Below are 72089 nucleotides of genomic sequence, written 5' to 3' on the forward strand. Positions count from 1 at the left end.
TCAACATGGTCCATGACATCTTTGTCAAGGTGAAACTGGAAGTAACAAGGACATCAACAATCCTAAATATGTTTGGCAGTAGACGAAGCAGTGATGTGACTCGATGCATCTTTTGCCCCAATTTTGCAAGACGGTTACTTCCATATTTCAACTTGACTTGATGAACCTTTTTATAAAAGCATGAGCTTGGTTCAACCCTATAATCCAAGGAATGGCAATTCTGATCGCCAATATTTCAACAACATCTCATAGGGATGAATGACTCGGGCATACTTTAAGCTATGCATGGAAAATGTAATTATGAAATTGAGATGCCCGAAGAAACACCATTTCCTAGTTAACCATGCATTAGGTACCATGTTCAATTATTTTGTTTTGTTGTTGTGAAACGGGTTTATGATCCCAACATGGTTGGCTCATGGTACCGAATATATGCAACTAAGAATGCAGCGTGAATTTTCGTACTTCCCTTTTTTTTTGTTTTTGTTTTGTAGAGGAAAATACAAGGATCATGTATGATCAAACAAAAAGTATGTTGAACGCATATGATGATGCAATGACTCATGCAAAATGTGAGGCTGGAATATGATAACGGACAAATGCAGGAACGATATGTTCATTATGATATTATGAAGAGATGCTTATGTGATGCATGATATGAATGCATTTTACGGACACGAGAGCCCGGAAAATTATCTCTTCTTACTTGCGCATTTGGGGGCGCAGTGCCCCATGTGTACAATTAAGAAGGTGATATGGACCTTCCGGCTTCCCGTGACAAAGGACGAGACCAACATACAATGCATGCTAGAGATAAAATGTGGGAGTGACTTGATTCGCACTGATTTTTGGAGTAAAAACGTGGGATAAACTCATTTTTTTCAAAAAGTTATAACTAGTCAAGATCTGAGCGACAATACAAACTTCCTAGCGGTTTCTAATCATATGGTCCATTAAGTCTATCATATGCTGACAATAGCTGAGAAGTCCGTGGATCTCCTCGGGGGCGGAGTAGGTGTCCGCCACTGCTTTGGCCTTGGCTAGCAATCGGGGAAGTTCTTGACTCCTGTTCAAAGTAAGAGCAAATCAGTCCGTCCACATTGTTGCCTCTTGGTGCAATGAATCAATTACCCTTTCCCTTTTCGACGCACGAGCGGTGACCTTGTAGTGGATAGACGAGCCTACCTTCTTGGAGAAAAAAGGTGTGAAACCAGCCACACATAGAGAGCCAGTGCACAACAAACAATTCTTGCGCTGCTCTTTTCACATCCCCGGTCGAACGTGTCATACATGGCCAAAATGGCGACGACCGGGCTTTCCTTGCCATGATGAAAGGCGAGGAAAGCGTCAATCGCTGCTAGGTCCACTAACCCTTCCATATTCGGAAAGAGGACAACTCCAAAGATAAAAAACGCCAAGATGTCAATAAAAGAAAGCCCATTCGCCTTGATTTTCCAAGGCCTTTGCCCTTTCCTCCAAACACTTCCTTGGTACTCCGACTACTCCATTTCTGTTTTGCTTTAGACGTTCCAACTCTTGTGCTGAGATTTTCACTACCTTGGCAACTCTTGTCGTGGAGGGATAGAACCCAAAGAAAAGATATGGCTTCCTTCCTCCCAGTTGGCATCCAAGGATTTCTTCCAACTCTTTCACAGTCGGCACTAGCTGGAAGTCCTCAAATGTGAAGCACCTTAGGGGCTGGTCATAATACTGGGAAAGGGGTGCAATCGGTTCCATGGAGACTTCTACCCTAGCTAGGTCCCAAATCTTACCATAGGCTTTGCGGAAGGCTTACCGTTGAAGTTGACCCATTAATTGCCCCAACTCTCCTAAACTAGTGACCTCTAAGCTCTTGATTTTGACTTGATAGAACCTCTTTTTAAGCGAAGGCTTTTGACTTGATCCCATGTTTTACTAAAGTGAAATAAAATCTAGTGCGAATCAAAACTCTGACATCTATCATGGGTGGAATGAATGAATGCATGAAGAAATGCATATGACACAGATGCAATTTACGAATACGGGAGCCCGAGAAACTGTCTCCTTCTTAGATACAACGTCTAGGGGTAGCAAAGTGCCCCAACGTATGTATTTAAAATGGTGACACGGACCCTTCGTTGGTTTGTTTACAGAGGGGATCAAGACAGAACCCATGTGCGATGCATATGCGAAAGGCGCAACACGGGAATGTACATAGTATGACAATACTCACTGAATATAAGTAAAAGGGTATATGACACTTATGCATGGCAGTGTGAAAAATGGCACGCAGCGTGTTTGCTCCGTGCCCCTATTTAAGGGACCTATAAGGGAGAGAGCTAACTAGGCTTTTAGTAATAACCCCCAAGGTAGTCATATCTCTTTTGATAGTTTCTAGAGGTATCATCCCCTTCGAAGAACATATTGCAGCAGTAGGGACTACTAGCAACAATAAGTTTTCAAAGAGAAAAGCTCTAGATGAGGGTTCACTGTAATCAAGCAAGTCGGAGACCTAGCATGATCACAGATTCACCTCCACTCCTTATGTTCCCATGAACCCGGGTATAGGGCCCTTTTTCATTCACAGTGTGTGCAAATAGTGTTAGTGTTTGTGTGCATCAAATGAATAAATATTTACCTCATGCATACATTCTAAAACGCACTAAAAGCAACAAATAGTTTATATACACAAGAACATAAGACAAATAAAGGGAAACCAACAAAGGAGAAAGTCATGATAAAACATTGCACAAGATTAAATGGCCTAACTCTCTAAAAAACAGTCCCCAGTGGAGTCGCCAACTGTCGCAACCTACCCTTCGGCGGGAGGGCGACGCGTGACTCGCGGGATGCGTGTTCCACGAAAGGAATACGCGCGGAGTCGCCACCAACGTTTATTTGAGGAAAACGTCGGAAAAACCGGAAAAGACGCGATCTACGAACTTTTAAGTGAAAAGGTTCGGGAGTTGTATTTACGCGCGGGGAAGGTATTAGCACCCCACACGTCCGTCCCAAGGGACGACAGCCTTTAATCGAATGTGCAAACATGACTTTGATTTTTATGTTCCCTTTTATGTCCTTATATCCTTTATATCCTTTTTATATTTTTTTCTTTTTGTGGTCGACAAGGGTGTTTCCCTTTGCTCCTACGTATTCCTCAATTTGCGATGAGGAAATCAGACCTACGTAGTTCTTTTGGAACAAAAGTGTTTGGTTAAGTTATTTTTGTCTTTTTTGTAAAATATGTTTTTATTTGAACAAAAGGTCATTTAAGGTGTTGGACCATTAAACGGTCTTTTGATTTTGAAAGGAGAGAAACGTTAAGGCGTTGGACCATTAACGACCTCTTGTTTTTGAAAGGAGAGAAATGTTAAGGCATTGGACCATTAACGATCTCTTGGGGTGGTCGACAAAAGCGGGGCTTTTGCTCCTACGTATCCTCAATGAGGAACTCAGACCTACGTAGTTCTTGCTTTTTGTCAAGTGATTCTTTTTTACTTAAGTGGTGATCATTTTAAGGCGTTTGGACCTTAAAAATGATCCATTTTACTTAGTGAGAAATTGAAATGACAAACTTCAAAAGCCTATTTTTTATGGACGAGCTTGACTAGGCGAATTGATTTTAGCCTTTAGTTTCACTTTAGTTATTAATCAATTCGATTAAGAATGAGAAATCCCAAAGAGAAAACGTCCACTTGATTTTCCGCTTTATTTTACTAAAAGATGTCTTTTTGATTATTATATTATTTTTTACCTCTTTTTGATTTCCAACGTGGTTACGGCACGACCGAACGGTCGGAATTTATTTTAACCGAAGTTAATGGATAATACAATTCAAACGTTCGGTGGAAATTTATTTTATTTTTAAGTTAAGCGAGAAATGACTTAAGTAAAACGGCTTAAGCACGTCAACAGGGGGTATAAAAAGTAAACAAAACGAGAATAAAAATGCACGAAACACAATGTGGACCACTACGGGCACATAGAATGAATCGAAAAGCTTGGTTCGAGGTACTTACCCGTTGAAGATCGAAGAACGATGAAGAACGAATGAAGAACGTCGAAGAACGGTTGAAATCTTTGCGAAATTCCTCATGGAAAACGTTACGGAAACGTTTCGGAAGCGCCTCGGCTTAGATTTTCTTCACGGAAACAATTTTTCCAAGCAAATTCGAAAGAGAGAGAAGTGCCTAAGGGGCTGAACCCCTTCCTTCTTCACTTCCTCCCCTATTTATAGCAAAATAGGGGAGGTGGTTGCCGCCCAGCTCGCCCAGGCGAGCTCAGCTCGCCCAGGTGAGCAGGGTTGCTTCCTCCAGAAGCAACCGCCTTCTGGAGGAATATTCCGGAGGGCCCAAGTGGGCCTGGGTGCTATTTGCACCCCCATTTTTACTAAGTACACCCCCCTCTACTGTTTTTTGGTGATTCTTTTTTCGTAAAGTTACGGAAACTTACGAATTTCGTAACGATACTTGTTTTCTTTCCGTAATGTTACGGAACCTTGCGGATTACATAATCATCCCCTTTTTGACTTACGGAATGTTACGGAACCTCACTTAATTATGCAACGATGCTTCCGCTTGATTTCCGGTGTGTCACGGAAACTTACGGATTGTGCATCAATATTTTTTTGGTTTTTCGGCATGTCCTGGAATTTCATAAATTGCCTAATGATGGGTGCCAAGCACCTCACGAGGACCAAAGAATGGTCGCATGTCATCAAGCAAAGGTCCCCGGACGAAATTAGGGTATGACACCATGTATCGAAAAGATCACTCTTTTGTCTAAGGAAGAGGATAGGATACTTGAGGCACATGAAGATGCTTCCCCTTCTCAGCCACAATTTGAACATCAACAGTTTAATATACTACGGCAAAGTGTGGAGACTCGAGGCTTAGCGCGACGTCGGGAAACTGTTGATGCAGCAACATATAGTTTGCCTCCGATGCCAGAATGACAACATGGAATGTATTACACACCGCCGACATTCACCCAAGAACCGTCTCAGATGTCGCCGATGTATTCATACCCACATGATTTTCAACCAGGGTATAGTTTTGCAAGCATATTTGGGTCCTCTCCTTCTTCAACGGAAACTCCTTCATTTACCCAAAGTGGTCAAGTATTGACCCCAAATGCCCCACTTGCTGGTCCGTGGAATGTACCTGGAGATATACCCGACATGGACGACTTATTAGGGGTCGATTTACGTCATGATTTCTCTGCCAAGGCTGACCAAGTGGATCAAAGGGCGAATCCTAGAAGAAGAAATCCTGATAGGGCAGCTAGAAATTGGGACTGGCCATGTGGGACTTCGTCGCGGCATCACAGACATAGTGATGATTGATTAATAATGAGTTTACATTTTTTCCGCATGGTTTAACATTTTCATGTACTTTGTATTATTTTTTTCCATGTGTTTCATATTGTCATGTACTTTGTATGATTTTTTTTCATGTTAATTTTATATTATTGTCACTTCAACGTTTCAATCTTATTGTGCAATTCTTTTAAAATAAATAAAAATAAATAACCATAATGTTAATGACACATAAACCAAAAGTGATCTCTAACGTAATTTAATGACCAAATCAAAAAAGAATTAACCAAATCAAAAAGCATTTTAAAACATTTTAGGATTTCAAAATGTATTTTAGGTGAAAATGTATTTTATTGAAAATGTACTTATATATACTTCAAAAAGAGAGAATAATAAAATATAAAAAAATAATAAATAATACTAATAATAAAAATGAAAAAAATTTAAATTTTTGATAAACAAATTAAAAAATATACAATTTAGAGTGTATAAAAAATAATCTTATTGAAATTTTGGGGTGGGGGAATATAAAAAAATAACAAATAATACTAATAACAAAAATGAAACAAAATTTAAATTTTTTATAAACAATATAAAAAATATACAATTTTGGGGTGGGGGTGTGGGAAGAGGCTGGGGGTGTGGGAAGAGACTGGAGGGTGTGAGAAGAAGAGGCTGGGGGGTGTGGGAAGGGGCTGGGGGGGTTGGGGGGTGGCGCCTGGCTGCCCTGCGCTAGCCGTAGCGCCTGCAGCAGGGGCGCCACTAGTGGAGCCTGACCCTGGGCGCTACCAAAGGCGCCCGTGTCAGGGGCGCTACCTGCTGTGCCACGTGGCACGTGCACAGTGGAGGCGCCTGTCTGGGGGCGCTTTGTAATAAAAAAACAGACCCTCCAGAAATAATTTCAAAAGAGTTCCTTTTTAGTAAATAATTTGTAAAACTGCCCCCTTTTAGTGTTTTTGCCGCTTGTCTCTATCTATTTTTGTCATTGCCGGTTGCTACTACTTTGACGTTTTGTTTTTTGTTTCAATTTCCTACCTTGTCTAGCAATTGGCAGTTGACAAAACTAAGCATCGATCCCTGCAGATGAAAAGCAACTTCTGACTTACATTTTAGTTTGTTATTTATTGAATACTGTCTTCTTTTTTTCTGCATTCAAAAACTAATAACAAAATATTTTTATTATTTCTGTTTCAAAATTTTAAAACCAGGAAAAGCAAAATAACAATTTTATAACTATTAGTAAACCAAAATATCTAAACCATATCTCTTAAATGAAACTAGCCCTAAGTTTTCATGGATCACCAATGATTATGACTCATTAGTGCACTTCATTTATTGGGCAAAAAGTTAGGCTTAAATTTAATGATTCCAATCCATTGGCAATGCAACGCAACAAAGCTGTTTACGCATCCTTGTATGCGAACCCATTAAGCATGCATGCATCAAAATTCAAACCACCATTTTTTTAGTTTCATTTAGATACCAAGTCGGTGTAAAATAAACATCCAATAAAATATAACCATTTTACAATGTGATCTATTCATTAGTATAACTATAATATAGGGACAAAATTAGCGTTGTATAAGATGTGTGTAAAAAGATTCTACTAACCATGCTTACAAATTAAACTCCCAAATTTCTAAACTCCCAAATTTCTAAAGAGCGGACCGCAACCCATCAAATAGATGCTAGACTTTCATTGACACCTTAAAGAGTGCAACACTCAAATCATTAATCTTATCACTTATCTTTCTTCTCTTTTTACGAAGTTTAATGATTATACACTTATCCTGTCATCCCATTATACGATTTTTAAGTAATTATTATAAAACTTAACAAACTTATCATGAATGATAGATTGTAATTAAATGACGGGATAAAATTATTTCACACTATTAATGTATGACCCTTATCTCCTTTATAAACTATCATTTTTCAAAATGAAAATAACCTAACATATGACCATATGACGAGAACAAAGTACTAATTCCAAGGAAATGAAAAGGGAAAGGCAACCACTTCATAATATAACAATGACACACTATCAATACAAAGCAGCATGTAATCATGAAAGGACCATTGACTATAAGCAGGAATGATCCTCACAACATAAACTTTTTCACAGAATCCTTCCCTTCAGATGTGAAATCTTTTCCTTCCAGATATTCCAAACCCTTTGAACAACCCATGGCATACTATATATATAAATTGATCAGAGAAGTCAGTTTGCATTGTCTGCCAGCAGCTCATATTGCATAAACTATTTCTCCACTGCTATCAATGTCGAGGTCGGGATCGGTCTCTAGGTCCTCGTCCATGTCGTCGTCATCAATGTCCAAGCTACCAGTAAGATACTGGTTGAGAGACTGAGTTCCGGCTGCAGGAATTGTAGCCTCACTGATTATCTGCATGATTTCTTCAATGCTCTGCATTGGTTGATCAGGCTCCTCAAATTGCCTGTTCATCGTGTTCTCAACCATGAGATCGGCCGGCAGGTTCTTCAAAAACCATTCGTGGTTTCGAATCTCGGGAATACTTATTCTCTATTTAAAACAATATTAGCCTCCAATTGAAAGTTGATGCCATCATATTTCAGGAAAGAAAGAAAGAAAAAAAAATAAGAGGAGCATGCCTTGGAATTGAGCATTGTAGTTCCCAATAAATTTCAACTAATAATAGATAGTGTATTAGTAATAGTGTGTTAGAAAGAGTATTAGAGTGTGTTGCTAACAATTTTCAGATTATATAAATATCGCACATAATTTTCAGATTAAAAAAAAAAACTGACCTGTGCAGGGTCTGCCACAAAGATCCTAGAGATTAGATGACGGCACTCAGAAGATATATGAACATAATCAGGAATTGAGTACTGGACTTTCAAAATCCTCTGCAAGCATAATCCAACAGTTTAAGAAAAGTAATTCAATATTATTACTACATTGACCTAAAAATGGTGCAGTAGGTTACATGAATTGTCTTCCGGAAATTTTTAGGTTCCTCTGGATCCTCAAAAGGATATGCACCCACCAACATGACATATAAGGTCACCCCACAAGACCACACATCTGCAATCTGAATCATAGTAGAATGGAAACATCAATACAAGGCATTACTAAATAAGAAAAAAATGCATAGCTAGCCAGGAATCTTTTGCATTAACATCTAATATCTAGTTTCTTGTGCAGGAGATAAAGCCTAATGTTACTCACAAGCCTATTTCTAACCGTAAATGAAAATTTGATAAATGTTATTCACATTTATCAATCTTTTCTCTTCAAGATTCACAACCACTCAGCTGAAACTCACATTGAAAAAGGAATGAGAAGCAACGAGCCTTTCACACTGGGGAAGCTATAAAAGTGACAATCCAATTAAACCCCTAGTCATTGCAGAATATATCATTCTAAGCTTGTTCCCAGGCGACACCTTGAAGTTTAAGTTGATTGTGTCTTTCCTGACATTAAGTTCAAAGATTCTACAGGGCACGGAACCAATTAACAACTGGTTGTCGTCGTCACAATTTTAAAATTATGATCTGAGTTATATTGTAGTAAGGAAAACAACAAAGGTCCACATATGCTAACAAATACAGCTCAATGAATTTTCTTCAAGGATAGAAGTTACATAATACCTTGCCGTCATATTCCTTCTTAAGCAAAACTTCAGGAGCAATGTATGCAGGGGTACCGACTGTAGATTTAGGTTGTGAATGTAGCACGGAGGACTGCAAAAGTAAGACAGTCAAGATTTGTGTCACAGATATTACAAATTAATCCACCAAAGGCAAAGGACATACAAAGAAATATTCTTGATCTTGGAGTAAAACAATTTTGCAATGAACTTTCTAAACAATGCCCAGTTCAAATGTGATTTCAACAATCTGGAATGCAGGTAATATAAGCCTGAAGGTACTAACAGATAAAACAGTATGAAGAAAGAAGTATACCTTTGAATACCCAAAATCACAAATCTTCAAACGAGGAGCTGGACTACCATCCAACAATGTGTTCTCCAACTTCAAGTCACGATGGCATACTTGCTTTATTAAATAAGATAAATAGACATTCAAGTCAGCAACTCATTATACCTATTGTAAGAGTAAAGACTAAAGATGCCGAACTTATGTACCATTGCATGACAGTAGCTAACCCCTGATATAAGTTGTTGGAAGAAGAAGCGTGCCTGCAACAAAACATAATAGGCATTAATGGTAAGCAGTAACTGCAACAGAACTGCAACAAAAATGCATGAAAGGAATAGAAAAGAACCTCATCTTCACTAAACCGTCCTGCATTGCATATCCGCTCAAATAACTCTCCCCCAGAAGCGTACTCCATCACAATAGCCAAATGTGTAGGGGTTAATATGATCTATACTTGCAGAGAATGAGAACTAATTAAAATATATCTCAGTTATAGGTAGGAGGAAATAGGCTAAGGCATTGGATGCGTACAGAGTTCAGAGAACAAACCTCCTTGAACCTGACAATATTGGGATGCCTCAGTGATCGGTGATTTATAATTTCCCTTCGTACATTTTCATCTATCTGTTTAGAAGAAAACACGGTTGAGCTCAACATCACATAGGGAAATCCACATGCACACAACACAGTTTCTTTCGAACTTCAATTAACCTACCCCACAGCTTAGCATGCAAAATCCAATGAAATTGACTCACATGAACTCCAGAAGAAATAAGCTTCCTCATACAGGGGAATGGAGGCGTACATGTGGCTTATTGAACCAACACAACACATTAGTTATACCATTAGTTATAAATTCTCATTTACTATTCAGAAGTTCTGCCATCAAGCATACTGTAGCATTTTAACTTCAATTTAACCACCGCAACAAACATTTAGACCCAACAACAACACATATCATTATGCCTTTGAAAACAAACAGAGTTCTAGGGTATCTTATTATGTCCACTAATTCGCATAAGAGGCAGATGGGGGGGCACCACCATATTAAGATCAATAAAATAGGTAGAAGAGGAAAGCAAAAACTAGGTTCACATTCAACTAAGCATCCTCTATTACCCCAAAGGGCCTCAAATTCCATCCAAAAAACAAGAATAACAAAATCAGTACACACAGTTAGATTAGGCAACACGTACACATCTCAAAACTTGAAAAGACTGAAATCAACATGTACACCCCCATTAATCACCATCACCACTTTTAGCACCATATCCAACAGACAACCAAAACACCACCACCAAAACCACAAATCAATTATAAGTTTATAACCAACAAACAATTCAGCTGCCAAAAATCCCACCCACACAAGCACGCGCGCGCACACACAAAAACCAAAACTTTACAACCAGCAACAAAACAAGAAAAGAAAACTTAATTTAGTAAAAAAGAAAAAGGAAAAAAAACAAATAGAAACAAACCTTGTCACCTCTCTCAATATACTTGACAGCAACAAGCTCCTCAGTGTGCTTGTCTCTCATGAGCCTTGCCACCCCAAAATTCCCAGACCCAATATCACGGACCAGCTCATACTTGTCACTGTCATGCATGATCGGCATATCCATTCCTGGCCCAACAGTCATAGCAGAACGATCCATATCCACCACCCCTTTTAAAAATCCCACCTTTTTTTTCTTTCTATTATACTATTATGCAACAAAAACACCAACACCCCAACAAAAAAAACCTTAACTTTCACATTGAAATATCCACGACCCAGATCAGATCTTTGCAAAACAAAACGATGGTCGATGCTGAAAAAAAGAGACTGCCAAGTTAAAAAGTTACTTCAGCTTGAGCCCGTGAAAAAAGGTTGCAACTTTCACCAACCAAACCAAATGGGGATATTTTTTTTTTCTTCTTCTTTCAGAGCTTGCAGTGGTTGAAGTTGAAGTAGAAGTTGGAAGTTGCAGTTGCAGGTGCAGAGGGTCGGTGATAGGCTCGTGAAAGTGTGAACCAGAACGTGAACGTATCGTCTCGTTGCTTTTCCTTTTTTCTCTCTCTCTCTTTCTTTCTTACACCAAAGTTTATCTTTTTGATTTTATCCAAACCTGAGAATCTGAGATGCATGAGACAGCAAATTTTTAATTTTTAATTTTTTTTTGGCTTTGGATTTTCTTTCTTTTTTGTGCTTTCAGACTTTTTCAGCAATACCAATGATGATGATGAGTTTAGAGAAGTATTTATTTATTTGTCACTGAATCAGTGAAACGTGTGATCCACAAACTTAGAAATTAAGGTGAACCTTTGGTATTTTTAGTTCAACTAAGTTACTACACCTTTGTGTTTAGACTTATAGAAAAGCGTGATGAATGACATAATTTTAGTAACACATTCTTCTTTTTAGTATTTTTAATGGAAGTGGATTCTCTACTAGGTGTATTTATATAATAAATTTATTCATTCTAAATCTTTTTTAAATTTTAATTTTAATTCTTTATCCTTTTTTATCCGTAATTTTAATTATATACTAACAAACATTTAGCTAAAATCTTAAATCTTAAACCTATTACATCCTACAATACTACTAGTAAGCTTCCTTGATCGTAAGAATCATGTCAAAAAGCCAGCATTTACTGACAAATATTTTCCGCAACGAGGAGTTCGAATGTTAGAACGATCACTTTTTAATCGAATTTGAGAAAAAATAAAATTTGAACAATCAATTTTCTATGGTTAAGATTACTAGATCTATGCCTGCATTTATACAATTAGATACAAAATTATACATTTTTTAAACAGGTTCAAAACCTAACATGAAACAAAACCACATGAAAATTAAGTCTCAATCAATTTGGAAACCCAAAAATCTTTCAAAATCAGCTAAAATATACACTTGAGACTTATTTTTAATGTCATTTTTATTTTATTTATATTTCTTTTTCTCAAACATCAATTGCATTTCATAATTTTCATATAAATAAATTTAATAGGACAAATTTCATATCTTTAATCAATAAAAAATAATTCAAAACCATATCCTAAAATTAATACAATCAATTTTTTGAAAAGTATCAATGTGTTATAAAATAATTTTTTTTCAACAAAATAATATATTATATATATATATATATATATAAATGGTACTGGAAGCACCAAATACAAAAATAATTAAATAAATTATATTTATATCCCATTTGTTTTTCTTAAAATGTATTTGATACTTTTCTTTCTTTATATTATTTTTACTTTTGTTTTGTTAACATTGTTAAGTAACGTTTTCTTAAATATGTGATGTGAGTAAATGAAATTATCTTAAAATTTTTATTATATTCATATCTTTTATATTTTTTTTCAAATATACTAAAAAAAACACATGGATACAAATGTAATTTACTCAAAAAAAATTTCCACAATCAACGCATGACTAAAATACTAGATAACCTTTAACAAATGACTAAAGTACTAGATAACCTTCAACTTCCAATAGCTGAACAAAAATATATATCCCTCCAACAATTTCTAGTACTGCCCTTAAATATACTATTCCAACCCCCCACCAAAATATTCATTCAACCAGCAACATCACCCCTCAAACCTGAGAGCCCACCCACACTCACCATTACAGCTTCACTTTCCCACCTCTAATACATGCCACATGATTGCCACTCCAAAGCACAAATGAGTGATTAAATCCCCGCTGCTGATGATATAACCATGACCAGGATTGAAATTTTATATACTTCATCAGTTTCAGTATGTTCACTTCAATATTGTTGAAAATCTTGTTATTTCTAGCTCCCATATGCAAAAAATTACTGCACACCATAAAATTTGCCACATCTCACTTTCTTTCCTACATGAAATAACATTTGCAAATTGCTTGAAATGGCCCGCTAAATCTCCAATTTTGAGAGTAGAGAATGTTGGGGATATCCAAGTTTAACATCGTAGCCATATTTGCCTAACCACCTTGCACAATAAAAACAAATGTTGAGTTGATTCAAAATCAGATTGACATGTACCACACATCAACTCAACCTCATCAGTCATAACATTGTGTTTCTTCAAATTGTCCTTATATGGTAATGGATTCTTGAGAGCCCTCCACACCATGAATGCCACTTTATTTGGTATCTTCAACTTCCACAACAAAGGAAAGGTGTCGTTGACTTGCTCCCCGTCACCGGCAGAAATTAGCAACTTGTATGCCGAATTAGTAGAGTACAATCCAGAATCATCATGTCTCCATCTTCAAGAATCTGTGGCGTTCCTCTTATCTTTTAATAAGGGATCAAATTACAACCTAAAATAAAGTTAAAGGACCATATGAATAATTTAAGCTAAATTATAATCAAATTAATATAATACCAAGCTAGTCTAATATACGGATGACACAGTATTTATTGGGGAGATGACCACTAATAATGTGGTGGTGATTATGAGTACATTGAGGTGTTTTAAACTTGTGTCTAGCTTGAAAATCAATTTTCATAAAAGTAGATTTGGTAGATTGGTGGGAGTGAAGGAAGAAACTATGGGAAGATTTACAAGATATTTGAATTGTAAAGTTTTGCAATTCCTATTTGTTTACTTGGAAATCCCAATTGGTGTCAACCTAGGAGAATGCAGACTTGGAGCCCCATCATTAACAAAGTATCAAAGAAATTCATCCTTTGGAAGCACAAACATCTAAGAATATGCTTGATCAATTTGGTATTTTCTTCACACTTTAAAAACATGAGAAACAAAGACGGTGAATTCACAATGGTTTTATCAAAACAGTCGTCGATACAAATGACATTTTTGTAAATATCAGTAAAATTATAATGATTTTTTTTTTCAATGACGTCAAATTTTGAAATAAAAAAAGTTCTTTGGAAAACCGTACTTGAAATCCCTAATTCAAAGACAGTTTTCAAAAACGTTTTTGAAGCTCAAGTATTTTGGCTTTTATACTCTTGCCATTTCTCGGTATCTCACCCTGTCTCACTAGCTCGCATCCTCTCATAGTCTCTTTGCGCCCTCTCTCGCTCGTGTCGCCGACGAAGGTGTCCAACGCCGCTGTTGAAGGTGATCACTGCCGCCGTCGAAGGTGTCCAGGGCAGCCGTTGAAGCTTCCTTCCGGAGAAGAAGGTTATTGGTTACATATGGGTGACGATTCTCGCACCATTGAGAACACGAGGGAACACGACGAGACCGTTTGCAAGCCCGACGATGATGAGGTTTTGAACTTTTATTATTAGGGTTTTATTCTGATTTGTGCCTTGTGATTGCAAAATTTGTGATTTTGTGTTACTGATATAGTATTATTGTCCTTAGTTTTAATCCCTAGTGGTTCTCCGCCTTTGTCTCGTACAGGAACCAGGCTATAACGCTTCAGGTTTTGCTGCCGCCTCTACACCAGGAGAAGCGAAGCTTGGTGTCGTGTCGCCATTGATCGAAGGCATGCCGCTTCCGGTGTTGGTAGAGGTGTCTCACTGGCTGGCGGTGGATGAGGCTTATGGGGTCGTGGGTCTGAGGCTGATATTTCAGGGCAGAGTGAGGTTGAAGGCTGGGGCCATCAAAATTGCGCACTACGGATTCTATGTTAAGCGGAGTTACACCCTGCGATGTCGATCAATGATTATCATTTATATAATATGACCCTCCTCAAGCTACCTATATCTTGTTTTGTTTCTGTCTTCAATTCACTGTAATAATGTCCTGCTACTCTTACTCTCTTTTATTTTTCTTTTCTAATCAGCAATTATATTTAGAGCCATAGGAGTTTGAGTTTTTTTTAAGGGGTTTGTTTTTCCAATTGAAAGAATTTCCAAGTCGCAGTGTCAAAGGTTGTGTTATTAATATTATTTATTTTAAGGAACCAGCAGAATGTATTTGTGAGTTTGCATTTGGGTTTGTATAAATTCAGCACCTAAGACTGGTGGTGAGGTAAGATCAAAATAAAACCCATCCTCTTGGTCACCTTCATTTTACTTTGTAATCCTCCGTTTCCTTTTTCTTAATTATTTAATTAGAACAATTTAATTGTGAGTTTGTGACAACTGACCCTTTCTCTGTGTACATAGTTTTAATGTATCACGATCCATTAGGTAGCAGCACCTGGCATTTGAAGATATGATCTCTTGGATGCGAGAAGGTGGCCAGGTAAGATCATGATATTTTTGTTACTTTAATGTGTTCTTTCATGTTATTTTGCATAAGTTTTAATTTGGATTTAGGTTGGGATATTTGATGCCACAAACAGTAGCAAAGAACGAAGAAACATGCTGATGAAATTGGTTGAAGAAGATGCAAGATGCAAGGTAGTCAAAGATGGCACTAAAATAAGTATATGATATGACAATGATAAATTTAGTTTTTAACTCTTATGATCCATCTTTTCGTGTTTATGTTGTAGATAATCTTTTTCAATTTTTCCTAATTATTGGGATTGTCAGACCAAGAGATTAGAAGTAAAATTGATTATGAGTTCTACAATAATTTCTTATTTTTTATACTTGAAGATGATGCGACATTCTTTACCAAATGCAGTACATTAATCTCAAATGTTGATCATTACTTATGAGTTCTACAATAATTTCTTATTTTCTATATTAACTCAGTAAAGTATCATTCATTTTCAAATTTGAAAGGTCGTCCCTTTGGGCACAAGATGATCAAGGAAACCAATACAATCCATTGTTGCAGAACCTTAGCTTTCAGCAGCAGAGCTCCACATTGAATGGACGTACACCTCTGTCCTCTGGCTTTGCAAATTGTTCGGTATTGAACTCTGCTACTCTGGGGCTTTCAGGTACTAGGTTCAGTGGAGGATCGACTTCACAAGTGTTTAACAACCAAGCGCCTCAATTTGCAAGCTTTTAAGGTATCATATTTTTCACTTTGGCATTTTATTTTCCCTCTATGTGATGCTAACAATATTATATGTGCCTATGTTAGCCATGCCATTTTTTTATTAACTAGGCTATAGTATATATGTTAACATTTATTACCATTACTAGTCCTGAAAGAGCACCGGGGGTACAACAACAGCAAGTGCCCCCTCTTTCTGTGAACACATTAATCACTCCACAATGTGCTGGCAATGACCTTGCAGCCCTAGCTATATCTTCATCTTTTAGGTATCTATGATTTCTTAAGAACTTTATAGCTTGCATATACCATGTTGGGAATTCTGATTGATTTGCTTTAACATTCAAAGTAATAAACATCTTTGTTTTTGAAGATATGGGTTGTTTGGAACTTTGATTGTCAGAGCAATAGATTTTCATAATCAAATTATGACCAAAAATCATTTTTTATAGTTTATTTTGACCAAAAAATATTCTTTTTTATATCAATTCCTAATAAAAAAAATTTAATTTAAAGGTTTCTTAAATTGACTCACCGTAAGAAAACATTCATTGACTAATCCTACTTTTACTTTAAATATGGGTCTTAAATAGTATATGACTGTACCAAATCCAATTCCGGAAGCAAATACGCTCCTAAATAGTAGCTATATCTTGTCCTGAAGACATGTATTTATGTCGAGCACTACACGAACATTTCAGCTATATTTAACTGCAATTTATAATATCTCTACTTTTAATTTTAAACTTTGAGTTTAATCGTTTTACAATATCTCTACTTTTATTTTTAAATTAGATACATGGTTGGTGAAAAAGATTGTGACATTATTAATTAAAAATTAGTAAATAATCTATATATTAATAGTGTAAAATATTCGTTACTGTATTATTTAATCATAAACTGATATATGTATGATATATTTTTAATTTTTTTTTATAAAAATAATAAATTTAGCTTGCATAGTTTCAAATATCCAGAACAAGTTACTGGTTGGTTTTGTTTATTTGGCCTTAAACTCCTGTGGGGTTTGACATTTGGATTCAAGCTCAAGGTCTTTTGCCTCATTGTGTTATGGCCTTTTTTTGTTTCTTTACAGCTTGGGGTGTTTGGTGTTTGTTCTTCTTCTTCTGATCACCAGTTCTTGTGTTTTTTTTTTCTTCTCGATTTGAATAACTGGTTACAACTTATTTGCAATTAAATGATCAGGGTCTTAAGCATCATACCCTGACTTTTTCTTTTTTGCTCAATTCATCAAGTGATTCATGATTCAATGTTATTTCTTCTACGAGTACTATCCACGTAATGAATGCTCCACTCTTTGCCAATTCGTATAATGTTTGACACTGTTTCATCCTACCTTGATTTCATCAGGTATTTGATCAATTGTGGTGCTCATTTTTTTACGGGTCAACATTTTTCTTCTCTTAATATGATAAAGGTTATTGAGTAATTATATTTGAACAATGGATAGAAGCAACATTAATCTGCATTGCGAAGTGCAATTTATGTCTAATCGTTGTCCTTTTTATACAAAATTTGTGTTTGTGTTGGAATGGTTCAATCTAGACTATCACTATAGGATTAACTTGAATGTAACTTGATCCCATTTTGTGCTGAAGTTTCAGGATTGGTACATAATATATCAGTATGCGGGATAGTGAGAAGAAGTTAAACAACAAAGGATCTAAAAAATCCAGGCCTTTGAAGGTGCATAAGAAGGGACAAGGGAAGAAGGAAGAAGTGAAAGTGGGATCAAAATCTCACACAAAAACTGCTTGCACTGATATATCAAGGAAGAGAGTTATCTCTTCTCTCAAGGTCAAAGGGCCACGTAAGGAAGAGAGTTAACTGTGGAGAAGGTTGGAAAGGTCATATGTATGGGATACTTCTTAATTGATTTTTCCTATTGTTATTATAAGAAAGAAAGGTATGCTCTATGTCACTTGAAATTTATCACATGAAAAATTTAGGGGACCATATCATTTAAAGGAATTATAAGTATATAAATGGTTGGTTTATTTAGTATTACTTAAATTGAATTTGGCGATATCAGGAAATTTTATGTACTCTTTTAAGTTGAATTTTTGTTTTCCATGAAAAAATTGATGTGGTATGCTATATGGTTGATTATAAACCAGGATGGTTTTCTTTCTCCAAACATTTTTCATGGAAAACAGCTTGCGGCAATGCAGTGTGATCTTATCCAAAAATAACTATTAGCTATTTTATCTTAAAAAATGCACGTTACTTAAAACTTAAGAACAGAAAGGTTTGGTGCCACATTTTGATCTCTCATTGTCCAATTTATGCAAGTTTATTTTGTCTTCCACTATTTTTATTTTATTTATTGTTTTAAAAATATAAAGAAAATAATATTTTTAATATTTTTATTTTTATTAAAATATACATATTAAGATGGTTCTCTCTGAAAAATTGTCTTACAATGTTTATTTTTTAAGATAATTTATGAAAAAATCATTTTAAAATCCTTATTTTTTATTTTTTTTAAAAAAACATTCTAAGACGGTTCTTCTAAAAATCATCTTAAAAATTTACTTTTTAAAACAGTTTTTGAAAAAATAGTTTTAGAATTCTCAATTTTATATATTTTTTTTAAAAATAGCATTCTAAGACGATTTCGGGGTAAAACAGTTGTAAAAAATGTATTGTTCTAAGATAATTTGAAAATTGTCATGGAAAGTCTTGTAAAAAATCTCTCATAATATAATCAATATTTAATTAATCTTTCCTTAAACATGATCATTCATTAACACCCTTTCTTTCATAATCATAAAACTGAATCTTTACGAAAAACTTGATTAATACTTGAATGAGTGAAAAAGATCATAACAAATGTAATAAAGAACAAAATTTTGATTAAATTTAGAAAATAAACAACAACAACTACTACTAACATTATTTCATCAATTAAAAACATGATTATATAAAGTTATGATCTTTATTAGAGCTTGTTTTTGTCATTGATCCATGCATCAAAACAATGATCTCTTCAGTAGGTCCTGATTTACGCAACATGACAAAGATTTCTTCTGGAGATCGGCCAACCATTGCATACAACTTGATAGGACTTTTAGAACTAAAATGTGAAAAGATGAAAAACATCTTCCCCGCTTCATTGTCGTCTTTAAGCTCCATATAATCATACTCAACACAATCATTACCTAAATATACATGTTTATGGTAAAAAAAAACCTCAAATAAGCTTCTTCCACCTCTTGTGACATCTATAATTGCTTCCCTCAAAGTAGCAAGAGACATTTCCTCACTAATTTTTATGAATTTAAGACCATTAGGACATTTAAACAATACCCCCTTAGAAGTTGATACCACATCACTATCATAATACACAAGAACTACTCCCTCCATCTTCAATGCAATATGTTGAAAGATCCAACACAATGTATTTAGCTTCCTCTTACCAATTGTATTCATTATCATCTTGTAGTATTCTCTCGTGAGTCAATTATCAACAACGACCAAGATTGCACCGACAAAATGGATTGTTCAGATTGCATCGAGGTCTACAAGGACACTATTTGCTTGTCAGATCGTCATAAATATGATTGTTAAATCACACTATATAATAGAATCATGATTTCGTTTTATAATTGAGGGGTGGAATCAAATAACACAATGGAAATACAATTTCGTTGTGTTACCCCACTATATAACGAAATCATGTTTTTATTGTGTAATTGGGGGTGAAAAAAATTAACCATGGAAATGTACTTTCATTGTGAATTTTTTTTCACCTCCAAATTGCACTAACATAAACATGATTTCGTTGTTCAATTTTTCAGGGGCAGTTTTGGGATATGTCTAAGGTGCACCCACGTGGGTAGTGTCATTAGAAAAACTGCTAGTGCGAATAGCAACTCCCACCATGAAGCTTTCATCCATCCCTAGGGTATCTAAGTTGGGCCGAGACAAAACAGACCCAACAGGCCGAAAGTTGAAAAAACTCACTCTCCCCACAAGTCTCATTTCAGCTTCAACAAGGATGATATGACACTGAAGCACAAACCTTGCAGCTGCAGCAGAGTGTAACCGAGCATGGTGGGGAGGTTTGTGACACGTCACGACCTTCTTCTTCCACTTCCACTAACTACTCTTTCCCCAAACCCTAATCCTCCAACCATGCGCTCTTCCTCCACCCTCCTCCACTCTCTCGCTCTCTCTCTCTCCCATCTCCACCACCCCTTCCTCTCCGCTCCTCCGCTCTTCCCGCGCCTCGCCGTGACGGTGCCGGAAAGGGAGGTTCTCAGGTCGGCGGAGGCGGAGGCGAGGGGGCTGCGGGGGCCGGAGGTGGAGGTGGGGGAGCTGAGCGCGGTTCCGGAAGAGTGGCGGAGGGCGAGGGTGGCGTGGCTCTGCAAGGAGCTGCCCGCGCACAAGGCGGGGACTCTGGTGAGGATACTGAACGCGCAGAAGAAGTGGATGTGGCAGGAGGACGCCACCTACGTCCTTGTCCACTGCCTCCGCGTTCGCGAAAACGAAACCGCATTCAAGGTAACTCTTCATCTTCCTACCTTGTTACCATAATTTTAAATTTGATTTTTTAATTTCGTCCATAAATCTCTCCGTATCTAATTAAAAAGGAACATTTCAACTAATTCACATTTTAAAAAAAATAGTTAAAGAAAAATAATTAATTTAATTAATCAAATTAAATCTATCAATTAATAATATTACTATTTTAAAATTTTTTATGTTTATTTTTTATGTAGTTAATTCTTTCTTATTAATATTCTACTTAATTCTCTCTTATTAATGTTGAGAGAAAAAAATTAAATAAGAATATGTATGAAAAAATAATTAAGGCATCAAGTAGAAAGTAAAAAAAAAGTGTTATAAAAAAGAGACAAATAAATCTTTAAAGACCATGTTGTAATCACGGATGGAGAGAGTAATGTGCTAACTTACGTTATTATTTTTTTTATTGAGAAATGTTAATTTTTTAAAATTTTAGTTTTATTGATTTGTTGGCATAGGGGATAGAATCCACTATCTTTCTCTGTTTCTCTTCTCACTTAACCATCTAATCCACCTTATATCTTCACTAATTTGTGTTATTAATTATTATTACTATCAACATAGTTTCGCATGGTTGTCTGATAACGTTGTCTCTTAATCGTTTAGTCAGCAGTTCAATTCCCGAGTCAGTGTGTATGGAAAAAGATCTGATGGAAGAGGTTGGTCTTTTAAATGAATCTCAGAATCTCAGTGTATTGAGAGATTAGTCTTTAGCTTCTGGTAGGAGATACCTTGGGTTCACAAAAAAAAAAAAAACTTGCGTTAATACTCTGGCCTCTTCAAATTTGTGTTTTTAAGAATTAGTTCTTTGAAGGTGTAATGTGCCTTCCCATGCAGGACTAATTTGCATATAGTATTAGTATTTTCAGGGAAATAAAATAACTAGACTTGCCTCTTTTGGGGATGAAGTTGCGTATTATGTTGTAGGAATTGATAAGAACCCTAGGCTTTCAACTGGAGGATACTTATGGGTGAGTTTAATTTATATGCATTGTCGGTGTGAAACATTTTTACATAGCCATCTAATAGGAATTCACCTTGTCGTCATATTTTATTAATGAATAGGATTATGTGGTAAGATAGTCAAATCCTATTGGATGTATGTGAGAGTTTTATGATGCATATAAATTAAATTCATTACTGATTTTCTATTTAATGTTGTGCATGAAATGGTTTTTGTGAGAATGGCGGAAGGGATGCCAATGGTGAGAGAATGATTATGTATTGAAAATGTTGTTCTAGAAAATCAAGAAATTGGCATCTTGATGGAGTTCGAGTGCTTTGAAATTGGGTCTTGGTCGTAGTTTATTGTAGATTCAGGGAATGCTTTTGCTGATATTGGTTAACTTAGGTGGTGTAACTAGATTTCTGAAGTTCCGTGACTGGGAGCATGATAACATGAAAATCCGTTCTATTCTTATTGGCTAATATAAATTTTTGGTGTGGCATATTGAATGGTGCAAAGCTTCCCTGTCGCTAGTTTGTATTGTTATTTGTCATGGAAAGTTTTTGAACCTGGAATTGTTGTTTTACTAAATGTGTCCATCTTCCTTCCTGTGAATTGGTTGTTCGTTCTTTATTTCGTCTAATGGTTCGAAATTGGAATTGATACTTGGCTGTAAATATTATGTGCTTGATTACTTGACCAGAACATTTTACAAAATTTCATCATGAGCTATTAGGTTTTTTCACAAATTTAATTACTTTTGTCCTTCCTAAAGGTATACAAGTGGATGATGCAACGTAATTGGTATCGATTTGATTTTGCTCTTGCTACCAAGCTAGCAGATTACATGGGTAAAGAGGGAAAGTTTTCAAAGTGCCGTGAGGTATTTGATGATATTATTAATCAAGGCCGTGTTCCTAGTGAGTCAACCTTCCATATATTAGTTGTTGCTTATCTCAGTGCTCCTGTTCAAGGTTGTTTGGATGAAGCATGCAGCATTTACAATCGGATGATTCAGTTGGGTGGTTACCAACCCCGTCTTAGCATACATAATTCCGTCTTCAAAGCTCTTGTAAGCAATCCGGGGATCTTGTCAAAGAATTACCTTAAGCAAGCTGAGTTTATATATCATCATTTGGTTACAACTGGACTTGATGTGCATAAAGAAATTTATGGGGGCCTAATTTGGCTGCATAGCTATCAGGATTCCATAGATAAAGAAAGGATAGCAGAATTGAGGGAAGCAATGCTCCGTGCTGGATTTGAGGAGGATAGAGAGGTGCTATTATCAATCTTGAGGGCTTGTGCAAGGGAAGGGGAGGTGGAGGAAGCAGAAAAGAGTTGGGTCAAACTTCTCGAGTTTGAAAATGACCCCCCAGCTCTGGCTTTTGTGTATAAAATGGAAGTCTACTCAAAGGTTGGCATGCCGATGAAGTCATTGGATATATTCAGGGAAATGCAGTCAAAACTAGGTAGAACAGATGTTGCAGCATATAATCAAATAATAGAGATACTATGCAAAGCACAAGAATCAGAATTGGCCGAATCAATCATGGCAGATTTTGTCAAGAGTGATCTGAAGCCCCTTACGCCATCGTATGTTTATTTACTAAGCATGTACTTCAATTTGGAATTACATGACAAACTGGAAGAGTCATTCTACAAGTGCTTGGAGAAATGTCGTCCTAATTGTGCTATATACAGTATATATCTGAATTCTTTGGTGAAAATAGGTAATATTGACAAGGCCGAGGATATATTTAACCAAATGAATCATGATGCGACCATCGGTGTTAATGCTCGATCATGTAACATCATCTTAAGTGGATACCTGTCTTCAGGAAAACACTTAAAGGCAGAGAAGGTCTATGACTTTATGTGTCTAAAAAAGTATGAAATTGAATCCTCATTAATGGAACAGCTTGACTATATCCTGAGCTTGAAAAGGAAAGTTGTTAAAAGACCAATAAGCATGAAGTTAAGCAAAGAGCAAAGAGAAATCATGATTGGGTTGCTTTTAGGTGGTTTGCGAATTGATTCTGATGACCGAAGGAGGAATCACATTATTCGTTTTGATTTTGATGGCAATTCCGGCAGCCATTATGTCCTGAAGAGTCATATATATCACCTGTTTTTTGAGTGGCTGCATCCTACTTGTAAGCCAGGTGACAATAGTGAAAACATACCGGATAAGTTTTGCACCATTGCAAGCTCTCATTTTGGCTTTTATGCAGATCAGTTTTGGTCAAAAGGTGAACCTAGTATTCCAAAACTAGTCCATAGGTGGTTGTCACCATGTGTTCTTGCATACTGGTACATGTATGGTGGCCATCGAAATTCATCAGGGGATATTTTGCTGAAAGTAAAGGGAAGTCGTGAGGGTGTTGAGAACATTGTCAGAAAATTTAAAGGCATGTCCATGGATTGTAAAGTCAAGAGGAAAGGAAGGGTTTTTTGGATTGGTATTCTGGGAAGCAATTCAACTTGGTTCTGGAAATTGGTTGAGCCATATGTCATAGAAAATAAAGATTTTGCTGAAGCAGGTGATGAGACAAAGGAGCAGGATGCAAAGGAAACTGAAGATATTAACTTCAATAGTGATTCAGATGAATGAAAAAGAATGATACTACATTGATGATCATGGTTTGGAGAAGGTTTTTTAAGGGAGTTTTCCTGGCCAGATTGTGCTTTTACACCTGTTTCTAGTACTTGTTTGATTTCTGTACTTCCACAGATTCATTTTACTAGAGTCACTGCTATGGTTGCAAAATGAAGGCTTTCTTGAATATTTTTGTATCCATCCTCTGAAATATTCTACTTGTATATTCCTAATTTCCGATGCATAGAAAATTAGAGTAGGGACTTAAAAACTCTGTTACACTAATTCAACATGGTTGAAGCATTACATGGAATGTTTGTAATTCTTTTCTACTACAGTTTAGTTCTTTAAATGAGAACTGCGAATTATTCTCTATTGCAAGTGATGATACTAGCTAATCTAAAATAAAAGTCGATATCATATACGGAAATTATACGATCTCATGGTCATCTATCTGTTGTTCTGGGAAAAGTTTTCACATACAAAATCATGTAGTCAAAGATTATTGTGATTCAATGTTATCTGCATTGCTGTGCTCATTGATGGCCTTGCTAAATTTCTCAAGGATATGAATTATTACATTATTTAATTTTCATGGAATAATATTTTGTTTTTTTGGTGCGATGATGCTACACTAGTTTTTGAAATCAAATTAAAAAAAATAAAATTATAGTTATGCAAAATACATATGTAGATTCTGTAGATAACCACTAGGGTCAGCCTAGTGATGAGAGTTTGGAATAGTATGCAACAGGTTTGAGGTTCAAACTTTAGTGTGATCATTGTATAAAAAAATTGTAGATTTTGTAGAGTTTAGACTCTAAATGATTTCAGTGTGACTCAATGAGGATAATGTCTTAAGTAGCTTTTAGGTTAGTTTTTTAAGACAACATTGAGATGAAGGGGTTGAAGAGGATTGAAATTTTGTTAATGGAAACATTCAAAGATTTATTGTTGCTCAAAGGTTCATTCTTGTGACCATATTTAGTTTATCTCCTTGTTTGTTATGGAAACATCTATTACTCCTTTATAAAACAACTAGTATTCTACCCGTGCATCTGCACGAACGTCCTTTATATTTACACATGTGCACATTCTCTATTATCATTCGTGTAGTACTTTTAAGAATTTAATTGAATTAATTGATAATAATATGTGTAGTGCCCAAGGTTATCAATATCGAGAGTTTACGTAGACTCGCGAGAGCTTCTACAAGTCAACTCGTAGAGTCGTAAGAGTCTACTTCGTAAAAAAAAATATGGATAATAAGTAAATATATTCAAAATACATCAATTTGCAAACAAATGACAATAAGCTCATAATTCATACTTCATACTTCATATTAATCTATTACAAAACACAACAACTGACCCTACAATGTTGGAGTTGGATCTATCTTGTTACTGAAATTCAACAGAATTATACTTTTCATATATGATGAGATGGAAAATGAAAAGGAGAAGATAAAAAGCAACTTTAATAACACCAAGAAAAGGTATAATTTCTGAACTTTCTCAAATTTAAAATTTGCTTGTGTATTATTTTAAGTTTTAACTATTTCTAATATAGCATATTTGATATCTATTTTAAACTTTTGATCTAGATAATTTAATTTTCGTGGAACTTAATGATGATGCACAATTTGAGGAAGACCTTGATGATGATGGAGATGGTGATGATATTCATGGAGATGATCCTATTAGAGGATTGGACATGCTTCTTTGAAGACATTTGTGCTTTTTTAAATTATTTAAATGCTTTAATTTTGAACACTTATGCATGATTGTCAAACTCTAGAGTCAATTCGTAAACTCTTACGAGTTTACATGAGTCCACTCCGAGTCCACCGAGTCTGCTCCGAGTATGCTCAAAAACGAGTTTGCTTCCGAGTCAACTCGCGGGATTGAAGTAAACTCTTAAACTCGTAAGAGTCTACGAGTTGACTTTAGAGTTTGACAACCATGATAGTGTCTTTAACTCAATTCAATTGTCTTTTAAGTTAGATGTGGAATCATATTTTTTTATTTGGAAAGAATATATTATATACTAAGGAAGTTTGTGATAAGAATAAGAGAATTATCGATAACTCATCCAAACCTAAAACATCATATGCTAAGGTAGTAAAAGATAAGAATAAGAGCGTTGTTGATAATTGATCCAAATCAGAGACTTTATACCATAACTTATAATCATTATATGTATGTCATTGTAAGTCAAGACATGCTGACATTTTAGAAAAACCATTTTAGCAATGGAAAACCAAAAGAGGTACAACAATAATAAACACAAAATGTTATAATAAGTGAAACTATTGTTGTAAAATAAAACATTAAACCCAAACCCAATAACTTGTAGTTAACTTTTGTCACTCCAACCACCTTTTCCATTGCAGGATCAAGGGTAGAGAGAATTTTGTCTCCCTTCTGTAGTTTGCTATATTTGCAGTAATGTTTCCAATCTTTTTCAATCTTCATTGTGTTCTTGTGAAGTTGATGGATCAGACCTTTGCATTCAGTAATAACTCCACCCAAGAACTAAAAAATGATTGAATTAGATTTAGCTTGCATTAAGAAATTCGCAACATGGAAGGGTAAGTTCTGGCAAAAATGAAATATAATAGCCACCAAAATTTTTGGGTATGCAAAGAATTGAAATAATTTTATTCCAAATTAAAAGTGAAAATAAAATAAGTGAAAGACAAAAAAATTAACCATATGAATTGGCTTCATATTGCTTTGTACTTGGTCAATGTTGCTTCAAATAAGATCTCTTTTTAGTTGGTTGCATCAGGTGACTGAGGTTTGGGAAACTGATCACATTCTCCACCCTCTTGAGGTTGAAGCCGTTCAATTTTTAAAACAATAATTAAGAACAATGAGTGAAAAGATATGCAACAAAATAAAAGATTAAACGTTCTATTATGAAAATGTAACCCAAAAAATTAATCATTGGTAGTCTCGTGTTTTGATTTCCTAACCTGCAAATTCAATTACCTAATTGAGTAAATCATCGTATTGATCATATTCATAAAATCTTATGAGTAATTCTTTTAGTGGTAGTTCAAGATGAAAACTAAAATTAAATTTAATTAAATGAAATAGAACTGAAAGTTGCAATAGATGTTTAGAACAACTTACATTTCTAGAAGAGTGTGAAACTGATGAATTGGACAAGACATCGCCAAAATCATCCATCACATTCCTTAAAGTAGAACTTGAGATTGAAATAAGACTTAAGTCAAAGTAGAATGTACACCTCAATATTAGTTTGAACTACTAAAAGTTGGAAGTCATAACATAAAGTGCTTTTCATGTGTGATATAATCAGAATTTTACCAATTAAAGATTATGGAACACTTCTTTGAAGACTACATTTGTTGTAGTATTCAATGGTCTTCCTTCTTTATCATGTATCAAGATTTGGGTAGGTGCTGTTGACAATGCCATGTATAGGGTCATTAAAATCTGAGATGAGAAGCTCTTGCGGGATCTCTATTATAGCAAAACCATCATTTGGTTCAAAAATTTTTCCATCTCCAATATCAAGTATCCATTGGGAAAAGTTGCTAAGTTCACTTGCAGATAAGTTGTCCATACTAGATTGCAAATGCATATTTTTTGTCAAAATCAACACCTCACAATGATCCCATACATATGATGCATTAATCGTTGAATGAACAATATCAGATTGGCTTCCTCTTGGAACAATCGGTAAGATTTGACAAAAATCTCCACCAAAAGCAATGACCTTTCCTCCAAATATTGTAGATGATTCATTACCAAGTCTCATGATGTCTCTCAAGCTTTTATCCAGTGCTTCAAAGTAAAATTTATGGGCCATAGGTGCTTCATCCCATATAATCAACTTTGTCACTTTCAAAAGCTAAGCTAATTCACTACCTTGGTGAATATTGCAAATTGAGTCATCAAAAGTAGGAACATGAATCTTGAATTTAGAGTGTGCAGTTTGCCCTCCAGGTAACAACAATGATGTTATTCCACTTGAAGCCACTGTTAAAACAATCTGTCGTTGACTTCTTAATGCAGAAGTTAATGTTTTCCACACAAAGGTTTTTCCTGTACCACCATAGCCGTATAGAAAAAAAACATCCTACCTTCCTATCTATCCACAACTGTCATAATTCTTTCAAATATATTTCTTTGCTCATCTGTAGACGTAGTTAAATAAAATACTTCATATTAGAGAAGAAAAAATAGTACTTGAAATGAAAAATTTAATCAATACATCCTTTATTTGTACATTTAAAAGTTTTCTTTTACCTGTAAGAGATTTAAAATAATTATCGAATTGAGATTTCAATTCAGTAACATCATAATCCAGCTCTGCATAAATCAACCTATTTCCCAAATGTGTTGTGACATAATGTTGTCGATAAGGTATCGATGGAAAGTCCTTTAGGCTTTTTCTATTTTTCTTCTAGTAATTTCTCAATCTCAATCAAAGTTAAATTTTGTAACTCTTGATTAGTAAACTGCAAATCTATACACATAACACATTATAATAAGTAATCAAACACAAATAGTAAACACATGACTCATATTTGTCAATACTTGATTCAGTATTTATCTTGAATATTTGACATTCTTCTTTGTTGAAACAAAATCCCATCTGAAAGCCAATGCCAGAATTTTATCCAGAAATCTTCGGGTTTATTAATGCTATTTGACAACAACATAGTCACAAACAATTTTCTCAAAAAGTATAGGTTAGATTCTTTGCCTTTGGATATTTTCTATTTTCATCCATCCAAGAGGTGAACCTCGATTCGGTAACACTTGGGTTTAAAAGAACATCATCAATCACTTCGTTATCTTTAAAATAAACTGCTTGTTCACCAGGTAAGTGAAAGAATAACCTTTCAACAGCTGGTTTCCTGCTATGAATAGGAAAAGAAAAAATTCTCCCACAAGCTTTTGCTGGTGATATATATATATATATATATATATATATATATATATATATATATATATATATATATATATATATACACACAATCCAGGTATTGCTTAATTTCATCAACCACCCCACCAGAACATGATACTTGGTGCTCAGTTGGAATGATGGCTGTTGTAATCCTATCATAACCCTTGTTGACGTACTTGAATAAGTACTTAATCGAGGTACTCTGGTTACACCATTCCATGTTAATATGTGCTTGGAACTTTAATAATAACCTGGGATTGTAAGGGACAATGGTACGATTGTCAACTATTACACCATTTTTCAAAACAATATGACCATTATCTCATTGCCTGTAGACCGGATAGCCATCTTGATCAACAATGGTTGAATTCTGGAACTTCTTAGGATAATACCTATAACAATTTCCACCTTTCATGCATGGTGATGATTTGTTGGATGAACCACAGGGACCATGAATCATGTGAGCTTTCACTAAATAGTATAACTTAGGTTCAATTTTCGGTCAGCAGGGATTACATGTAAAAGTAACAAACAAATATGGAAATCCAACATGGCTACATATAGTCATTCCATCAAAATAAAGTTGATCAATGTAGCATCGACCTCCTATGAATGATGAAGGTAAAATCACTCTTTTTCCTCTACTTGAACCTTCAATTTGGACACCTTGCTGTGATTCAATCAAGTTACAATATTTGTCAACTCTTAGTTTTGCTTGATTCCTTCTAATGAAATTAAGTCTCTCTACCTCTAGAATTGCATAACCATCTATCAGGAATTGCTGAAAATTTCTCCTAGACCGAAGTAGAGTTTGTGCCTTATTTGCTCGAGTTTGGATTCTAAAACACAGTCACTCCCTGATTGTAAGTCAAATCCTTTTTTGAGAAGTATATGTTGATTGGTGAAGAACATCATGTCTGTAACCATCTTCACCATAAGGAAACAAAAGAGGGTATTGAAAACTTAAATAACTAGTATGCAATTCATCAATTCGTTGAAGTTTTCCACTCTGCATCTCCATTATAATATCTCTCTTTGAACCTGTATCAACATCCCCAACAACTAGGGCAACAACTCCAAGTATAGATGGTATGTTATATATTCTACCATCTTTACTTCTGTTAGAAATTAGCACCAGTTTCAGATCATGAATAGGTTTAGTTTTTAGCCTTTCCTTCGCCATTTTGAAGGACTTTGCATGTACATTGTATTCATCTAGCATGACTGATAACTTAGACACAATTTCAGCATCTATGTTCTTTTGGTTCCTACATTAATTAAAGTATCATTAAGGCATTGCTAGTATAGTATTTGACACTAAGATAATAGAATAAACTACATTAAAATTTTAATCATTGTTATGAAAAGGTTTATACATACCTGATTGATTGAATCCGATTATGTATCTCATTTTTTGTATCATAAATGTAAAGTTGTGCAAACTTTTGCGTATGGCCAGGAAGAGGTAACAAACTCCCTATTCGGTGACATGATTGACCTTATATCCTTATGGTTGGTGGTCCTTCACCATTGTTAATAGATATATCAAGCTTAGCCCCTAGTGATGTAAATGCAAACATCATATTATAGATCCTAATATGTTGTTGATAATTTTTGCTATCATTAGCATTGTTATCAAATAGAAGATACTGGAGCATAGGAGGTGGATCTTTCAAAAGAGGGAGTTGAACTTTGCCATCACCACAACAAAGATAAAATTTGGGGATTGTGGTGTGTTTGTGTTTCTGTGTTCTTTCTTGATACCACATATAAGCTTGGCAATGTGTACATTGGATTATTGGATCCCCAATATCAAAATATCCTACAATGAATAAAGATGATATTAGATATTGAGACTCAAGTTAAATTGATAACCAATATACAATATACAATACCTTCTAGTATGTCATCAACAAAAATTGTTGTGGAATTGGTAAATAGGTCATCTTCCTCAGAATCGAAATTATTTTTAGAAATTATTTCTGCATTATGAAAAAAAAATTGTGTGTAACATGGATAAACTAATCAGGTGACAAAAAGCATACCAAAGCTCTTAATTATTTTTAATCTTGTACCTTGTATCCGTTCCAACTGAGGAAAAGATCTGATATATTATGCATTGTTATCTTCATCAAGATCAGTATTTCATCTTAAAAATTGGTATTTGTTGTTCCTTCAAAAGATCACAATGTTGATGTTGAACAGTTCAAATTTGACAAATCTTCCACCAGATTGCAGGTTTTCTCATTGTAATCATTAGTGGAGTTATTCACATTGGAAGCATCAAACCTTGACTTTAAATTGACCCCTGCCAAGTGCATCACAGTTGTGCATCGATGACTTTGAAAATAATTATAAGTGGGACTTGGTTGAGTGCACACTTGAATAATATGATTATTAATCTTAGACTGTTGGCTGATTATGTTTGGTGTTATAGCACCTAGTGGTGTCCTTCTTCTAGATTGTGTCTCAACACATAAATTTTTACTTTTTTCTCCAACGGAAGGTTTACATACATGTTTGTCATGTAATATAATCTTCCTTCTCAGTCGTGCTTGAGCTGCATCATTGTTCCTAGAATTGTTCTCTTTATCCATTATCCTGGACAATAAAAGTATATTAGTTCACTTGGTTTAGTTTATTTTCACATATGTTCAATCTTAATTTTGAAATACAGGTTCCTAGTCTTATAAACAATGGGAACGAATAAGAATATAAATTGAATGGATGAAATAGAAACAAAGCTCAAAACTTAGTATTAAGTATATCACATGCCACCAAATTAAGCATTATAATACCATATGACATTTTGTTATGCCACTAAAGTGAGCATTATAATACCACATGACATTTTGTTAAGCCTACATAAAAAGAAATATTTAAATGTTTCAGGAAACATCAACCAAAATAAGAACATAAAATGACCCAAAAAAATGAAACACAACAAATCAACAAGCTAGCGCATTTCATCATAGAAAAGAAAGAAAAGAAAAACTTTTACTGGAAAAGGATTTTTGTTTTTAAACAAAAATATATGTATAACCAAACCAGTGTATAAACACCCAAAATCATAAGCAAGCAAAGAAAAGGAACATCTATACGAACCAATGACTTTTTTAGGTAAAAATAAATTCCATGTTTGAAACAAATCGATGTGAAGTCTGAAAGAAAATATTGTGAAGAAGCTTCTTGGGTCCTTCAAGCTTAATAAGATCATGTTCAAATGAAACACAAAAATGCAACCTTGTCAAGCCTTATACCAAAACAGGAACAATATACAAAAACTGAAACTAAAAAATTTAACCAAAAAAGACCTTGATTCTATTAGAAACATTTTGTCAAAATAAGAAAAATAATTTCAACAATTAAAATAAGCAAAAGCAAGACTAATTTTAGATAAAAATAAATTTCATGTTTGAAACAAATCGGTGTGAAGTTTGAAAGAAACTATTGTGAAGAAGCTTCTCGGGTCCTTCAAGCTTAATAAAGTCATTTTCAAACAAAACACAAAAATGCAACCTAGTCAAGCCTTATACCAAAAAAGGAACAATATACAAAATCTGAAACTAAAAAATTAAACCAAAAAAGACCTTGATTCTATTAGAAATTAAACATTTTGTCAAACACCTCATAAGCAAAACAAATTTCAACAATTAAAATAAGCAAAATCAAGACTAATTTTAGGTAAAAATAAATTTAATGTTTGAAACAAACCGATGTGTCTGAAAGAAACTATTGTGAAGAAGCTTCTCGGGTCCTTCAAGCTCAATAAGGTCATGTTCAAATGAAACACAGATATGCAACCTAGTCAAGCCTTATACCGAAAAAGGAACAATATACAAAAACTAAAACTAAAAAATTAAACCGAAAAAGACCTTGATTCTATTAGAAATATTTTGTCAAACACCTCATAAGTAAAACAAATTTCAACAATTAAAATAAGCAAAAGCAAGACGAATTTTAGGTAAAAATAAATTTCATGTTTGAAACAAATTGGTGTGAAGTCTGAAAGAAACTATTGTGAAAAAGCTTCTTGGGTCCTTCAAGCTTAATAATATCTTGTTCAAACGAAATATAGAAATGCAACATAGTCAAGCCTTATACCCAAAAAGGAACAATATACAAAAACTATTTTGAGAACAATTGAGGAGTCGTGTGTTTTGTACAATTCATAGATAGAGTCTGTGTACTAAAATGTTTTTTGGGTTGGACCTGAATCAGGAGGGAGAGGCCCTGACGGACTCTTCGGAGTGTAGGCCTTGGGGGTCACACGGTTTGAGTGCTCCTTTAAGCCTATGTTGATCCCATATGGTTGGAGCATTCTCGCAAAACACTGTGACCCTGACTGGTCTCCCTATGATATTACCTAGTGAGAGTGACTTGACTTGCTAGTGTGTGGTTTGTCTTGTCATGTACTCCTAGGCGCCCGACAAGGTTTTTCATTGACATGGTACCACATTGCATATAAGTTTGAGTCTTAGCATAACTATTGCATACGCTTGCTAATTGTTTATTAAGAAATTGATGTGTTATTATGTCTTGATCGGAGTGTGTGATTCTTGTGTATTGTGATTGATGATTGAAAAGTAAATTTTGAATGACAAAGTGATGAAATAATGTGAGATATGCTAAGTAAATTGTATTTGGCTACTATATGTTGTCTTGTTTCTCTCTAGTAGCTAGGAATGCGATAACTCACTCCCGGTTTGTTGTTTGTGTTTGGATCCTGTGATGATCTTGAACTTTGTGTTCGGGGGAGTAGATGAATAGGTGGATGACTATGAAGAACCTCATGCTAGAGGACACGGAAACACAACGCTTTGATAGGATGTAACATTAGGATATAGGTTCTATATTAATTGTATAAAGCTTAGGCGACCTTGTTTGAGCCGAGATGACTTTATTATTTATTTGGACATGTTTGAATATGATGTAGAAGAAAGTGAATGTGAGCCTTTTACCCCTTTGAAAGGCTTGTATTTAAAAATGTTTTAAAAATACTTTTAATTAGTATTTGAATTTTTATTCCTTTATTAGTATATATGTGAGGGGTAGAGGGTGTCACAGGTAACGGACCAATTTTTTTAAATAATCCATGGTTATACAGTATTTTTGGGCCCACCCCACTTAATCCATGGTTTGAGAAATCCACCAACTACAACACCTTGTTTTCTAAAGATAGACACGTGGTGTTATCCATTTGTCTTGCAACCAGCCACAGTGCCTTTTAGTACCTTGGATTTTCTCTCTTTCACTTTAAGGACCACTATTATTTATAAATTTATAATAATTTTATAATAATATTAATCGTCACATAGACAATTAGACATAGACATAGGCATAATTCTGCTCTCTCTCTCTTACAAACCTAATTCGACTAAACACATAACACACCACAACTTTTCTTTCTTCTTCTCCTCATGGTTGCAACATTTCTTCTCCACACGATAGGACATGCCTCACGTAGTCACGCATCCCTTTGTGTCGCACGCCTTGGGCCATCACCGCGCCACCACCGTGCCACCACGCAAGGTACTTCTATTCTCTTTGTCTAGAATTTATTTTTGTCCTATTTTTGTTGGGGCTTTTTTTTCTTTCTAAAATTGGGGCTTTATGTGGAATGCTCAATGGATGCCTAAGAGATTCACTGCTGTTGTAATATGGACAGTTGACATCCTTAAATTTCTAGAAGGAGAATAGTCTTAAAATAAAAGAAAAATGAGAAAAGTCTATAACTTTAGAATGAAAAGTATCTCGTTTACTTTTATATATGGACTATGGAGATTGTACAAAGTATTCTTAAAATGGTTTTTATATTTAAAGGGTATACCTATAATTAAAATTAACTTTCAAAGAAGTCATTTCTCTAATTATTATTATATGATAAAATCATGGGATAAGGGAATGAACCACGTAACTCTTGATTTGCAAGTTATAAACATGATGAATTGAGTTTGCGTGTCATTTATTTGAATTTAGAATTGAGTTCATTTAATTTTACTATTCCAGCTTTTAAATATGGATTCTTTTGAAGTTAATGTTGATGAGAATGACAATGAGAGTAATGATGTGGATGTGCATGAAAATGTTATTCATGAAGATGAACCCATTGAGTCTAAAATGCCAAAAAAGAGGGCTAGAAATTATTCATCACTTGTGTGGAATTTTTTGACAAACCTGCTATACATAGTGATGGAAAAGTGAGGAGTAAATGCAAATATTGTTTGAAAGATCATGTGGACAGTGACAATAAGAATGGGACTTCAATCTTATGTCATATGGGGAAATGTGATGTATATTTTTAGACGCATTCTAATAGTGATGTAAATATTATTCTTGATCATGCTGGGAGATTAAGAACTAAAAAAATTGATCAAAGTGTGGTACATGAGATGATATCTATGATGATTATTGAGCATGATCTTCCATTCTCTTTTGTTGAACATAAGAGGTTTAAAGAGTTATTACAATACAATATTTGCATCATGATGAGAAGGTACCCTCTAGGCGTGTTGCTACCATGAATGTGAACAATTTGTATGATTTTGAAAAGAAAAAAATGAAATGCATGTTGTCTAAAGTCTGTAGTAGAATAAGCTAGACATACGATGTATGGACATCTTGTACTTCTGAGGGTTATATTTCGTATGTTGATGCAAATTGGAAGTTGAATAGTAAAATGCTTAATTTTTCTCATTTTCCTCCTCCACACTCGGGGCGTGAGATGACTAAATTTATATATAGTTTTTTGGAAGAATGGGGGATTGAGAAATTTTTTTTTCATTAACTTTGGATAATGCTTCTTCTAATGATAAAATGCAAGACTATTTGAAGGAAAGACTTCTTTTGCATAATAATGATTTAGTAAGTTGTGGTGAATTTTTTCATATCCGATGTTGTGCTCACATTTTAAACCTTATTGTTCAAGAGGGGTTGAAAGTAGTCGGTCCTGCTATAAACAAAATCAGAGAAAACATTAAGTATGTTAAGGGATCAAAGGGTAGAATGAAAGTTTTTAAAGTTTGTGTTGCAAAAGTTGGTGGTATTCACACAAAGATGGGTTTGCGCTTAGATGTCATTACTAGGTGGAATTCTACTTTTTTGATGCTTGAGAGTGCCCTTGTATATCGACGTGCTTTTTGTAGTCTTGCATTTAATGATAGGAGCTATTCAAGTTATCCTACTAATGAAGAATGGGAGAGAGGACAAAAAATGTGTGATTTTCTGTGTCCTTTCTTTCAAATCACAAAGTTGATATTTGGTTTCTCTTACCCAACATCTAATTTGTATTTCATGCAAGTGTGGAAAATTGAACGTTTGTTGCTTCAAAATTTGAGTAATGAAGATGAGTTGATTAGAATCATGGCAATTGATATGAAAACAAAGTTTGATAAATATTGGAGTGATTATATCAATGTGTTTTCCTTTGGGTGCATTCTAGATCCACGCTTTAAAATCAAACTTTTGAAGTATTGTTATTCAAAACTTGGTCTTGATCCAATATCTTGTCAAGCAAAGTTGAAAGTTGTGGAGCACAAGTTGTATACTCTATATAATGAGTATGTTCAAATGTATTCTGAACAAACAACAAGCAATGTTGGTTTAAGTCAAGGTTCATCACAAGAGACTATGGCTACTACTAGCACTATTAGTATTGCTCAAGTTGATGCTATGGATGTAAGTCAAGGTTTCACTTAATTTTTTTAACTATCAACCATTTATTCTTTTTCACTTTGACTAACTATTTTTTATTTTTGTGGAATTAACATAGGAGTTTATACAATTTGAAGATGAAGATATGTCGCAAGTGGGTAAATCTCAACTAGATACATATTTGGAAGAGGCAAATATTCCAAATAAATATCATCCCAATCTTGATGTTTTGCAATATTGGAAGGACAATCAAGCAGTTTCTAGATCTTTAATTATTGGCTTGTGGTATTTTAAGCATCCAAATTACGACCGTGGCTTCCGAATCGGCATTTAGTATTGGCTCATGGGTGGTTAACAAATATCGAATTAGGTTTCTTGCCGACAACGTGCAAGCCTTGATATGTACTAAAATTGGTTACTAGGATTTGATGTGCAAGGTAAATAATGTGTAATAATCATTGTCTTTTAATCACTTAACTTGAGTTAATTCTAATATTTATTATTGTTTTGAGTTTTAGGAAAAGAAGATGAAGATGTGGAGATGGAGAAGGCTCAAGCTACTTCAAATATGAAATCATTTGTTGTTGGAGATATTTAAGTTTCATATTTTAGATTTATTGTTTGAATTTTCTTTTGTTAAGACATTATGATGAAATCCTCCCTTGGAGGGGACCCATCACCAGAGCCATGGCTAGGAAACTCCAAGAAGATTGGGCCAAAGATGTAGGAGAAGGCCCTATAGTTCTCATGAGCTTTAATATAGATTTTGGGTCAATGGACTAAGTATAACCCACTTATCTTTGTATATATTAGATTAGGGTTTCATTATTTTTGGGCATTGTATTTAGGGCTTCATAGTGTAGGGAGGGTACCTTAGTAATGTAGGATTTTTCAACCCTTGTATTTTAGGGCACCTAGACTAGTTTTTGTATTAGGGGTAGTTTTGTAATTTCACATGCATTAAGTGTACTATCTGATATGTGTGTGTTGGGAGAGAAATTTAAATGAATTGAGAGAAACCCAATCCAATTAAATTTTGAATCATCCTAAGGGGGAGGTGAGCATTTGCTTGCTACACCCCATTGTCACATCATATAGTCACACTTTGTGCATGTCATTCATGTTTTACATGTCTCATGACACCTAAGCACACTTAGTGGAAAATCTTGGACTTGAACTTGGATTAGTGGGCTGAACCATAACTAAAATTCATTAATCATAATTAGTGAAATTTTGGCTCCATATTTGGCTCCACAAATTCAAATTCAAATTTTCCTCCAATTTTGTGTGACACTTAGGCTATAAATAGAGTCCTCATTGATACCACATGATGTAGCTCCATGTAGAACTTGTAGGCCTTGGATCTTCTCCTACCTTCAAGCTCTTATCCATGGCCTCCTGTGGTGGTGAGCTTGTTCTTGGCTCATCTTCTCCTTGAAGTGGCGTCTCCAATCACCTTTCCTCCTTCTCCATTCCGCTGACATTGATCTTCAAGAAGCAAAAGACTCCGTTGATGAAGAAGATCCAAGGCCTACAAGCTCTACATGGAGCTACTTCACATTATTTAATTTATTGATGTAATTGACTAATTGTTGAGATTTTATTTATATCTATGTTGAACTTAATTTGATTGTGTTGTATTTTTGTTAAAATTGTAATTCTTTTAAAACTAGGCCTGTGGACCGACCCGTTTGGCCCACGGGGTCCGCGAGGCGGGGGCAGACCAATTTATTAGGTTCGTGTAAGAATGCGAGGTGGGCCGACCCGCTTACCCATCCTTATCTGCAAGACTAGACTTCTCCAGTGGATGTGATGTTTCTCTGCTGCCAAAATGAAATTTTCTACGTTGCCCATTTTTATTTCTTGGCCAAAATCAAATCAAAATACCTTTTGTGATTCTCATTTTCCCTTCTTTCATCTACAACCTTCTACAATCTTTTACGCCTCTTCCATTCCTTTTCTCCTCTTTTCACACCCTATGTTCTGGTAGAGAATTGACCTATTCCTCTCTTTTTCTGCTTCTCATTTCACGCTCTCTAGCATGGGTAGAGAGCGAGCCTCTTGCTTTCTTTTTCTCCTGCTTTACTCACATTTTCTCTTCTGGCTAGACAACTGGTGGGATTTTTTCAGAAGTTAAAGAAACAAGTTATCATTTTCTACTGATTTTCTACAAGGTTTGTGAATGTCTTCATCTCTTTAATTTGTTGTCTTTTTTGTTAATAGCTTTATTCGTACATTTATGAATGACTTTTGTTTATGGTTAACATATGTTGTGACACCCTCTACCCTCACAAATAACGAATAAAAGGAAATAAAATCATGCAGAATATTTTTTAACACATTGAATTTAAATTAATTTCAAAAGATAAAGGGTTCACATTCACTTAATGAAAACATAGTAGAAATTGTTTGAATAAAAACAAAGTTATCCTGGCTCAAAACAAGGCCATCCATGCTGAATAAATAAAAAAAAACTAAAACAGAAACATAACACAATTATATTGTTTACGGAAAATTATAACATGCGAAGTAAAATCCTATGCCCCAATGTCACACTTATCAGAACATGTCTCTATCATAGACTAAGTCTCTCAGTCTCTATCATGGACTCATCATATGATGGCTCACCTGAAACAAAATGACAATCAGCCTAAACACAAACACACACTGGGAGTGAGTTATCACATTCGTATATAATAAAATATTAGAGCATGTGAAACATATAATACTTAAAGCTAAATTTATATAAATAACATCACTTCACAAAATCACACACATTATTCACACCCATTTGAGTTCATACACTCTAGACAACAACATCAAACCACAATTGTTAACTCAATGAAAGTCAAACACAAGCGTTATGTGACAGATACACTAGACTCAAGCCTACATGCAATGTGGTACCATTTTTCAGTGAAAAACCTCGTCGGGCGCCTAGGAGTACATGAAAGGACATGCCTCACAATGGATAAGTCATGTCTCTCTCACTAAGTGAAATCATAGGGAGACCAGTCAGGATCACGCTGTTTTGCGAGAATGCTCCAACCATGTGGGATCGACACAGGCTTAAAGGAGCACTCAAACTAGATGAATCCTAAGGCCTACACTCTGAAGAGTCTGTCAGGGCCTCTCCCTCCTGATTCAGGTCCAACCCAAAAAACACATTTGAACACACAGACTCTACCTATGAATTATGCAATGCACACAACTACTCAATTGTTTTCAAAATCTCAATTATATATATATATATATATATATATATATATATATATATATATATATATATATATATATATATATATATATATATATATATATATATATATATATATATATATATTAACTCATCGCGTCTCAAGTGTTTAAACTCGTCGGGTTCCCATAGTGGATCCCATCACAACTCATCGCGCCTTAAAAGGTCTTACAGTTGTGTGATTACATAATTCATGGCTCACAACTCAAAACATACAACGTCCCAACAATCATGTAATTCAGAATCCATTACGTACTAAATGATTATCACTTACACACAATTCCCATCACAATTTCATAATAAAATAATTTATCGCATTCCATGCATCCTACACATATCATTTAATAGTAACATTTACTTGACACAGCAAAAAGAATATAAATTAAACCGAAATATATTAACTCAACAAAATAAATAAAAAAAACTTCTACAACAATTAATTTATAAAATAAAAAAAATAATTACTATGAAACAATAATTTCTATAACCTTATTTTGATTATTCCTATTATTATTATTTATTTACTTTATTATTATTATTATTATTATTACACATTACAATGAAAATGCATACTTGAAATACACTAAGACAAAATAAACACCGTACCAAACCCTTTTTTTTATACTTCCAAATGTTTCTTAATGCTCTAATATATATGTTAAATTATGAGAAATCTCAAACAACAAAGCAAAACAATGCCACGAGGAATCACGTATAGGGCATTTTCACCCAAAAAGCTAAATATCTACTTCATATATATATATATATATATATATATATATATATATATATATATATATGTACAAAACCAACGTACAAGCATTTGCACAAAAAAGGCTTAGTATATATAGTATATATATATGTACAAAACCAACGTATAGGCACTTTCCCCCAAAAGGCAAGCTTAATATCTACTTTATATATATATATAACAAAGTCCAGTATGCGTGGTTCATAAAATTTGATTACAAACAAAAAGAAATACAATTATTTGTATCAAATTTTTCATTCCAATGATAACAATTCACTGACACATAAAAAAAAGCGGTAAATCACAAGCGCAAAATGCGTTAATATACAAAAATAAATCAACTAATAACAATTGACAATTTAACAAAAAAAATCTGATATACACTAAACAATATGATATCAATATACACTAAATAGGATCATAAAATTTCATAATAATAGATATTACACTTAATTTAGCGTATGAAAAATTCAATTTGAAAGGGTTCATGAATTAAAATTTTATAAAAACAACCCAGAATATTCAAAAATTGATCCTCTAGGAATTCCTATACATGTTCATTCTAATCCCCAAGCGTGAATAACTCATCCCTTATCTCGATGTAGTCGCTCAAATGTTCTCCGTTAGCAATTGAGGCATTTCTGGTGCTCTCTAGAACTCCTCTTCCGGTTACTCTGTTAGGGTTCTTGTGCATCAGAAGAAGAAGAAAGGAATAGAATGTGTTTTTTTTAAAGTTGCTCTAGGTTAACATTTGGCTTATATAATGAGAAATTATGACCTATTTACTTTTACTTATTTATTTATTTATTAAAAATTACGGCTGTTACATGTTTCCTATCACTTCAAATAATCAACACAGAAGAGAGCGAGAGACAAAGCTTTGTTCATACCTTTAGGTATGCCTTTTGTTTATGGTTAATGTATTTTTCTTGTCACTCCAAAAAAATCAACACAGGAGAGAGAGAGAGAGAGAAAGCTTGTTTCATACCTTTTTGTATGACTTTTTTTCTTAATCACTTTTTTCTGTTTGGGCACTCTATTCTTAGTTGCTTTTTCTTTCCTTTTCTGTTTGTGTATATTACTAGTATCGTATTTAGTCAGAGTAATGCCTTTATTCATGACTTTCTGTATGACTTTTGTTTATGATTATTAGTGTATGTTTTTAGCAGCTATGTTCTTAATCACTTTTCTTTTTATGTTTGTGCATATTTACTGGTATCATATTTAGTCAGAGTAATACTTATAGATGTGTTTTTTATTTTTGGTGGAAAATCGAAGGATGTTGCTGAAAGTAAATATCATTGAAGAGATTGATGACTTCAGAGAGACTTGGAAATTGGATGTGAGAATAACAAATATTTGGAGTAGATTGTGGTCTCAAAAGAAATAGTTGAAATGATCTTTGTGGACAAAAATGCAACATTGTCAATTGAATGAAAATTTTGGTTTCTATATTTTTGATTGGTTACTGTGTGAATGTGTTTTGTTTGTTCTGTTGGTTGGTGTTGTAGGAGATAAAATATTTGCTCGTGTGGAAAATATATGCATTGAAAAAATGGCCAGGATAGTTGAAATAGGACCAGACTTATATTGTGCAAAACTTTGAAATACAAAAATACATTGGTGAATTTAGGGCACCAAATCATCCTTACAAGTTATGTTTTGCTGAAACAACTATTGTCAAGGAACAAGATAAACCAGACATACCCTAAAATGTCTATCATTTCACTCAATTTGAGGCAATTATCAATGGAAAGGCTTGTGTTGATATTCAAATAGGTAGTTTATTCATTAGCATATCTATCACTAATACTAAAATACTTTTTCTAATACATTAATTACTTTTATTTGCAAGACTTTTTCTTTTTTAATCTCATTTCATCCATGTTTAGAATGAACAGATATCATTGGTCAGTTAATTGACATAAAGCAGTGGCAACTTGAGAATGACCCAAAACAAGTTATTTTGACTTTGAGGACTGAAAGGTAAATGAAGCTCAACATACCTATTTGAATGTTTTTACTCTGTTTCAATCAAATTGTCACAATTGTTTTTGTGGTACCATGAGTAATACACTCATATGCAATTTTTGGGGAGCTTTTGCAATCCAATTGAAAGCCTACATGGATGCGCATCAAAATGAATCTATTTGTTATAGCTAAAGGTTTGTTACCATGAATTTACTATAATCTATTTGTTATATTCACGTGTATTTTGTGTGTTTTTTAAAATATAGATTTGATACCTATTTTTATTAATCTATAATTAGGAAACTCTTGCCTGCATTCAAAAATCTAAGTATGCTTTAAGGTTGTTCATTAATGAAAGCATCAAAGAGATTGGAGATTTATAAAAAAGGTATTTGTTAATTGACCTAATGTATTATTGTTCAGTACAATGTAATAATCATTGTGTCTTGTTTCTATATGCAATTTGGATTCAAGTTAGAATACAGTAGCTTTATTCAATCAAAAAATTATTCAGTTGTCTCAAAACTCTTAGATCAACTCACATCACAAGTTTCTTTAGATTGCTCAAGTCAAGGCTCTAAGTGAGCTCAGTGACATAAGAAGGGTTGTTATGAACTTAAGAAGTATTAATTGAATCGCTTATCTAGTGGTTTTGTTATTGACAATTTAATATTTTTTAATTTAACATCATGACAACTATGTTACTGTTGCAACCACTAAGAAGCTACTGGTAGCCAATGGATGAAGCTATGAAGGTTGTCCTAAATGTATCAAAAAAGATGAAGTCGCCATGTCACTATTCATTTGCAAACGGTGTGGGAATGAAAATTTGACGCTTAGGTGATCGATGATATATACTCTATCTCTTTTACATTCTTTAAATGTATAGGTAGTATTAGATGAAATCTATATGAAATACTATCATATTTTGTAAGACAATTTTTTTTTCTTTTTTGCAAATAGCAATTTGTTTATATTCAACAAGACATTTTGTAGCAAATTTTTGTGAATGTGTGTAAGGATATGTTAAGGTGCAGCTAGGCTAAAGAATGTGATGACAAAAAAGTTCAAAAATAAGTAAAGAATTTTGTTTTTACCTAGGAATATGATCAATCATGTTTTATTTCACAGATTGAAAGTCAGAGTTTCACACTAGAAACACACTTGAACTTTTATGTTGTGGAATAAGAATGTACTCAATTGATAGGGCAATTTGCGGCTGACATAAGAAACTATTGATTGATAAGGTATGGATACAAGTGTATACTACTTTACTTTGTACCTTTCACTTTATTGACTTTCAATAATATTTATATCAAATTGTATGCAGGAAGGTCAGTTTGATCCAAACTCTATGCCTGAGGTAATAGACAATGTATTGGGCAAATAATTTTCTTTCAAGGCCAAAGTGATTCCGAATACCAATCATTATTCTGTTGTGGAACTATATGAAGATTTAGAGGTGATTAAATCAATTATGAAAAAATTGGAAGTGGTCAGGTTAATTTTGTTTTACTTATGTTGGAAGTGATCAGGTTAATTTTGTTTTACTTATGTTTCCATCTTTCTTCTTTACTATCTCTTGAAGATGTCATGTTGTATAAGTGGTCCTAAATAGTATGTTCAATTCTATAAATTCTAAGAAAAAAAACTTTTTAAGTCTAATTCATTTGTTCGCACTTTTAATCTCCTTAGTATTTTGCAAACATTGAGACATAAAAGTCAGCTTCCTCTATCTTATTTCATATTATATGACATTATCAATTGCTTTGATTTTCTCCAAGCTAAAATTTTATTAATATTATGCCTTGAGTGTTCAGCAAGTTGCCTTTGCATTAGCCGAGTATGATCCTGAACTATCGTAGTCTTATGCACCAGCTAAGAGATTGTCAACTGAGTCTAACTTGATGATTTTAGTCTGAAAGATAGTGTTCCTCTTCAACTATCTTCATCAAAGTTATCAAAACAAATTATATATGAATGAATGTGGTGCTTTAAGCATATCTGTTTTTTTATGTGTGTGTGAATGTGGTCTAAATATGATCTATTGATGGTTATAACATGTATTTTTTTTATTTTTTTTATTTTTTTATATTAGAACACTGATGCATGGAGCTGGAGTAGGAAGTGTGTATGAGCTACAATATCTTGTAACACTTTTGGGTATCGATCCCTTTTGGTTTGTAACTATATTATATAATTTTGTACTTAGTTTTGTGTTTCATTTTTTGAGAATGTTGTCATGGGTCAATGTTTTGTAATTTAAAAATTATTTGCTTATATCATGATTAAGGACACGTGCTTATCATTTTATGATTCCTTTACTTACAAAATTTTTCTTAAAAATTAAGATTATTAGAATTTGATGCAAAAAAAAAACTATTTCGTTTGTCATTTTCAAGTATATGATCTTTCATGATGCTAAGAATTAGATACGGTATATAAAAAATGGGAGAATTTGAAGAAAACAATAATGTGTTTAACACTTCATTATTTTAAGTAACTTCGGCCTGTTTTTTAATTTTTATTTTTCTCAGTTGATAAGTTTACTTAACATGTTTTATGTTTTATAACAAACATTTTATCTTTTTTTTTTTCATTTTTTATATTTTTACCTTTTTTTATTTTGTTATCTCATAAATTTGGTTAACATTTTTTTATAATGTTTTACAACAATGATTTTATGTTTTTTATTTCATTTTTTTAATCTTTGTATCTAAATCAACTTTTTGTATTTATTTTTAAAATTTTCCTTTTTCGGTAACATGTAAAATTTAAAAAGCATTTAAATTAAAGTACAAAATTTACATGTGAATTATGGTACCTACTTTCTATAAAAGTATATTGTACCTATAAAAGCTACAATTGTTCTATACATGTAGCGTTTTTTTAACATGTCATTTTCCCTCAATTGTTTTGTATATTTTTTTATATGAAGTTTTGATTTGACAATACAACTTTGTCAGATCTATAGCTTCCCCTAGAAGTGACTTCTCTGCTCATATATCAGTACTTATTTTTCCAATTAAAATAATTAATTCATTGTGTTTTTCAATACTTGCATCAAGTGGGTTTCCATTACTTTTTTTACCTTTAGATTTCCTTTCCCTTGTTCTTACTCGAGGAAATACAAGCAGTTGTTACGAAGGCAAGACAACAAGTTTTCTCGTGTTTTCATTTCCCCCTCCTTTTCCTCTTACACTTGATTTACAATCCGGTTTTCCCTTCCAACATCAAGTTTCCATTTTCTTCTTCATAAGACCATGTCTTTCTACTCTATGAAGATCATGACTTTCTAACTTAGCAACACCCTATCACGATTAATATGTTATTTGCTTCTCTGATATATTTTTTCACTTTATGTTTTCATGTTTTGTTGCTTGAAACAAGAATGGCTTGGTCTCAACTTAGTCAAATCAAAGTAAGTGAGATACATCCAGGTTTACATTCGTGGCCCGTGAAAGCAAAAACCATTCAAATGTGGACTACCCAAGACAAGAAAGATAATACACGAGTCCCATATTTGCAACTCATACTGTTTGACAGGTGAATTTAATTGCAATTAATGTTTCATTTTGCACTTTATATGCTATCTACGCTGGTGTTACTTCTCATTTCATTCCATGTCTAACTGTATACATATTATGCTGATATAAATAAACTTATATCATAAAATAAATGATTGAATAGGAGATCAGGGTACTTAGTGTGACACTCTCTACCCAAACATATATATAAATGGGAAAAACGTATAAAATATGAAATCTAATTAAATTAATTTTTATTTAATAAAATCGTAAGTAAATCTATGTGAGTAAAAGATCCACATTCATTTCACAGTTACTAAATAAAATTTTTCAGAAACATTTCTAGCTCAAAAATAAGGTCGTTCAAGTTTACAAAAAAACTCAAGTTAAATAGCAAAATAAAATAATATATTCGGAATATCATGTAATTAAAACAAAAAAATGTATCCTAATGTCACATCCTATTAAAACATTGTGTCCTAGCGTCCTTTAGCACGAGGTTCCTTAAAACAATATACCTAATCATATGCTCTTATGAACACAAGGATTGAGATCATCATAAAATTCAAACACAAACAACACAAGAGAATAAAATAAAATACAAATAAAGAAAGACATAAGCAAAATACATTATGGAAATATTTATCACATAGTTCAACTTAATACAATCCACATCACTTCACCGCTTTATTATTTAAAATTCGTTTTTCAATCACCAATCACATTACACATGAATCACACACTCGACTTAAGACGTAACAACACTTACCAATTCATAATAAGCAATTCACATGTATTATGCAACAATTATATTAAGACTCAAATATATATGCAATGTGATATCATATCAATGAAAAACAACACCAAAGTTTTAAGGAGTATATAACAAGACATGCCATACAATGGGTATGTCAGGTCACTCTCATTAAGTAAAATTATAAGGTGACTTATCAGGGTCACTCTCTTTTGCGAGAATCTTCTAACCATATGGGATCAACATAAGCTTAAAGGAGCACTTAAACTGAGTGTATTTACCCCCAAGGCCTAGACTCCGAAGAATCCGTTAGGGTCTCACCTTTCTGATTCAGGTCCAACCCCTAAAACAACTTTTGCACGTAGGCACTACTCATGAATTATACAATACCCACAACTCATAACGCAAGTAATATCATATCAAGTATTAAACACACACTTATTCACAACCATATCCCATGTCCATAATTTAACATCTCACAATATCACAATCCATCATCATATGTTCACATGTATCCTACATATTAATACATGCTCAACTTGTCACTTATACTCAATCTCAATCATAATTTCATAATCCCAAAATGATATGTCATTACACCTCATGTTTATTTATACATTTTCATAACATTCATAACAATATTCATAAGGTACAACATACACATGTACATCAAATCTAACCATAATATTCTCAAACTCTAATACTTGAATAATTTTCTGAATCATACTATAAAAACACTACAATATTATTTACATCAAATCTATGTATATAAAACTAGCACACATCATACTAGATCATGAATTTCAAAGTAAGCTTTCAATACACCAATTCCAAATAATCATATGAACACTTTACCCCCCCCCCCCCCACACACACATAACTAACATGACACAAGGCATAAGAGTAAACAATTCAAATATATAAAAAGTAGAAAGCAAATCTACTGGACTCAATTATATAAAAAACATTATCATAAGTAAATATTTATATAGTAACTAAAGTTGTCATTGAAAATACCTTTCCAAACTAACATGCATAATATGATATTATTAACATGACTTAATCTCAAATATTTTAAAAACACACACACACACACACACACACACACACACACACATATATATATATATATATATATATATATAAATGTAAAAATAAGTATATATGAATTCATATATATTATCTAAGAATACATCACACAATCTACTAGGAATCTTCGGTCAATTTCAATTATAATATTAGTTCCAAACTATATAAAAGAAACCCTAGAAAGCACGAAAAGGGAAAAATACAAAATCAATATCTCACTCTTATGGGAAATCTTTCCTTATTTAATTTCATCAATTCACGCTAATTAGAAAATTTCCAATTTCTCGGGTTCACACTCAACACAAGAACATATCAATTTCACAACAATTTCGGCATCGGGACGTCAATCGATCTGTCAAATACAGTCAATTTGTAGTTATAATTGTACATGAAAAATTAAAACGCATAAAACGCCCCAAAATTATTCCCAATTTGATTCTCTAAGGATCCCTACACATATTCACTCTAACCTCAATTGCAATAAACTCATCTCTTATCTCTAAGTGGGATCGCGTGTGTATTCCAGTAGTGATAGCAGTGTCTCTAGCAGCTCTCTAAGATTGTTCAAGCTTTTCCTTTGGTTTCTTTGCTAGGGTTTCCAAGCATTAGAGAGAAGGAGAAGATATTAAAGCCTTAATTTCACTATCTCCGTGCGAGGGATATTTCTCTCTACAAACATTATTCCACAAATCGCAATGGTGAGAATGTGCAAAAATGAGTTCTAAAGGTGGTGTCCAAATTTTAGGGTGATCCAACGATTAACGAGTTTGACATCATAGTTTTATTGGAACAAGTTTTAGTGTGTGAAAAAAAAAGGAATTTTGGAGAGGAATAAGGAAAATGAATTTGGGAGGAATAGACAGTGTAGAAACATATTGTAAATGTAAAAACTGATCTAATATGTTTCTATTTATAGTTAGGGTACTCTGAACCTATTATTTATTCTATTTTTCTTTATTTTATTATTTTATAAAAATGAATTTTATTTTACTCCTTTTCAAATGAATAAATAAAATATTCTTTTTATTTTCTAAAAACATTTATTTTATTTATCCCGAAACCATTATTTTGATTAATAAAACTATTTCTCCTTATTTATTTAATTACAAAAATCTCATTATTTTTTAAAAACTCTATTTATTTTTGAATAACACTTTTTTTAATTTATTTTACGAAAAATAGAGTGTTACACTTAGATAATATGTGATAAATCTGATACTTCTCTTTCAGCTAGCTAATCACGTGTAAGCTTTACCTGTTAGCAAAATATGTAGTAGGTACCTGGATGTGGCTTGATATATAGGCTTGTATTTTGGCCATGTTTTGCCCTATTGCTTTACTTGGGTTATCTGCTATTTACCAAGGATTTCTCAATGTAAGTTCTCTGTAACCTTTTGATGCAATCCTACCCCGCAAGGGTATTGGATAGAAGACTCCAAGTAGATTGGGCCAGAGATGCAAGAGAAGGCCCTAGGGTTCTTATGAGTCTTAGGATAGATTTTGGGCCCATGGGCTAAGTATGAGCCCACTTATCTTTGTAAATATTAGATTAAGGTTTCATTATTTTTGGGCCTTGTATTTAGGGCTCCATAATGTAGGTAGAGTACCTTAGAAATATAGGATTTTTCAGCCCTTGTATTTTAGGGCACCTAGACTAGTTTTTTGTATTAGGGGTAGTTTTGTAATTTCACATGCACTAAGTGAATATTTGATGTGTGTGGTTGAAAATAAATTTAATTGAATTGGTAGAAGCCCAATCCAATGTAGCTAATAAGTGAATATTTGATGTGTTTCAAAGGTACAAGCTTACCCTACTTGATTTTGATATAGAAGTATGGGGTCTATATGTTTCAGAATCTCAATGTAGCTAATAAGTGTACAATTGAGAGAATAACAAATCACAAATATAGGTTGGTTTTGACAAGGTATTTTGTTATTAGATCTATCAAATAGAAAAAACTTAAGGATATTGTCAACTTGACATAATGCAACTCACCTAATAGGTTAGGCTTCATTAAAAGTGTTTAAGATCGTTTTCCTTTATTTAATAGGGTTTTGTACATACTGTTTAACACAACCTATATGTTTGACGTTGTTGGATTGCTAACTGTAATGTCATCTTAAAAAACTTATATAAAAGATGGACAAGCTGTTAGGAGAATTTTCTTGCAAATAACTAATAACACGTATTTATTCTAGCTTACTATTTTTTGTCCATTTTTTAAATTTGCTTTCACACTTTCTATTATTTGAGTTTTGACGACTTTGTCCATAATTTATTAAACTTAGTGGCTCAATAGGATGTGCTTTATCTAATGAATGTGTTGACACTATCAAGGAATTCTTTGAGGACACTGATGACTCTATTTCAATGTTAATAATACATTATGCAATTATCTGACCTTATGATTATATGTTGTTTCATTAGTTCTCTTTCACAATATTATTTTCCTGCTATGAAAAAGAAAATCTTAACTATTATCAATTATTATTTTTTAGGTTATGTAGTGATTAAGAATCAACCAACAATCACTAATGTGGTTTTCAATCTTGATATCCCTAAGATTGTGGAATTGAAGAAATAATATGTAGTTCCAGTCTACTCTACACAACAAAATTTCAATTATATATACACCAATATTTTTAGTAAGATTAATTTGATTTCACTTCTCAACTTAATTCAAGATGGTTGGGACATGAATAGCAAAGATTCAACTTCCTCTTTTGAAACATTCACCAGATCCTCTTCACAATCTCTTATTTGACCAAGACTCCTGTGATAGCAAAAATTACCAAAAACATATTCGGGCTTATAACCGAATGTTTGTTTTCACATCACTAGGAGCAAAGCTTGACAAATCCTTCAACAATGGGAGGACCACCATCTTTTAGAATACAAGGCCAATCTTGTCATCTCATTGGGAGTTTATTGCCTATGCCTAGTCAATCTCGCAAATTTGCTCAGCTCTAAATTTATGACACTGAAAATAAAATTCAAAATAGACTTGGAGGCTTGAGGTTAGTAAAGAATTTCTTTTCTAAAACAATTCATATATCTGAAAAATATTAATTGTATCTTAACATCTAACATTCCATATCACTAACAATTCCACTTGGTTATGCTTTGCAGCCATAGATGCCATATTGATGAACAAATTATGATCAAGTGAAAAAACCATGCTTCATCAGCATAATGTCTTTGCTCAGTCATTTAGAATGGACAATGAGAGGTTTGTTACCACTTATACAAATGATCTTTAGATTAAATATGATTTCAAATAGAGACACTAATGGAAGGATATATAACTTGCCCACAGTTTCTAAGGTTGATGCTCTAATTGTTGGTGATGAAGACATTTCATTGAATATGGGCATAATACTTGAAACACAAAGTGGTAAGCTGTAAAGAATAAATGAAATACATGTAAGTTATTTGTATTAGCAATATCCAATCCTATTTCCCTATGGAGAAGATGGATATAGAAATGATGTACAACATAGGCATATGATAAACTCAAAAGAAAGAAAAAGGAACAAAATTACCATAAGAGAATTCCTTTAAGATCTAGAAGGCTTTTTCAACAATTGGTGGTTGATGGTTATACCATGATGAAGTAAGAAAGCGTGTTCTACATCAAGACTCATCAAAAGCAACTCAGGGTTGATAAATATATCAGTTTGAAAATTCTCAGGACTATAATTAGTCTCAACCATCAAATCTAGGAAAAAGAGTTATATTGGCTTCATCCTTTATTGGTGGTCAAAGGTATTTGAACCAAATGTACTTTGATGGTACGACAATATGCAACTACGTTGATTTTTCAAATTTGTTCTTGACTTTTACATGTAATCCCCAATGGCTAGAAATACAAAGTTTCTTGAGTCCTATGAATTTAACTACTTCTATTCGTCTTGATGTTATCTCAAGAGTGTTCAAAATAAAACTAGACCAACTTCTCATGGACTTGAAGAAGAATCAAATATTTGGCAAAGTCCTTGCATGTAAGTCAAATTTACTAGTTTGAATTATTTTCTCTATTATTTTTGCATTCAACCTATATATCTATAAATACATAGTGATTTATAATGAACTTCATTTCCTATATACAAATATCTACACAATAGAGTTCCAAGAAAGGGATTTGCCTCATGACCATATCCTTATATTCCTACATCCTTCCAACAAGTATCCATCTCTTGCAGATATTGACAAATCATCTCAGCTCTCACCCAATCAAAAGGAAGATCCAAAATTGTATGAATGTGTAAAAAATCATATGATGCATGGTCCTTGTGGGTCAGTCAATAGGACATCACCATGCATGAAAAATAGGACGATTACCCTTTTTATAGAAGAAGAGAATATTGAAATGTTGTTGAAAAAAAATGGCATGTCTCTTGACAATCGTTATGTGGTCCCTTATAATCCACAGTTATTGGTAAGGTGCAAATCTCTTCTTAATATTAAATAATGCAACTAAAGTACTTCTATCAAGTACATCAACAAGGGCTATGATATGATTACAATTGTCATTATACCTTTAGAGAATGCTGATGATTCTGAAATGCAATGCAAAGATGAAGTAAAGCAATATTTGGATTGCAGGTACATTTCACTATTTGAGGATTGTTGGAGAACCTTTGTTTTTCCAATCCATGGAAGAACACTTGCAATTGAAAGATTATACTTTCATTTCCCCAGAGAACAATTTGTCCTATTTGGCGATTTTGAGGATATAGATTCATTGCTTTCTAAGCCAACTGTTAAGGTGTTAGTGTTTACATCTTGGTTGTAAGCAAACAAAACTATATAGTGAAGGTAGAAATCTAACTTACACACAGTTTGTCTCAATTTGTCTACATACCTTCAAAAAGATGTTGGCAAGTGAGGAAACAAGATTACACTATTGGGAGATTGAATTGGGTACCTCCCACCATTGGTGGCCTCTTTTATTTGAGGATGATACTCTTTGTTGCAAAGGGACCATGTAGCTTTAAGGATATTAGAATTGTTTCTTGAATACTTTATCCTACTTTTCGCGATGCATGTTTTACAATGGGATTTTTGCATGAAGATAGAGAATACATTAATGCTATCAAATAAGCTAGCAATTGAGAACCAAGCCATTTTTAAGGAAGCTATTTGTTACAATGCTTATCTGTAATAGCATAAATAGGCCTAAACATGTGTGGGAGCAAACATGGGAGTATTTAGCGGGTGGTATTTGTATGAGCAAAGACGTATATATATATATATATATATATATATATATATATATATATATATATATATATATATATATATATAAAAGGGAAAATAAAACAAATTAAAGTCATATTTGCACACTTGATTAAAGGCTGTTGTCCCTTGTGACGGACGCGTGGGGTGCTAATATCTTCCCCGTGCGTAAATACAACTCCCGAACCTTTCACATTTAAAGTTCGTAGACCACACATTTTCGGTTTTTCCGATGTTTTCCTCGAATAAACGTTGGTGGCGACTCCACACATTTTCCTTTCTTGGAAGACGCACCCGTGAGCTCCCGCGTCGCCCTCCCGCCGAAGGGTAGGTTGTGACAGTTGGCGACTCCACTAGGGACTTTTTTAGAGAGTTAGGCCAATCAATCAGTGTGCTTTCCTTACCATGACTTCCCTTTTGTTCCTTTTTTTGTCTTTTTCCTTATGTTCTTGTATATATAAACTCTTTTAATGCTTTTAGTGTGTTTTTTAAAATGTATGCATGAGGTAAATATTTATTCATTTGATGCACACAAACACCAACACTATTTGCACACACGGTGAGTTGAAAATGGGCCCTATACCCGGGTCCATGGGAACATAAGGAGTGGAGGTGAATCTGTGGTCATGCTAGGTCTCCGACTTGCTTGATAACAGTGAACTCTCATCTAGAGTTTTTCTCTTTGATAACATATTGTTGCTAGTAGTCCCTACTGCCGCAATATGTTCTTTGAAGGGGATGATACCTCTAGAGACCATCAAAAGAGATATGACCACCTTGGGAATTATCACTAAAAGCCCTTTTAGTTTCCTCCCGTGTAGGTCCCTAAAATAGGGGCATGGAGCAAACACCCTGCGTGCCATTTTTAACACTGCCTTTGCTTATAATTGTTTGTGGATATTGTCGTACTATGTACATCCCCGTGTTGTGCCTTTCGCATATGCATCATGCACGGATTGCGTCTTGATCCCCTCACTTTGTCAAACCGACGGAGGGTCCATGTCGCCTTCTTAAATACATACGTTGGGCGCCATGCTGCCCAAATGTTGTATCTAAGAAGGGGACAATTTCCCGAGCTCCCGTATTCATAAATTGCATCTGTGCCATGTGCATTTCTTCATGCATTCATCCATTCCACCCATGATAGATGTCGGAGTTTTGATTCGCACTGGGTTTTGTTTCACTTTAGTAAAACATGGGATCGAGTCAGGCGCCTTCGCTTAAAAAGAGGTTCTATCAAGTCAAGGTCAAGAGCCTAGGAATCACTAGTCTGAAAGAGTTAGGGCAGTTGATGGGTCAGCTCCAATGACAAGCTTTTTGCAAAGCTTATGGTAAAATCTGGGACCTAGCCATGGCAGAAGTCTCCACAGAGGCCATTGCCTCCCTCGCCCAGTATTATGACCAGCTGTTGAGGTGCTTCACCTTTGGGGACTTCCAGCTATCACCAATGGTGGAAGAATTTGAAGAGATCCTAGGATGCCCTCTAGGGGGAAGGAAACCATACCTCTTCTCAGGATTCTATCCCTCTTTAGCTAGAATTTCTAAGATAGTCCAAATCTCGGCGCAAGAATTAGACCACAGAAAGCAAGTCGAAAATGGGGTGGTTGGAGTATCGAGGAAATGATTGGAGGCAAAAGCAAGAATCTTGGCAGGTAGAGGTGAATGGGCCCCGTTCATAGACATCCTCGCACTTTTGATCTTTGGAGGAGTCCTCTTTCCAAATATGGATGGGTTGGTGGACCTAGCGGCGATCGACGCTTTTCTCGCCTTTCATGACCGCAAGGAAAGTCCGGTTGTCGCTATCTTAGCCGATCTATATGACACCTTCGACCGAAGATGTGAAAAGAGCAGTACAAGGATTGTTTGCTGTACTCCGGCCCTCTACGTATGGTTGGTTTCGCACCTTTTCCACCAAGAGGTGAGACATGCTTGCCCGCTAGAAAGCCACCGTTTATGCACAGAGAAGAGAGAGGCAAGTTGGAACCGACTCTTAGCAAGCAAAGAAGGAGCGTCTGTCAACTGGTTCCCCCGATGGAAAGAAGGAAGAACCGGGGTTCTTATTTCGTGCGGAGGATTTCCAAATGTTCCCTTGATGGGGACAAGAGGTTGCATCAGTTACAATCCCGTTCTTGCTATAAGACAGCTTGACTACCCTATGAGAGGGGCGCCACTAGAGGAAGAGCTCGCACCTATTATTGCACGATGTTTCAATAACAACAACGTGGAGGCGCTTCAGAAGGTCCGCAAGGCATGGGAGATGGTGCAAAAGAAGTACAAGGAACTCAGAGGCAGTAACAACGGGCCCATCGACGGCTACCGTAGGTGGTTGAAAGCCCACATGCAAGGTCTGGATTGGCTCCCGAGTTTGAGAACCACTAAAGGGGTGGAAGTTGAAGCACCGGAGGAAGATGAAGAGGTGCAAGCCCTTAGGGCAGAACTCGAGAAAGCCCAAACAGTCAAAGAAAGGTTCAAATCAGCAGCTCTTAAGATCCGAAAGGAGAATGCTGAATTGAGAGACGTAAATATAGCTACCACCAAGGCCTTGGAACAAGAGACCAAAAGGGCTCGTAGGGAAGAACACGGCCGGAACAAATTCCGAGGGGCTCTGTGGGGCAGTAACAGCGAGCTTAAGCTCCGGTGAGAGGAAAGGGACCAATCACGAGTAGAAAGTTTGATCTTGAAGGATGAGTTGAAGGTTTGCCTAAGGTGCAAGAGAAGCTTGTCTCAACATTTATGCGAGATGGAGACCAACATGTTAGCCATCATCAGCAAGTACCAAGAAGAATTAAATCTAGCCACGTCCCACAAACACAAAGTGGTGGACGAGTATGCCCAAGTGTACGCGGAAAAGGAGGCTAGAGGAAGGGTGATCGACTCATTACATCAAGAGGCAATAATGTGGATGGACCAATTTGCTCTTACTTTGAACGGGAGTCAAGAACTTCCCCGATTGCTGGCCAAGGCCAAAGCAATGGCAGACTCCTACTCCGCCCCCGAGGAGATCCACGGACTTCTCAGCTATTGTCATCATATGATAGACTTAATGGCCCCGTATAATTAGGAACCGCTAGGAAGTTTGTATTGTCACTCAGATCTTGACTAGTTATAACTTTTTGAATAAAATGAGTTTATCTCGCGTTTTTACTCCAAAAATTAGTGCGAATCAAATTACTCCCGCATTTTATCTCTAGCATGCATTCATTATTTTTACGTACTCCTCACGTTTGGTTTTTTAGGAAAAACGCCATAACTAAACGCGCCCCAAGGCATCCCTATCGCACCAGATCCAAATCTAGGACGATGGGTGACCAAGAGGAGATACAGGAACAAATGAAAGACGACATGTCGGCTTTGAAAGAGCAAATGGCTTCCATGATGGATGCCATGCTAGGAATAAGACAACTAATGGAGAATAACGTGGCAACCGCTGCCGCTGTTAGTTCGGTTGTCGAAGCAGACCCAACTCTCCCAGCTACCGCGCACCATCCTCTCCCAAACGTGGTAGGACGAGAAAGAAGCACACTGGGGCACATCAGCAACCCCCATCTGGGATACAACCGAGAAGCTTACCCTTATGGATTACCACCTAATTACACGCCACCAGTAATGCGTGATGACGCGGGACATGTCCCTTCCCCCATCCTTGAAGGGGAGCCTCCTCGACATTTGGACGAGGTTCACGAGGATTGTAGAGAGTATGCCCAAGGAGACATCGATTTCTACCCCCCGGTCCCAGTCGAGGGGCCGGCACCCAACACACTACCTCAGCCCAACCTCATGGGAGAACCTCGAAACCTCCCAGCACAGCCAATATTCTTGTCCGCAGAAGGGCCACCCCCGACAGCGAAAGAAAAAAGGAAACTCGATCTCATCAAAGAGAGATTGAGAGCTGTTGAAGGCTTTGGCGACTATCCGTTCGCGGATATGGCAGATCTTTGCTTAGTACCGGACGTTGTCATCCCTCCAAAATTCAAGGTACCTGATTTCGACAAGTACAAAGGGACGACTTGTCCTAAGAACCATCTCAAAATGTATTGTCGCAAGATGGGGGCGCATTCTAGGGATGAAAAGTTGTTGATGCACTTCTTCCAAGATAGCTTGGCTGGAGCCGCAGTCGTCTGGTACACTAATTTGGAAGCTTCCCGCATCCGCACTTGGAAGGATCTGATTATTGCCTTCCTTAGGCAATATCAGTACAACTCCGATATGGCTCCAGATCGAACCTAGCTGCAGAACATGGTTAAAAAGGAAAGCGAGTCCTTTAAAGAGTACGCTCAGCGTTGGAGGGACCTGGCAGCGCAGGTGGCCCCTCCCATGGTCGAAAGGGAAATGATTACCATGATGGTAGACACCTTGCCGGTGTTTTACTATGAGAAATTAGTGGGCTACATGCCCTCCAGCTTCGCAGACTTGGTATTCGCCGGGGAAAGTATCGAAGTGGGCTTGAAGAGAGGGAAGTTCGATTACGTCTCCTCCACAAGTACCAACGCTAGGAGGATCGGAGCAACTGGGGCAAAGAGGAAGGAAGGAGATACCTATGCCATTACTTCAGCGCCCACATGGATCAAGCCGCCACAGATCTCTCACGGTACCCATCAGTACGCGCAACATCACCTGAGCTTCTTAGCTCGTGCTGGGGACTCTTCCAACTCAGCACCCGTACAAGCTAGGGCGACTACGCCCATCCAGAGGGAGACCCCCCAAGCTATGGCTCCAACCCCGACTCGCTCGGCCGGCAATGCCCACTTTGGCGCCGATTCCAACGTGATAAGGAACTTTCCCCCGAGGACAACATTCACCCCGATCCCAATGACGTACGAAGACCTCTTGCCATCCTTCATCGCCAACCAGATGGCTGTGATATCTCCCGGAAATATCTACCAGCCTCCTTTACCAAAGTGGTATTACCCTGACGCAACCTGTGCATACCATGGGAAAACCCCGGGCCACTCCACCGAACAGTGCCTGGCCTTTAAACACAAGGTCCAAATTTTGATAGAAGCCAGATGGCTGATGTTTCAAGAGGACCGGCCCAACATAAAAACAAACCCGCTTTCCAATCATGGAGGGGGAGCGGTTAATGCTGTCGAGTCGGGTAGGCCGCGCAGGTCCAAGCCTTTGAAGGATGTGAAGACCCCCTGAAGGTTTATCTACGAGGCCCTACAAAAGGGGGGCGTAATTCCCCGCGGTGGGCACGAGGAAGATTCCTGTTTAATGCATCCCGGCGTGCTACATAACATGGAAGAATGCTTAGCAGTAGAGGACCCGTTGCAACAGATGATAGACCAAGGCTGGCTGGAAGTCGACGATGAGGGGGGTGAAGAGTAGCACATATGCATGCAGTCCGCAGATGAGGAAGGTCTTGGAAAGCCTAAGCCTTTGGTGATATATTTCACCAGAGACGCAACTCCCCAAACGCCCTGATACCCCTCGGTAGTTAGACCTATTCCGTTTCCATACCAAAACAGCCACGCAGTTTCGTGGAGGTATGCGCCTCCAAGCGAAAGGAAGGAAGAAGCCACTGACATCATCTCATTGTCGGCCAAGGTAACCAATATCACGGGGCTGAGCGGCGTGACCCGCAGCGGTCGCGTGTTCGCACCTCCTGACTTGCCGACACAACCCGCAAACGCTAAAGGGAAGGCGAAGATAGCAGAAGAACAAAATGACAAAGTGATCCCCGCTCCGGACGGGGATATGCCAATGAAAGGTCTTTTTGAGAAAAATGATGGTTGTGGCAAGAAAGAAGTATCGCTAGAGGAGGTAGGCGAGTTCCTCCGCATTATTCAACAAAGCGAGTTTAAGGTCATTGAGCAGCTCAACAAAACCCCGGCCAGAGTCTCTCTTTTGGAACTGCTCATGAGCTTTGAGCCTCATCGGGCTTTGCTAGTAAAGGTCTTGAACGAAGCTCATGTAGCCCAAGACATCTCCATTAAAGGCTTTGGGGGACTCGTGAATAACATCACCGCCAACAACTATCTCGCCTTCACTGAAGAGGAAATCCCTACCGAGGGGAGAGGGTATAACAGGGCTTTGCATGTGTCAGTCAAATGCATGGACCACGTCATGGCCAAGGTACTCATCGATAACGGCTCAAGTTTGAACGTAATGCCCAAAAGCACGTTGGAGAAATTTCCGTTTAACGCTTCCCATCTAAGGCCGAGTTCTATGGTGGTCCGTGCCTTCGACAGCAGCCACCGAAAGGTGAGGGGAGAGATCGACCTCCATGTACAGATAGAGCCCCATACCTGTCAGGTTACGTTCCAAGTGATGGATATTAACCCGGCTTACAGCTGTCTTTTGGGACGCCTGTGGATCCACTCGGTGGGAGTCGTTCCCTCTACACTCCACCAAAAACTGAAGTTCGTAGTGGAGGGGAATTTAGTCATTGTATCGGGGGAGGAAGACGTCTTGGTAAGTTTCCTGTCCTCTATGCCATATGAGGAAGCCGCGGAGGAGTCATTGGAAATGGCCTTCCAATCTTTTGAGGTAGTAAGCATTGCCTCCGTAGATTCCCTCTCTGGCAGCCTTGCCTGTTCGATACGACAATGATGGTGGCCCGGGTGATGTTGGGGTATGGCTATGAGCCCGGAATGGGTTTAGGCAAGAACAACGGCGGCAGAACCAGCCTAGTAAGCACCAGAGGAAACCCCCGGAGGTTTGGGTTAGACTATAAACCCATGCAAGCGGACATAAGGAAAAGTATCACGGAAAGGAAGAGCAGAGGCCAAGGTTCGCGATTGGGACGACAAGTCGATGGGGCCCCACCCTGCCACATCAGTGGGAGCTTTATAAGTGCGGGTCTAAGACACGAAGGCCAAGTCGTCGAGATATGCAAGGATGACTCTCCGAGTAGGTCGGATTTGGTACGACCATGCCCTCCTGGTTTCTGACTAGGAAATTGGCGAGTGGAGGAGCGCCCAGACGTTTACGCGACAAGCACAATGTAACCCTTTGTGGCTTTTAAACTCTACGGTTGGGCCTAGGCTTTAGAGTTTCCTTTTGTTAAGGCATTATGTCTTTTGTTCTTGTTTATAATATAAAGATCTTTCTTCATTTGTTCCTGTGCCTCTACCCATTCTCATTCATTTGCATGTTTATTTCTTTACGCTTAAAACGCCAGATCCGACGACGAGTCCCTCGAAGGTACTAATACCATGGACCCAGCCATCGATTTCAAGCAAGAAGCGGGTCAGACGGAGAGTGAAAAGGACGAGGATGTGGGACTTCCCCCAGAGTTGGAGAAGATAGTCGCTCAGGAGGACCGAGAGATGGGGCTTCATCAAGAAGAGACAGAACTAGTAGACTTAGGAACCGACAATGGGAAAAAGGAAGTAAAGATAGGTACGGGTATGACCGCACCCATCCTTGAAGAATTGATGGCCCTGCTAAAAAACTACCAAGACATCATTGTCTGGTCATACCAAGATATGTCCGGTTTGAGTTCTGACATCGTATAGCACAGATTACCTCTAAATCCTGAGTGTTCCCCGGTAAAACAAAAGCTGAGAAGGATGAAACCCGAGACGTCCTTGAAAATAAAAGAAGAGGTAAAGAAACAATTTGACACTGGTTTTTTGGCTGTCGCTCGGTACCCGAAATGGGTTGCCAACATTGTACCAGTCCCTAAGAAGGATGGGAAGGTACGAATGTGCGTAGATTATCGGGACCTGAATCGAGGCAGTCCCAAGGACAATTTTCCTTTGCCACACATCGATATCCTCCTGGATAATACGACCAATTTTGCTTTGTTTTCCTTCATGGATGGGTTCTCCGGTTACAATCAAATAAAAATGACGCCAGAGGATATGGAAAAGACTACCTTCGTCACCCTGTAGGGAACATTCTGTTATAAGGTGATGTCCTTTGGGCTCAAGAACGCCGGGGCAACTTATCAACGGGCTATGGTGGCTTTGTTCCAGGATATGATGCACCGAGAAATCGAGGTCTATGTGGATGACATGATCGCCAAGTCTAAAACCCAGGAGGAACACCTTGTCAACTTGCAGAAGTTGTTCGAAAGGCTTAGGAAGTATCGATTGAGGTTAAACCCCGCTAAGTGCACCTTCGGGGTCAAGTCAGGGAAATTACTGGGTTTCATCGTAAGCCAGAAAGGGATAGAGGTGGACCCCAAAAAGGTGAAAGCCATCCTTGAAATGCCAGAACCGCGTACCGAGAGGCAGGTCCGAGGTTTCCTGGGGCGTTTGAACTACATTGCCAGATTCATATCACAGCTCACCGCTATCTTTGAGCCGTTGTTCAAGCTCTTACGCAAAAACCAATCCGTCCGCTGGAACGAGGATTGTGAAGAGGCGTTTGGAAGGATCAAACAGTGCCTCATGAACCCTCCTGTGCTTATGCCGCCGATGCCCGGAAGACCTCTCATCTTGTATATGACAATTTTGGACGAGTCAATGGGGTGTATGCTGGGGCAACATGACGAGTCCGGGAAAAGAAAGCACGCCGTCTACTACTTGAGTAAGAAGTTCACGGCCTGTGAAATGAACTACTCCCTACTGGAAAGAACGTGTTGTGCTTTAGTTTGGGCGTCCCACCGTCTAAGACAATACATGTTGAGCCATACCACCTGGCTGATATCCAAGATGGACCCGGTCAAGTACATCTTTGGGAAGCCTGCTCTAACGGGGCGGATCGCCCGGTGGCAGGTTTTGCTATCTGAGTTCGATATAGTCTATGTCACCCAAAAGGCGATAAAGGGAAGTGCCTTGGCGGATTATTTGGCTCAGCAGCCTCTCAACGACTACCAACCCATGCATCCCGAGTTCCCAGATGAGGACATCATGGCCTTGTTTGAGGAAAAGCTAGACGAGGACCGGGACAAGTGGATCGTGTGGTTTGATGGAGCGTCAAACGTTCTAGGCCATGGCGTTGGGGAAGCATTGGTTTCTCCGGGCAATCAATGTATACCTTTCACAGCCAGGCTGGGGTTCGACTGCACCAACAACATGGCTAAATATGAAGCATGCGCCCTGGCCGTCCAGGCAACAATTGACTTCAATGTCAAGCTACTCAAGGTGTACGGAGACTTAGCACTGGTGATTCACCAGTTGAGAGGGGAATGGGAAACTAGAGACCACAAGCTGATACCCTACCAAGCCTATATTAAGGAATTGGCTGGTTTCTTTGATGAGATCTCCTTCCATCACGTTCCCCAAGAGGAAAATCAAATGGCGGATGCGCTTGCCACGTTAGCATCCATGTTCCAGCTAACACCGCACGGAGACCTACCGTACATTGAGTTCAGGTGTCGTGGCAGACCCGCACATTGTTGTTTGGTGGAAGAAGAGCGGGACAGTAAGCCTTGGTATTTCGATATCAAGCGATACGTTGAAAGCAAAGAGTACCCCACCGGAGGCTTCCGAAAATGACAAAAGGACATTGAGGAGATTGGCAGCTGGCTTCTTTGTGAGTGGAAGCATACTATACAAGAGAAACCATGACATGGTTCTGCTACGCTGCGTGAATGCTAAGGAAAATGAGAACATGCTAGGGGAGGTCCGTGAGGGCTCTTTTGGTACGCACGCTAATGGGCACGCCATGGCTAGGAAGATCTTAAGGGCGGGTCACTATTGGTTCACCATGGAGAGCGATTGTTGTCTCCATGTGAGGAAGTGTCACAAATGCCAGACGTTTGCAGACAATGTCAATGCTCTGCCCTTGCCTCTGAATGTCTTGGCCGCACCGTGGCCATTTTCCATGTGGGGAATAGATGTGATTGGGGCCATAGAGCCCAAAGCTGCGAATGGACACCGTTTCATCCTAGTGGCGATCGATTACTTCACTAAGTGGGTTGAAGTCGCGTCGTACGCTAGCGTCACCAGGAGTGTGGTGGTCAGGTTCATTAAGAGGGAGATCATCTATCGGTATGGTTTGCCGAGGAAGATTATCACGGACAATGGCACCAACTTGAATAACAAGATGATGGGGGAAATGTGCGAGGAGTTTAAAATCCAACATCATAATTCCACACCCTACAGACCAAAGATGAACGAAGCCATGGAGGCAGCCAATAAGAATATCAAGAAGATTATCCAGAAGATGACCGTGTCATACAAGGATTGGCACGAAATGCTCCCATTTGCGTTACACGATTACCGAACCTCAGTGCGCACATCAACCGAGGCAACACTGTTTTCATTGGTATATGGAATGGAGGTTGTGCTACAGTTTGAGGTGGAAGTCCCGTCATTAAGAATCTTGGCAGAATCCAGATTAAAGGAATCAGAGTGGGCCCAAGCACATTTCGATCAGCTTAATCTCATAGAAGGCAAGCGTTTGGCTGCCATGAGTCATGGGCATTTATATCAGAAACGAGTGAAGAACGCTTTTGACAAGAAGGTACGCACGTGCCGGTTCAACGAAGGGGACTTGGTGCTGAAGAAAGTCTCCCAAGCTCTGAAAGACAACAGAGGAAAGTGGGCCCCGAACTATGAAGGGCCTTTCGTTGTAAAAAGGGCTTTCTCTGGAGGGGCCCTGGTGCTCGCCAACATGGATGGCGAGGAGCTACCTTCACCCGTGAACTCCGATGTTGTCAAGCGATACTACGCTTAAGATCTGGGGAAATTGAGGAAGTCGCTGCATGTTCTTTTTATTTTTGTGTGTTCTTTTTGGTTTCCCCTAGGGATTCTTGTCCTTTGTAATTTTCTCATCGCAGTCTTTTAAAAGAAAAGAACGTAGGATTGAGGTTTCGGTCCTCGCTTTGTGCTTTAAAATATGTGTAGTATTTGATAACCTGAGCCTTTTCGCTCAGTCCATAGGATGCCCCAAGCGCTTAAATGAAACTGAACCCCACCAGCTTTTGTTAAAAAGATTATTGCATTTGAAAAACGCTCATGCATACGCATACACATGCATATTTTGTTATCTTATGACCAGAGCAGGATCGTCTTAGGCGATGGTCAAATACCGAGCCAAATCCAAAGACAGAGACAAATCGAGGTAAGCGGTAACACGGCCACGATTTGCTGCGCAATATCCTGCATTCAGGTACTTAGGGACGGGCACGAGTGGAGGCTAGGTCCACGATCAACGGATCGTCGTACCGCGTCCAGCTCCGGACAAGCGAGAAGCACTGCTGGGAGGCAGCCTAGTATCCTTTAAATTCCTAGTTATTATTATTGTTGTGTCTTTAAGGTAATGGTCGGATGCCTAATTTAACCTAAGGGGTTCGAGTAAGCGAACACCGACCCATAGAGAGTGCGTACTGTAACATCCCAATTTTTCGTAAATAAATTTAAAAAGCTTTTTAGTAAAAATAAATAAATAAATAAATATAAAGCAAATAATAGGCTGAGTATCCTAGGTATAAATAGTTATGTTAAGTCAGCTGCCTCCTTTTGGCCTCATTTTCGTTTTTCCCCTTCTCCTCTCAAAACCCTTTCTTTTTCCCGCAGCCCACCAAACCTGTCTCAGAAAAACGACGATCTCAAACCCGTTCACCGTTGGATCGTCGTGAAATTTTAGTATCATGTTCGCAACCCAATTCTGAACATTCTTACCGTTCGGAATTTCAAAATTACATATGAGCTTAGAGGAAAACCCTTCGCATTGTAGCATTTTAATTTCCCGCAGAAACTCAAAACTGTCTCGGTAAAACTACGATCCCGGTTTCGTTAGCCGTTGGATTTTCATGAAATTTGGACATGTTGTTCGGAATTCAATTCCGCACGCTTCCACCGTTGGGAGTTGTGAGATAATATTCGTGGAGGGAGAAAAGGGAATCGCATGAAGACAGTACAAGTGGTGGTTTCAATCTCTTCTCCGTCTCTCTGACGTTTGGGAATTCCATCGGAGCAGTCGGATGAATAATTGAAATAATTTCAGGGAACCACTAGAGATGTTGCTATCACTGACTGAAGACACGTGAGTCCGCTCAGAGGTAAGGGATGAGTTATTCACAGTTGGGAATTAGTGAGAACATGTGTAGGGATCCTCAGAGGATTAAATTGGGGTTTTATTTTGAGATGTTTATTAAATTGCAATTTTTCCTTTATGATTATAAATAAAATATTGATGTCCTGATGAAAATTGCTTGATAAATTGTGCTCTTGATATTTGTATATTTCGACCTATGATTTTGATATAATTGTGTAATATTATTTGAGGGGTTTTAATCCTCATGTTGTGATAGTCTTTTATATAAATTGTTATATTGAGGATATGAAATGATAATTCAAATTGTGAGTATGTGATGAATTGTAGAATAACATGTTGCTTTGAGATTATAATATTGTTATTGAGATTGAGTATAAGTGTAAAGTTGAACATGTGTTAATTTGTGAGATACGTGTAAACATGTGATGGTGGATTGTGACACTATGAGATGTGAAATTGTGAATGAGTTCTAATTGTGGATAAGTGTGTAGTTAACACTTGATGTGAAATTACTTGTGTTGTAAGCTATGAATTGTACAATAACCCGACCAACGTTATCTTGAGAAAAGCGTTGATGCGCAGTGTTAAAGAGAAAATGTAGGTTTCCTATTTAGGAACCAGTGTTAAATCGTAGCGCAATTGTGTTGAACGTGTTTAAAACACGAGTGTAAGGTCGTGGGTATTGTATAATTCATGAGCAGTGTCTGCATGCAAAAATTATTTTAGGGGTTGGACCTGAATCAGGAGGGAGAGGCCCTGACGGACTCTTCGGAGTGTAGGCCTTGGGGGTCACCGGGTTTGAGTGCTCCTTTAAGCCTATGCTGATCTCATATGGTTGGAGCATTCTCGCAAAACATCGTGACCCTGACTGGTCTCCCTATGATCTTACTTAGTGAGAGTGACCTGACAAACCCATTGTGTGGTGTGTCTTGTTATGTACTCCTAAGCGCCCCAGGGTGGTTTTTCACTGACATGGTACCACATTGCATATAGGATTGAGTCTTAGCATAACTGTTGCATATGCTTGCTAATTGATGTGTTATTATATCTTGATCGAAGTGTGGGATTCTTGTGTAATGTGATTGATGATTGAAAAGTGAATTTTGAATGACGAAGTGGTGAAATTACGTGAGCTATGTTTAAGCAAGTGGTATCTCATTTATATAATATGTATATTTAATTGTCTTGTTTCTCTATTAGCTAGGAATGTGATAACTCACTCCCTGTGTGTTGTTGTGTTTGGATCCTGTGATGATCTTGAACTTGTGTTCGGGGGAGCAGATGAATAGGTGGATGACTATGAAGAACCTCATGCTAGAGGACACGGGAACACAACGCTCTGATAGGATGTGACATTAGGATATAGGTTCTATATTAATTGTATGAAGCTTAGACGACTTTGTTTGAGTCAAGAATACTTTATTATTTATTTGGACAAGTTTGAATATGATGTAGAAGAAAATGAATGTGAGCCTTTTTCCCCTTTGAAAGGTTTAAAAAAAAATGTTTTAAAAATACTTTTAATTAATATTTGAATTGTATTTTTCCTTATTAGTATATATGTGAGGGGTAGAGGGTGTCACACGTACCGTTGTTTTTTTGGAAAAAAAAAGATGCAGGGTTAGCTCGCTTGGGCGAGCACCCCTGCACCTGAAAACATAAAAACGAGGGGAGGCTGAGTTTCTCTCCACCCAAAACTCCCCTCCCTCATTCAAAAAAATGCAGCACCCACGGGTTTTGCTGGTTTTCGCCCCTAGACCACCATTTTTGCGCTTTTGCTTCCATTTTTAGTGTCTTTGGTCTCTCCATACAAGTAAGTGCACTATCCTTTGGTTTCTAGCTTTCCATTAATGCCTTTTATGCTTTGAATTGTACATAATTTGACCAATTCCGTGAGACAATTTGGGGCAAGTTTATGCTTTGATTATTTGAATTGGGGGGTTGTAGGGGATGGCCTTAGGGCTAGTTTGTATTCTGAGATGATGGGACAAGCCATATTGCCCCCATTCCCTTGTTGTTGGTACCCAAAAGTGCGCCCACCAAGTGCTCGGTGAAATGCCTCAATGGTGTTTTCACCTAAGTTTGTGAATATGGCTTTTAAATTGGGTTTATTCATGTATGATTACCATTTTTGGGATGCGGACAGCTTGTGAAAGTTAGGATAAATGCCAAAACATGACTTAGGCCTAGGGGCCCAAGCCTTTGTTTTTTTTTTTTTTAAATGCAAGAAGGCATGAAAGTGAGAGCATGTTGGTGAGGTTTCCCCTTTAGGCCAATACTTGGTTTAGGCTGCACCATGATGATTCTTTATACCTAAATGGTGTTAAAATGTTGTTAACCATGTGCGTGTGTATGTTGAATAGGTAGCCGAATGCTTTGCAAATGTGCATATATGTTAAATATGGCCCGAAAATGCTTCTCAAAATAGGAACATTTGGCATGAAGTTGCCTCTCAAAATGTGAATGAGTAGTACAAAAATTGCTTTTCTAATAAATGTGCAACATGAAATTGTTTCTTACACGTGAACATAAATAACATGAAGTTGCCTCTCAAATGTATGAACATGTATGTGAATGAAATGTGAACATATAGCAAAAATAATGGGGTAGGTAGGTAGCAAATGCCTTGAAAAATATGTATGGATAGTTTGACCTATAACATAAGGAATTTCTTTGCAAAAAAACAAAAGTAGGTGCATCTTATAGGATGTCGTTCATCGAGGGAAATATAGGTATAAATGTATGAATATCCTAGGAGAACCCGTGCATTAACGCGTAAGCATTCCTTTCAAAATTTGTATGGATATTCATGCTTTGTTGGAAAAAGGGTATGCTGTTTGGCTTGATCTGGCTTTCGTTTTGATCAAGTTTTCTTCACGTTTTTGCAGGAAATGGCTCCGAAGAAACTCTCCACGAAGAGGTCTAGAAGAGACGCCACAGGAGAAGGGTCTAGTGCCGCCCCCGAGTTTGATAGTCATCGTTTCCGGAGTGCCGAGCACCAGCAGCGCTTCGAGGCCATTAGAGGATGGTCGTTCCACAGGGAGAGGCGTGTCCAGCTCAGGGAGGATGAGTATACGGACTTTTAGGAGGAGATAGCTCGCAGACGTTGGACGCTGCTGGTGACTCCCATGGCCAAGTTTGACCCTAAGATAGTCCTAGAGTTCTATGCTAATGCTTGGCCCACAGAGGAGGGAGTGCGAGACATGCGTTCGTGGGTGAGGGGTCAGTGGATTCCCTTTGATGCAGATGCCCTCAGCCAGTTCCTGGGTGACCCGCTAGTTTTGGAGGAAGGCCAGTAGTGTGAGTCCAGCCAGAGGAGGAACAAGGCCGACGGGATCGATGAGGAAGCCATTTCCCAACTGTTGTGCACACCGGGGCAGGATTTCGCCCGGTCCGCTGCAGGGAGGCGGGTGCGGATCATGCGCACCAGCATGACCACTTTGACCTAGACATGGATGATATGCCATCCTGACACGGATGAGCGTCCACGTGGCTGATTGAGGCCGTACCCGAATCAAATAAATATTAAAATGTAGTAACTAGGAAGTGATCCTAGGTCATTTCCCAACGAGCAATGATAAACCAAATGTTCATAACAGATAGTAGGAAATAGTAACAAATTGGGGGGGGGTTGTTTGCTTTTGTAAATTAAACAACGAGTAAAATTTAATTAGAAAATATCATAATTAAAATACGTTTCTTCCCCTTGATTCACAAGCAAGTCTCTTATCCTAGGTTGCGAGAATTTATCCTTATTCAGTTCAACCACTTAATCCAACCCTAAATTAAATTACTAAGCGAAATTCAACATAAGGCATTCATTATGTGATTAAGCATCACATACACCAATTACTCATAAAGGATCATTAAGCATGAACGTAAATTAAGCGTAGAGACAATTAATCAAGCACTAAGCATGCATGAATTAATAGCAACAAATTTAGAGTAATTAGTGAAGAGGAAAAAGATCTGAACAGAATTTAACAATAATAATAGAACCTCAAAGAGAACTGTGCTTGATCTTCAAGAGAAAACAACGCTGGGGACTTATCCTTCCATTAATCAGATAGAGAACGAAATTTTATTGATAAAACTAAAAGTCTGAACTGGAATTAAAAAAAACGAAAAATAGAAGAGAGAGAGGAGAGAGAGAGAGAGAGAGCTAAACTAGAACCTTGCTGCTGTTATATAGTTTTTCAGCCCCAAAGCTTACAAATCTCTTTTAAATCCAAGCCCATAAATAAATTAAATTCAAATCTAGATAAGATAAGATAAGATCTAGATTAAATAATATCTAGATGAGATCAAATCTAAATAATATCTAGATAAGATAAAGATAAGATAAGATCTAATTTTTTAGAATAAAATAGTCTGCCCTCTTCAAGTCCAAGCCCAATTCTAGATTCAAGCCCAATGCTTCATTAATTCCTGAAATTAGATTAAAAACATCAAATTAGCTTAATGGGCCCAAATAATAAAACTGCCTAATTAATTTGACAATTAAGATTAATTAGTACTTAAAATGGTGCAAAAAAGGTTAAGAAGTAGGAGAAAATAATGGCACATCAGTGGCCCAGGTGATTGTTGACGCCATTTATTTGTTTGCAGGTATGGCACCTACCAGACACCCTCTGGACCCAGATAAGTCCAACAGGGCCCTAGGGTTTCCGGTGCTGATCACGGGCCTTTGCCAGTCCTATGGAGTTCCAGTCACCCCCAGTAAAGTGATCCGACCGCCGATCACCCAGGCCTTCATCGAGAAGTACTGCACGCCTAGGCAAGCACATGGTGATGCACATCAGGCCACAGACGCACCGCCACCACCTCGGCAGGCCGATCCAGCTGGGTCACTGGGCATGGAGCGTTATCTACAGCATTTTGTTCACCAGCAGGCGGCCAACCACCGTGGGCAGGTGCAGATACATGAGTGTCTCTACCGGTTCAGCCTCAGTCAGCAGGGGCAGGGTTTCACCCCTTTTGCGCCCTACTCCGAAGCAGTTTGGGGCTGAGGTCGCATGGCCTGAAGACTGGCCCGAGGCCCAGGTAGGGATGGAGCCTGCAGGATCCCCCGGTGAGGCAGATGAGTCCCATATGGATGAAGAGATGACTGACCTGCTCGGTTTCTTGGGAGGGAGCGGAGCCACGTGACCAAGGTCACCGTACTTTTGTTATTAACATTTCTGCTTTCTGTTATTGTCTATGTTGTTACTAACATTATAGTTTTTCAGTTACTATTTTTGTTTATGCTAGAATTTGGCGTTATGGCTCTCAGTTATTTTGTCACTATTTTTTTTTGCGACTTACCATTTCGTGCGTTTTTTTTCGTTTACCTTGTGGTTAGACGTAAGTAGGTAGTGTGCGACCTCGTCCGCACGACCTTTTTAGAGAGAGAAAAAGAAAAAAGGAAATAAACAAATAATAATAACTTAAAAAGAAGGAAAAAAGAAAGAAAAAAAAGAGAGAGAAAAAAGAAAAATAAGTTGTATAGCTGAAAAACCAACATGCTTTTGAAAAGAGATAACTTCCAGCTTTTCTTTGAAAAAATTCACTGATAATAACCAGTTTTTGAAAGAAAATGTGTGTAATACACCTGAAGGGTGAATGCTGTGAAAATTTTCCCGAACGCCCAAAATGGACTCGGATGATTGCATAAATTGATAAAAGAACATGTTTTGGAAGCACTGGGTTGACTAAGATAGAGAAAATGAATCCTGAGCCCTAGTGTCACATGACCATAAAAACTTGATGCTTGAGTGTCCTCATAGGTGCATGCATGACCAGTTTTGCATAAAATTTCCTAATCATCATTGTTGCATGTGTATCATGGAAATAATGTGGAACATCCCCTTTATCCCCGAACCGCTGGCCAAACCCTGACATATACCATGTCCAGCCATTCTACAAGCCTTGAGCCAAAATCCCAACTTACTACAAACCTTGACCCAGGGTGAGGATGTCAATCCTTGCCCTTGGAAGAAAACAAAGAAGGAAAATTCCCAATCAAAGAGTGAGAGAAAGCAACAAAGAAGGAAAATTCCCAATCAAAGAGTGAGAGAAAGCAAAAAAGAAAGAAAATTCCCAATCAAAAGAGGGGGAGAAAGCAAAAAAAGAAAGAAAATTCCCGATCAAACATCGGAAGAAAAAGAAATGTGCAGAAAGGTCTTTGGACCAGACAATATCTGAACAATACAGAATCGTCACCAAGTAAACAAGAAAAGAAAGGAAGCCACGACCTAAAGTGGTCCTTTCCCTTTGATTGCCAACCAAAATCCTATGCGTCGGTGACTTGTTCGCCTCACACTAAACAAAAACAGAAAAGGAAAAGGCCAAAAACACTCAAAGCCAAATTTCCCACAAAAAAAAACAAACCATTCCCAAGAAAAAGTCCTATTGATCCATGATCACACATGTAATCTTTGATTTGATAGGAAATGATTTGCAAAATCAAGTCATGACATATCTATGGTGTTGGACCTTGTGGCCTCAATAATCTTAAGAGGGATAGGCTTAGAATATAGAAGAAGCAACAACAATCAATTTAACAATGTTCTTTAAACATGCAAGACACAATTGATTGCAACAAAATAAATAAGATAAGGGAAGAGAGAATGCAAACACAGTTTTATACTGGTTCGGCCACAACCCGTGCCTACGTCCAGTACTCAAGCAACCCACTTGAGATTTTCACTATCTTTGTAAAATCCTTTACAAAGTCTGAACCACACAGGGACAACCCATCCCTTGTGTTCAGATGCTTTACAACAAGAGACTCACAGTCTCTTAACCAATCTCATTGAATAAGAAGAATAGAAGAAGAATTCTCTCTTCAAGAGAAGAATAT

The 72089-nt window shown here is 36.6% G+C and overlaps 2 protein-coding genes and 1 long non-coding RNA gene across 11 annotated transcripts; 2 read left to right on the forward strand and 1 right to left on the reverse strand.

The window, feature by feature from the left end:
* Positions 1-7294: 7294 nt before the first annotated feature.
* Positions 7295-11436, reverse strand: LOC100786389 (serine/threonine-protein kinase SRK2E). 9 transcript variants are annotated; one of them, XM_041017165.1, is made up of 10 exons: positions 11064-11419; positions 10697-10921; positions 9768-9842; positions 9565-9666; positions 9425-9478; positions 9243-9335; positions 8928-9020; positions 8264-8368; positions 8085-8183; positions 7295-7859 (listed from the first exon to the last, which is right to left on the reverse strand). In XM_041017165.1, exons 2-10 carry the CDS (start codon positions 10871-10873, stop codon positions 7833-7835), a joined length of 825 nt encoding a protein of 274 aa, XP_040873099.1. In that variant the 5' UTR covers positions 10874-10921; positions 11064-11419; the 3' UTR covers positions 7295-7832. The 9 variants fall into 9 exon arrangements, with proteins under 9 accessions (XP_040873099.1, XP_040873095.1, XP_003529248.1 ...); XM_041017161.1 differs by having other exon boundaries at positions 7295-7839; positions 9750-9842; XM_003529200.5 differs by having other exon boundaries at positions 7295-7839; positions 10697-11436.
* A 2655-nt stretch (positions 11437-14091) lies between these two features.
* LOC100787283 (uncharacterized) lies at positions 14092-17988 on the forward strand. The gene is made up of 5 exons (XR_415243.4): positions 14092-14440; positions 14577-15365; positions 15440-15523; positions 15854-16086; positions 17693-17988. It is a non-coding gene; the product is annotated as an uncharacterized lncRNA (long non-coding RNA).
* A 2068-nt stretch (positions 17989-20056) lies between these two features.
* LOC100803872 (pentatricopeptide repeat-containing protein At2g15820, chloroplastic) lies at positions 20057-24544 on the forward strand. Its single transcript, XM_003528337.4, has 2 exons — positions 20057-20600; positions 22346-24544. The coding sequence occupies exons 1-2, from the start codon at positions 20148-20150 to the stop codon at positions 24182-24184; spliced, it is 2292 nt and encodes a 763-aa protein (XP_003528385.1). The 5' UTR covers positions 20057-20147; the 3' UTR covers positions 24185-24544.
* Positions 24545-72089: the final 47545 nt, after the last annotated feature.

The sequence above is a fragment of the Glycine max genome, chromosome 7, assembly GCF_000004515.6.
Source record: "Glycine max cultivar Williams 82 chromosome 7, Glycine_max_v4.0, whole genome shotgun sequence".
Classification (NCBI taxonomy): domain Eukaryota; kingdom Viridiplantae; phylum Streptophyta; class Magnoliopsida; order Fabales; family Fabaceae; genus Glycine; species Glycine max.

Bases quoted from the DNA above. Each gene is read 5' to 3' on its own strand.
- LOC100786389 (XM_041017161.1), bottom strand. From the start codon at position 10,873: ATGGATCGTTCTGCTATGACTGTTGGGCCAGGAATGGATATGCCGATC. The intron at 9,479-9,564 runs GTTCTTTTCTAT...GTTTTGTTGCAG, and splicing joins GACGGTTTAGTGAAGATGAG to GCACGCTTCTTCTTCCAACA. The intron at 7,840-8,084 runs GTCAGTTTTTTT...TGTTTTAAATAG, and splicing joins TTGTGGCAGACCCTGCACAG to AGAATAAGTATTCCCGAGAT.
- LOC100803872 (XM_003528337.4), top strand. From the start codon at position 20,148: ATGGTGGGGAGGTTTGTGACACGTCACGACCTTCTTCTTCCACTTCCA. The intron at 20,601-22,345 runs GTAACTCTTCAT...TCCTTCCTAAAG, and splicing joins AAAACGAAACCGCATTCAAG to GTATACAAGTGGATGATGCA.